This window comes from Harpia harpyja, chromosome 6 (assembly GCF_026419915.1).
Source record: "Harpia harpyja isolate bHarHar1 chromosome 6, bHarHar1 primary haplotype, whole genome shotgun sequence".
NCBI classification, from domain to species: domain Eukaryota; kingdom Metazoa; phylum Chordata; class Aves; order Accipitriformes; family Accipitridae; genus Harpia; species Harpia harpyja.
The window spans coordinates 1,380,348-1,436,213 of NC_068945.1; the positions used below are offsets into that span (position 1 = coordinate 1,380,348).

Below are 55,866 nucleotides of genomic sequence, written 5' to 3' on the forward strand. Positions count from 1 at the left end.
AGAATTAGAGAATTATAACTAATCTCAGTTGACCCATCAGGGGTGACCTACATGAAAATATTTTTAGCTGTAGACTCAATAAACCTCTTAATGCCTCTTTAAGATGGCATCCATGAAAAGTTTTTTTTTCTGGATTTTTAACTTCCCATCGGGCAGACAGCCCTCAAAGTATTGTTGTCAAGGGCTGGCTTTCACAGCTTACCCACTGCTAATAGATATTTTCTATGAAGAGAATAGATTGCTTGCACCTGACAACAGGAGAAAGTCTCTTGTTTATCAATGTTTCCACTTTGGAAAGTGTTTTGGCTGGATTAATGGGGACAGAGCTGCAGCACGTGCCGGAGGAAGGCTGGAGTGCTGCCTGGTGTTATGACAACAGAGCAAGGAATCTGCTGCCTACAAAGGCTAAAAGACAAAGGAAAAGAGCAAGGAAGAAGGACATTCAAGGACAGGCAGAAGCACAAGAGGTAGCAGTCCTAATGCCAGGAAGATGGTAGTTCTGGTAATGTAAACCCAGCTGGTGTCACCTTCTCTTCTAGCAGTTATTGTAATGAGTCACTGAAAAGAGCAGCTGATGACTCCTGAGCAGGTACTGCAGCTTGTACAGCTACCTGGGGTCATGAGGAGTCACCCTGCTTTATTGGAACAGGCTTCCTACGCCTAGAGGGCAGAGCCAAGGTCTACAAAAAAGTGCTCCCAAGACTGATCTTTTTGTCTTTCTCTCTGACCTTCACCCTGTCCCTTGTCTAGCTTTGTCTAGCTAGACATGCCCCTAGGCCAGCTTCCTTGCTCCCTGCGTGCACCACTATATGCCTTACCTCTCTGACTTCAGAGCACACAGCTGTCAAGTGCCTCTTTAAGAAATAACCTTTCATCATGTCTGGATAGCAAATAGAAGGGGGAACCTCTACCTCCACTGTTCCCTATTATAATCTTAATTATGTTACTAGACATACCTCAACCTCAGTAACTGTTAGATGTCAAATGCAGCCATTAAACGGATACCTACAGAGCTTTGGATATGGAAACACTTGCTGTAGGCTGCAGTATGGTCTATATGCTGTTTATAGCAAGGTTGTGGTCTGAGACTTGCCAAAATTGAATGAACAGCCCAGTAAGAGCCAATGGGCACAGACGAGACAAGTTGTATCCACCTTTGTGGCAGGTAATCATGACTGAATCTTGGTTTTTCCAGAGACTGCACCCTGCTCTTTGGGGCCAGGGTTTCCATGGCCCCACAAAGAACAGCATTCTCTTGGTACTCATAAAAAGGCGGAAAAATGCAAGCAGACACCAAGGTTAGAAAGTGTGTCTATAAGCATATATGTGTCTATGTAGTTAAACCATTTATGCTAATAGTTTGTGATAGAATAACACCTCAGTTTATAAACCTATGATGCAGCGAAAGACATAAAATTGTATTTCAGTGCTTATGCTGTTAGTTGTTTTGTAGATCTATGTATTATTTTTCATGGTACAGTGGACGTAGGCAAAGCCACATCGAAGTCTTCTCTGAGTAAAGATATCAAAATATGTGCCTTAAATTATGCCAGAAAAACAGCTTACCCTGATGATACACTGTGCATAAGGCATGATTATCTAGCTGAACTTTGAAACGCACGTGTAAAATTATGCTAAGCCTCTAGTTCCACTTGGCGAATTTAATACAAGATAAAGATTAAAGCTACTAAGTGCATTGTCTTTTTGTTTTCTGAATATGCAGAACTTGTGCTTATGTTCATCTGGGCAACGAATGAGATTAAAAGAGGTCATCTAAAGATAAGATTGCTTGTCCCAACTACCTGTACTCTTTCTTCCTCCTAGTTTCCCAGTTAATCTTCGCTTACGCTGCTGCATGCCTGGGGCGGGAGAAAAAAAGCAGTGGTGTTTCTTCTGAGCTAGTCCAGAATTACCTCCCCCCTTCCATGGAGCATCCAGAAATGATGGAACACTTTTGCTGTGGTAGGAAAAAACCTGTTGTTGTGTTCAGAGGAAAAAAAAAAAGTAAGAGCTTGCTATAGGAGAGTGAATCCTCTGCCTGGCATGTGTTGCAGTCCTTATGAGCTTCCTGTGACCTTGCTGTATTTCCTGGGAATAATCAGTATTAGCCTCATCTCTTGTGCAGTGAGGTACATATTTTCCCCTTCTAGAGGTGGCAAAGAAGGGGTTGGTCTGGTGGCTATCAGGACTGCAGTGTCTTATTCCGAACATCATCTTTTGCTGAAATGCGGAACACAGTTCAGCTAGATGTAATGGGTTTGGGACTGTGCTTTGCCTAGGTGTGTGTACGTACCGAGAGGGGGCTGAGTGGGAAATCAGTGGGCAGAGAGGGACAGCGTTCCCTGGAAGAGGGGTGGATAGAAATAGGGAATTTTCTTATTCAGAACTTGACTCCAGTGAGATTAAACTTTATTCTTTGCTTTTGAAATTGACTGGAGGAAACAAACCTTGTTTCCTGGGTTGACCAAAGTCAATATTTAGTTAGGGAAAGGACAATCGTTGTATTTCCTCCCTATTTTTGGAGTAATATAATTCATTCCACATGACAAGTCAGGGCCAGATCTATCACTGTGGGTAAAGTTGAAATTAAGACTTTCTCTGAATGTACCAGCTGGGTATTAAGATCAGAGTCTGGTTGTTTCACAACATAACTGACATATCGCTCCACAGCCAAATTCCCTACAGCAAGCCAACATTTGGCAGCTGTGAAAGAAGGGCGGGGGGGAGTGGTGAGTATGGGGTGGTGGTGTGACACAGTGGCCTAGATTAGTAAATTAGAATGGATTAGGGAAGGGGGGAAAGGGATTTTGTGCCTTCCCAGTATGTGGACAAGAACTTAAGGCACGAGAAGGTGACAATTACTGTTTTGTACATAACTCAAGGTGGTTAAAAACGTAAACAGCATGGTCTACTGCAGCATTTCTCAGAAGGCACACCTACAGACATCAATAGTACCTTGGGGGGCATCTATATGTGCCTGGGGTATACAGAGAGCAGATTTGGGCAGGCGGGGGTGAGGACAGACCAAAAAAACCCCCACCCTTTTGTCACGCTTTTGTCACAGCAGAGACAGAAACTGCAAAAGACTAGACTTCTGAAAGAACTAAAGGCAGATACAGCAGCAGTCTGGTTTCCATGGCATGTTTTTCGGGGGGAATGGCAGAGGGCAGAAGAGATGAAGGTCCGTCTCTCCCCACGCCGGAGGCGGCTGACTGACGCACTAACCAGCTTTGGCTGGCACCGCGCTGTGCCCCCTCCCTCACACAGCCAAGGGAGGGAAGCAGGGTCTGCCCACGAGTCACGAGATGATCAGAAATGTGCCTCAGCACCCACAGCCTCGCTGCGCCGACCCCCATCTTACGGCGAAGTTATGCTACGGACGGAGCCGATCCACCAGCTGGCTCCTGCCAAGAAGGGAAGGACTGCCTCTGGTACTTGCTTAGCTGCTCCTTGCTAAGCCAATTCAGCTTTCTAACCCGGCAAACTATTCGCTTTTGTCTTTTTGAATTTACCTAATTGACTTGGCTAAGCCTAGGATCAGAGAAGTGGCAGGAGAAGGAAAGGAAGATGAGGGCATACAAACACGGAAGCAGAGGAGGAAGGAACAGAGAAATCGGGAGCGGATAAGGGGCAAAGGGATGAAATATGGAAGTATCAGGACGTGAAGAGTCCTTGGTCTTGCAGTAGAGCAGAGCTGGGAAAGATGTCAGTAGTCCTGGTCCAAAGAAACACCTACCATAAGCTGCATAATTACGTATTTCAGGAGAAGAAATCTTACAAATAAGGATAAAATAGGAAGGAAGGTCCCAGAGCACACGGTGTCCTTCTACATGAGGGGTTTGAGCAAATCTGACTGAGAAAATAGACAAAGTAACTATTACAGAAAAGGGACCAAGAAGTGATAAGCAACCACCTATATGTCCTAAGAATACATTCACGTACTTCTATTGTGAAAACAATGGGCGTCTGTAGATGCCAACAGCTATTATTAGAGTGAGGAAAGGACAGTTGGTTTAAGGTGAATTGAGGCTGTCATGTCCTAGATGTGGCCCTCAGTTTAATTGTCACTACCCTTGTCTATAAGCACAAGTGAAGATCAAAGAGGAGGATTATTCAAACTTTTGTGATTTAAGGTTTGGCCAAAGGATGAACAGGTAAAAATAAAGTTTTATATCAGTTCCAACTCAATTACAGACAAACAACATAGAACAGATTCTTCCTTCAGAAAACTCAATCTCTTGGAAATAATAAATCACAGCAATATGACAGTTTCAGCAATTTTCAATGATAAAAGAACTGCTTCAACTCTTATATTTAAGTTTAATAACCAATTTACTTCCAGTAAGGTAAAATATTTAAACTCATTTTGTTTTAGATCCATATTAATATTAATTTGGTTTATATACTTTAACATTACCAAACCCACTTATTCAAAGGAAATATTTGAATTTTCACACTGAAATATTTCCAAATAACCATTTATTTTCTTCTTCATAGCAAAAGAAAAAAAAAGTAGTCTGGATTTAAATTCTAAATCAGAATGTAATCAGAGTTGAAAATACTAGACTTTCTCAGAGGAAGCAAGCTGTAAAATCATAAAAAATGGAGCGCAAAACAGCTACAAGAGGATGTATTGATTCTGTTCTCGTTTTTCAGCTTCTCTTTTGCTGATGCAAGAATAGGATTTATCAGATATGAATATCAGGTCAAGAGGAAAAACATGCTAGGGAAATGTTCCTATCAAATTGTAGCAAATATTTAAATGAAGACCAGATGCTGCAGTGAAACAAAAATTTAGCAGAGCGTCAGCACAGTGTATGAACTGACAGTGCTTGTTTGGGAGATCTGCTTCAGTCTTCAAGAATTTGGTCAAAACTCTTTGTATTAGTTTATTTCTCTAATGACAAATTCTGAACATATATGCTTATCAAAGTAAAATCTGTATTATAAAATGTGTAATGCTACAGGCTATTCATTTAACACTAGACAATGAGCCCTGTAGTATGAATTTGACTGAACTGATTGACTCAGAAGTAGAAAAACAGGAAATGTACAATGAGAACGTGCATGGAATTTTTTCTTGAGAAACCACAACAAAAAACTCTGTAGCAGTCAGCACTGACCTATAAAAATAACTCTAAAATGAACTCACTCTACTTAAAACATCAAATTCCTGGATGAGCTACATGAGTTAGTTTCAGAATAATTCAATTATAACAGGGAAATGATATGCTTGTATTTTAGAAGATGAATCTTGGGATGGGCTGCAATTTAGACAACTCTGGTCACCACAGTGTTTTAAATGCCTTCAATCTCTTCCTGTGGAGGCCAATAGAAGTTTCTTGAAGGATGCAGATGGTGATGTTAATGTTGCTTATGCAAATTGTCTCTAGCTGAAGAAGTAACCCTAGGTACATTTTAATTATAAACATTAATGGCTGGAGCGGGGTGGGGAATCTATCTTTCAATTGTCATCTTATGTGTCCTCAAATCCCTCATTAATTTGTTCTGCTGAGTTGCTTATAAGATTGTTGCACAATAGTGAGAGAAGTGGTAAGTCCTGACAAATGCTTACTTTTGTAGAGAGATGGTTGTTCTATAAGAAATTCCTTTTCATACAACTGTTTCACAACTGAGAAGGAGTTGCATTGGTCTGAGCATACTAATCATTGAATGGTGACACTGGGCAGCTTCTCAGCATTGTACGTGTAGAAGACAACTAATGTGACTACACAGAGGTGCTTAATTTCTGTGCTTGCTGTCTGCCCCTACCTTTGTTCCTCCTCTTTGCTGCTTTCTTCAATCGAAGGTGGAGTTAGAGCTCCCTTCTCTGGACATGCTTTAGCAGGAGAAGAGAATGGCAATGGTCCCCATACTGTCATTCACCACACAGGGTAGCATGTTTTCTCAGGATCATAGCTCCCTCCTCACCTCAAACCATACCACAACTACATGCAGCCTCTCTTCTAGTTATCCCTGCTCCTCAACTGAAGTTCAAGCAGCCACACCACATAGGTGGCATGTCTCCTTTCAGGTCATCACTGCTGTCCTATTTTATGGGTATAGAACAATACTTTGTCTTTCTGGTACAAATTTTGTACTATTTTTCTCACTGAAAAGCTTCACTGAAGTAAGAGGAACTACTCAGAGTAAAAGTGTTATTCAAGCAGAGCAGTTTACTGATTTCTAAAAGTAAATGCAAATTCACCAGCAGATTTGAAATGTGAATACAATGATTTGCAGCAATTGAAGATCTGGACCTGGCATTTATTTTTAAATCCTAATACCAATGGATAGGGAGTTGTTGATTTGTAATGGCATTTAAACAACTGGTGACAGTGGAAGTCTACAGTAATATTCTTGCTGATTGTGAACTTCTGTAGGATTCCTGCTTAAGTTGGGAGCGTAGCAGGTTGTTATTTTCTGCTGTATAGATTATTGGCCTGCTAAACAATTAGATCGTATCTAGTGCCATCTAGATGAAAATGAAATGGTAATTAGACCAACAAAAGGAATTAGGTATTGTTATAGTCGCCATTTCATCGGCTCTCTTGAAACACTTGATCCCCTGGGATAAAATTTACAGCCTAGAGTTAAGGCTGTGCCTACATAACCCCGTGCAACACTTGAGAAGAATGGTGAATTCTTCAAAATAGGATTCACAACAGCCAGGGCCTTGCACAGTTAGCTGCTTAAAAAAACTGACAGGAGGATGATGAGGACAGATGTTTACTTTAAGCCAATGAGTGATGCATAGCTTAGATGCCTTCCTCACTGACCTTAAATTACATCCTTCCTCTATAAACAAACAAAAAAAGCTCTCTATTCCTGTTAAAGCAGAGCTATAGGACAAAGAGCCTTCTCCAAGTCCTCCTCCTTGCACTATAATTTAATGATTAAAACAGAGGTCCAGGCTGAGGAAGGTCACTTACGACAACTTCTGTAACACAGCTGCTTGGCCCATAGATGAAGCTGTAGCCAGCTCTGATGGTTTCAGCCACTCTTCTCTAGCCATGTTCTGGAATAGCTGCTCCAAACTTCCAGCTCCACAAACAGGGTCCTCAGAGACCTTTTGGGAAAAGGCAGAATCCCTAAATTGTCTCCTCTTTCTTTCCTCCTGAGTTTTAGGGAGGCTGTAGCCTAGAGGCTACAGAATTAATTTAGTGTGACCGGCCACAGCGGGCACCGGCCGGTTGTCCAACATCTTCACAACACAGGGATAACTTTCATTAAGTCTCTCAAATCTCCAATATAGCTGATTTGAAGAGAAAGGTCCCTAAACACTGTGCAGCATGCAGTGTACATCACCCCCATCCAGGCTGCCTGCCCTCTCAGCTCCCCTCACCCTCTGTTACGTGCCAGTGAATGCCTTTCCCCAGGTCACCTGGCTTACTGGTCACAAGCAGCAAGGAAGCTTGTCCATGGCGAGGCCACGGGTGGTTAGCTGGTCAGCAGCAGAATGGTTTAAGTTGAGAAACACCCCAGAGGAAAAAAAGCTATTTCCTGGCAATGTAGTTCCTCCAGCTGGTCTACTGCGCATGGATGTTTGTATGAGGACAGCCAAGGGTGGCAGAGAGCTGGCAGTGACTGCTCAGGTTGGTATTGTTGCCCAAAAGCTCACTGGAAATTTTTGCTTTGCGAGACAAACTGCGTGAACTCCTCTGGGCAACATTCTGTGGCACTTGTGAAGTCCTTGCTTCTTTTGTGCTGGAGTTACGTGGCTCTATCATCCAGCTCTATCATCCGTGGGTTGGTTTAGCCATCTCCAAGGTGCAACTGTTTGGTATAATTTTCTTCCCTTCTCTAACTGGAAGGAAAAGATCCAAGAATTTTAAATCCCTGGTATTTAAAGAATCAAGGGAACCAGAACTACAAAGGCCTATATCTATGCACAGTGCATATGTTTATAACCCACCCACACACTCTGCTGACAGCGTCTTCAACTATGTTCAGCTCCATAATCTCCTCTCCAGAATTTCTTACCACATTTTCAAATGTTAAGAAGGGGCTAATGCATGCTAAGCAGCTTATGGGTTACTATTTACACAAGCAATCATTTTGTTTTATTACAGATGTAAGTTCCACACCATTCTCATGAATTTCCACCTCTCAGGAGTGCTGAATGAAGGACAAGCTGTTTCTGTGTCCACAGTTTCTCTACAGAATGGGAACCTCTGTAAGCAGGTGAATATAAAATAATCTTCATGTGTATTTCCTGGCTGATGGATCATTGTGGTGCAAGACAAGATTCAAAACTTGCATCATAACTCTTGGGAAATATTCTGCCAGAGAAATTGTTCCTTATGTACACATCTATCTCTAGAATAATTCCCTAAATATTATTGGTCCTAGTCTTCAGAGCAATAACAGGTTTGAAGTCTTTTCCTAGGTCAAGACCAAGGAGGAGGCTTTGCTGAGAATCTGTCTCAGCAGCTGTTGTAAGGTGCTAATTATTAGGCCTTTTTATGACAAGATATTAGGTCTTTAAGATGCAACATTATTTGCCACCCAGCAGTTACCAGATATAGTAATATCCATAATTGTAATTAAAAATAATAATATAGTTAATATAGAAATGACACAGCTTAAGAAAGAAAACAGTAGCCCCATTACAAACAGAAAAAGGAACTTGCGCTCTGCAAGACAAGATTTGAAAAATCTAACTCCGGAGGCTATCTGAATTTCCCCCATAGTTTGTTAGCCATGCTCTTTTTTCTTAGTTTTCTGTCTTAATAACAAATCCTTCAAAAGTAACAAATAAAAAAAAAGCTAATGTTGCGAGTTAGCAATGGCCATGGTCATTGCTGTGTCTCATTTGTAGGATATATAAAGCTGTATGGGATCTTTTGCAATAAACTGTTGCCACATACATATCAGGCCACAAAGTTATGAAACAAAACCAATGTGAAAATATAAAAAAAAAATGGACCCTGTTCATGTGAAAGAGTATTAGGCTATTTGTTCTATGCAATAGTTTTGAAATTATGAAGAGTAAAGGCAATGATTGTGGTATCAGACCTGAGAAACAAATTGTAACTCTCAGGATTTATCTGTTTAACTTTGAGAAGGAAAAACAGAGATCACACCAAGGAATTCAAGGTACGAAAATTCATTGCTTCTCCTGCCAGAACCAGTTACACTGGTTTCCAGCCATCCTCCAATATGAAAATATGCTAAGTGCTGAAGGATTTTTCTTGCTTTTAGAAATAAATTGACAAAGCAAGACTCGGGTCACAGAACTCAGTCACTGTTTTCATTCCTTTAGCATGAGGTGGATAGCTCTTGATTATTGGTGAGTGGATTACATGCATTGTGGATTAACTAGACCCTTGCCAGCAGCACAGCGATGCCGAGTGCATGATGCGTAGCGTGTGCCCCTTGCACCATGCTCTTCTGTCATTTAAAACATGTTACGTTCTTGAGACAGACCTGTTTACAAACAAGTTGATCAAAGGCAAATGTGCTCAATATGTTTCGTTAGTTACCACATGTTTTGTATTATCTTTTCTAAATTTGGATTACCACATTTCTCCCTCCCACATCACTTGGGGTAAGCGAGGGTTGGCAGCAGAATTAGGATTTCAACAGACAGAATTTTTAGGACGTGGGATTCACCTAGATCTGAGAACCTCCCGTATATTTTGAGATTCAGCAATAGTTAGAAAATAGTAACAATAAACATAATACCAGCCAAAGTAACCAGAGAAAGTACTTACGATATAGCTTCCAAAATGAAGTTCCTGGTTTTCTAAGAGCACACAGCTTGAAAGAGGGCCCATCAAGAGATTTTTCAAAAGATAGCCCTACTACCCCCATGCTTCAGACATATTACAGAGAAAATAGGGGTCTACTTCTGCAGAATGACTTAGTGTTGGATCCTAGCAAAAGGTATGTGAAACGGATGCTTGATTCCCCCCCCCCCCTTTAAAAAAGATTATGGCAGAAGCCTACAGAAAACTCCACAGGTTGCTTTATCTATCTGGTTTTAGATTTTTGTATTGCTCCTTTCATACAGATCTTCCTAGCTGATTGCCCGTTGCCCAAACCGGAGCCTGTTAGTCCACAATCACAACTGAAACTCAGAACAGACCTCTTAGCTTAGTTCAAAGCAATCATTAGGATTGTGCTGTGAAGCTTGGAAGCTGCGCTAAAATTGCTCAAACTGTCAGCATCTACTGTATTAGATGTGTACAAACTAACTTTTGAGATCATACTTTTAAATTTCTCCAGCTTTACTATGCACTACCATAATCAGTTAGGAACATAATCACCAGACAGATTATTAACCCAAACCCCAAAATCTTACTCAAACACTAGAAGATCAGGCCCAAGGGAAAAGCAGATCAGTAGCTTTCACTAAAATGACCTACTTGCCATCTCTTGCCAAAGAAACCTGAGAGTAGTTAACTTGAGACCTTTGCAAGCTTAATGGGCCATGATACGACACGCAAAGAGAATGAAATCCCCACCAAGGGCCTGTGTCTTTGCTGGTTGATATCGCTGTTTTAAACAGAACTGGAAGCCGCTAATGGAGCAAGAATGATGCTTGTGCCGAGTGTAGTTTCTCTGTGAAGGTTAGTATAGAGTGTAGTGAGGGTATTTCAGTTGGTGCTACAAACAGATTAAAAACTGTGAAAACTTATTTTGGCCAGGAAAATTCAAATATCCTTTCTCCGTCCCTGCTCCCCAGCGTCACAGCCCTGCAGCAGAAGTTGGTAAAGGGAGCGGTGCAGTGTGCCTGTGGGGCCTTGGTGCAAGGATGGGATTCCTTGTCCGGGTTATGATCAGTGTTTGTCCTCAGCTCACCTCCCTCTGTAACTCAACACTTCTCCGTTCCTGCCCTGTGGTTCCTCTTGCATTTTAAACAGTAAGGGCTGTTTAACAGTCTTCTGGTCACCGATCCAGTAGGATTTCCCTTATGGTCTGCCCAAGTAGGATGATCATACAGGACGATCATACAAAAGGAGTAGAATTAATCTCTGTTATTGATTATAGTTTCTGTGACAAATTGGCATCTTCAGGGGAACATGGACAGGAGTTACCTGAGTAACAAAGACAGCATAGCCCATACTTTTTCTCCCCTGCATGCATTGAAACAAGAGGGGTAAACTCACAGCACCCCATATAAGAGATCTCAAAGGGAGCATAAGCAATCCCTTGGTTTTGCCCTTTGGGTCCTTTTAGGGAGAGGAGAACAAGGCTTTCTATCATGAGACAAGGTTGTATTATTCACCACAGGCAACTAAACCGTGCCAACAAATGCTTTGTTTCTTCAGAAATTTTTCACAGTAGAGCATTCCCAGAAAGGTGTTAGGCAGAGATGAGGCCTTGATGTTTTTAGATTAGGTAGATTATCACTTGATAAGGCCAGAATCATATCACACACACACACACATACACGACAGACTGCACTAACAAGTTAAGGCAATTTTCCTGGGTTCCAGAAATTCTAGTAGGTACTTTGTCATCCTTCTGGAGAAGTGCTAGGCTATTGATCTGGCTTAACACTCACACTCAGTAAATCAGGCTTCTCCTCCAACTTTGAAACTGGCCTTGCTGAGTGATATTGGGCTAACTTCACTACTGTATCCCTTTCCACCTCCCCCATGAAAATGGCTATCATGATACATCAATCTCTTCTAAAATGCTTTATGAAAAGTGAGATCAATGATTACTAATGAATCCCTGAAAGTCAAAAAGATCATAGAAAACATTCGCTGTTTCCAAGCAGGGCTTAGCAATCATCTCTTGGAGCTTATATCCTCTTTCTGATGACAGAAATTCTCATCAGATTTTCAAGGCTGGTCAAGATCTCAGATCTGATGACTTGCCACCTGTCCAGCAGTGCTCTTGTTACCTTCTGCTGGTGTTCTATGCTACATGGTTCCTTTTCCTATAAATTATATGCCTTCAGCTAGCCTAGTACTTAAATGGTACCTTTCTTCTAAGGAGTTAAAGGCACTTTACGAGTGCTCTACTGGTTTCTCTCTTCTGTTACAATAGATTTGATTTAATCTGTATCTTAGGAAAGTGGCATGCCTGTATCATAATTAACAAGGTAGCTAAATGGAAAGGATTAAGGGAGAAGCTTTTGGTGGTTAAATGATGGACAGATAGCATGCCTGTTGAATTTACATGCCAGACATTGGGTTCGGTTAACGTCTGTTTACCGAAGTTTGTAAGCTGCATGCAGGTTTCCTGGTAGATTGTACCCTCACCAGACTATATTTGGTTTTCATCACGTGGCCTTTCAGGCCTTACTTCATGTTCCCGGAGTTACAGGGAAATTATTATGGACTGGATTCAGTAAAGGATTTAGGACATATCTGCAACACAGATTGCAGCATAGTATACACGTAGTGATACTTGAGATAAATGGGACAATCTTGAAATTGCATATCGTCCAACCACAGTAGGGTTAGTTGGTAGTGCTTGTGATGAGGTTGCATCAGTTTTCTCAGATGTCCCAGATTTTAGAGCTAGCTCCAGGATCTTTATCCTAAACAGCTATGTGCAGGACAGCTAAACCTGTAACTGGAATTAAATAAACAAACTGAAAAATGTGAAGAAAAAGAAGGGATTTGAACAGGTTTTGGGAGGAAGGACAATTATCTTTATAGGCCTGGAGATAAAAGGGAGATGAGATAGCCAGTGATTAGCCAAAGGTTCAGTGTGTCAAACTAATCTACCTTTTTGATGAGGCAGCTGCTTTTCCTGGGAAGGGAAATGGGATCCATCCTGTCTGTGTGTACCTCAGCTGATTTTTTTTTTTTTTTTTTTCCCTGCATGAGAAACTATTTGCTAAGCTGGAGATGACATAGTGAAGAAATTGCAAGATCTGTTAAGTAACAGCCCAAGGAGATAAAAACAGGTGCTGAAAAAGAGTAGGCATATGCAGGAAGGGGAGTCCGGTGTTGGGAACAAACTTGGTGTTGTCTACTGGGGAACTGCAGTACATTTAAGAAAAATTGACCTAAGCTGAGATGGGGAAGGACCTGGATTTATCAGCTGATCATAATATGAATCAGTGATTCAGCTTTCCTAGCAAAGACTGTGTAAGGCTCCAATGAAACCCCAGCTGAAGGACTGGTTGCAGTACTGGTTGGGGAGCATTTGTAGCACCTTTCTCATGAGATGAAGGTAGAGGAGCTCAGCTCCCCAGGTATCACAGAATGAGGGCTGGCAGGAAATAAGGCTTATCACTCCAAACATTGTCAGTGACAGGTAAGAGATACTAATGTAAAAGGACAAAGTACAAGAGCAGATGGTTGTGAACTGGCCATGTATCATTCTATGGGAGAAATAAGACTCCTCCTAACTATGAAAGAAATGAGGTTCAGGAACAGCCTTCTACTGACAGTCTAGGGATAAAGAATATTTTTAAATGGAGTTGATCCCTACAAGCAAAATTGAGATTAGCCCTGAAACACCCCTTGATGGAATAATGCTCTGAAAATCCCCAGCTCTCCTGCCATTTAATTGGCTCTCCCTGTCAAATTTCTGCAGATGTTCAGAAATGTCCCTCTCTGAACACCTCAGTGTTGCTTTTCCAAAAACATGGATTAAGAAATGGTACTCTCCTGCACTTAAGCTCCGAGTAAATAGCATGAGAGCACACACGGAGAGAATACAAAATACAGCCGAGCTGGCCCTTTCCTTTAGAAGAGAATGGAAAAAGATAGGGGTCACAGTCACCTTTTTAATGAAATAGGACTCTTCTCGGAAGCATGGGATATGGTTTCATCTCCCGTTTCAGCTCCCTCCTTCCCTGTGAACTGAAAGGGGTTCAGTCTCACACTTTCCTCTTGCCTAAATGAAGGGAAGTGCCTAAATGACAGGCAGGATTTGGATGAGGACACTGTCTGCTCTGCTCGTTGAAATGGCGAGATGATGAATGGATGAAGATGCATAGCCCAGCAAGGCAGAGGTGGCTAGAGAGCTAAGTTAGAGGTGGGGAAACTGGAAGTATGGCCCAGTGCTTGTGGTGCTCACTTAGGGGAAGAATCCCGAGTTTCTCATCATAGTGTTTTGTCTGCGGCTTGTTCAAAATCCCCTTGGTAAAACTCTGAGGAAACCAGCACCTTTTACAGGGAGCTGAACCCTGCCTGGATGTGTTCAGCCGCATTTGAGACTTCCAGAGGACTTGAGCAGAGAAACATTTAGGGTACATCTCTGGCCTGCAATGCAGTACTCCACAGAAATACCTGAACCAGTGGTGAGGAAAACAGTCGGCAGGGTTGAAAGCGTGATGGTGTTGCTACACTGACGCAGACAAGAGTCAGGGCTGGTTGACACCAACACGGCACCTTCTTCATACAGGCATGTTGTGTGCCAAATAGACAGATCTCACACAGTGCTGTGCTAATAAACGTATGGGCCTGTTTGCAACTAAGTTAGACATCGTGATGTGGCGCTGCATTAAGCAGTTCTGTAAAGACAATTGCAAGCGATCACCTTAATCAGCTGGTGTCAATCACTGTCAGTGTCCTTCAGATTTTCTGGAGGTCTTCAGGTGCTTAAAGATGCTATTACGACACCTGGTTTTGATGGATCAGTCAGCTGGGTACTATTGAAACCGTCCGATGACACTGTTCTGGACTTTGAATGGCTTTTAGCTGCTTTGTTTGTACTTCGGTCTGGAAAATGTCGGCAGAACACGAATGTGGAGCTGTGCAGTTAATGGTTTGAGATAGAAAAAAGCAGATTGTTCCACCACCTTCCCTTTATAAGCCTAGTATTACCATCAGGAGTTTCCTTCTCGTAAAGTTTATTACAGGCTTATTAAGCAGCGCTTGCTCTTGCAGCAGGTCGTGCCATGCGAATGATCGTAGGCGCTCACATGACGCATTTCTTCCTCTGAGCCTTGGATAACCGGGACGGTTGCTAGACCCGCACCTCCCGCTGCCCGCCCCCGGGCTGTGGGCGCTGTGCCGTGTCCCGCTGCCCCTCCGTGACTGGAAGCAGCCGCAGATCCCGGCCGCTGCCTGCCTTCCTTGTCTGAAGACCGACAGGGCGCGTTCCGGCGTTACCGCAACCCGGCTGCCCAGGGCCCGGCGGGCCCCATTTCCCGGCGGACGGCTCTGGGTGGGCTGGCTGGTGCGGGACGGGCCCGGCGGGCCCGATTCCCTCGGCGGCAGGCAGAAGCAGGGCGGAGGGCCGGGGCCGGGGGGACCGTGAGGGGCCTCGGGGCCGCGGCCCCGCGCCCTCCCTCTGCCGGGGGCAGCGAGAAGAGGCGGGACCTCATTTGCATCTGCCCTTGGGTTGGCTGGGGCGGCCTTGGGCCACCGGGGCGCGGCGAGCGGCAGCGCAGGATTGGCTGCTGCGCGGGGCGGGCGGCGCTGGGCGCGGCCGCCGTGGAAACCGCAGCGACGGCCCCGCCGCCGGCGCCTCAGTCGCTCGGCGGCGGCGGGAGGGCGAGCCGGGCCCGCCGCGGCGCCGGTCCTCGCCCGCCGGTTGACGATGCTGGACCGCGAGCGCGGCTGGAGCGTCTCGTTCGCCGGCTGCGGCTTCCTGGGCGTCTACCACATCGGCGCCGCCACCTGCCTGCAGGAGCGCGCCCCTCACGTCATCCGCGACGCCCGGCACATCTACGGCGCCTCCGCCGGGGCCCTCGCCGGCGCCATGCTCGTCGGAGGCGGCTCTCTGGGTCAGCGTCTCCCTCCTCCTGCCCCGGCGGCGGCGGCGGGGGGGCCGGCGGGCTGAGGGGAGGCGAGGCGGGGCCGGCGGGAAGGGGCAGGTGTGCCGGGCCGGCTGCCGTTGCGGCTGCGGGCCCGGCCCCGGGGAGCGCCTCGGCGCCAGCCGCGGAGGTCGGCGGGGCCGGGCTGGCTCTTTTTCTCTCTTTCTCGTTTTGCTACCCCTTCTAGGAAGTTAAATCCGAACGGGTTATGTGGCCCTGTGGGTGCCGGGCCGTCTGTTTTTGGGTTGGTTTTTTTTTTTTTTCGTGTTCCCGTACGTCCCATCCCGTGCACATCTTACCTCCCGGCGAAACACACAAAAAATTGTGTGTTTCCTTGCGGGCGGGGGAAGAGGCAGGTGGTAAAGTTAGCGTGTCTTCACCTTGGGTGGGTATTTAGCAACCTCCCGGGCTCAAGAAATGGTCTTGGCGATGCCTCAGTCGATTTCAACACCTGGGTAGTGAAACGGTCGGCCTGGACCTCCCCCAGGGACAGGGACAGGGACAGGGACGTGTGTCCGGCCGAGGAGCTCTGTTCCTCCCGGCCTCGGCGTTGCAAATACGGGGTTGCTGAGAGCTGCTCTTACCTTTGCGAAAAGCAGAGGAATTAAGAACTGTCGGGAGAGCGGGAGGCAGCTCAATCCTGACACCCTTTAAAGCAAAGAGGCTGGCTCTGTCGTTAGCTTGAAACGAAATATTGGCACTGTACTGGGAAATAATGCATCTCTTCTCTCGTTACGTTTGCACATGAAGTTTCAGTTAGCTTTAACTTGCTTCCTCTAAAGCTTCTCCTTTCTTGGGGTAAGGCTAAGAGAGTTAAGGTCAGGGCTTAGGTTAGCTTTAACATGCTTTTCCTCTTTAATCTGTGCACAGTATATATTGCATAGGTCACTTAGGTGTATGATTAGAAACAGTGGATTGATTAAAATCACTGATTTTAATTGTGATTTAAGTAATAGAGTTAATCTTGTTTTGTATTTATACCGGATAAGGATGTTAGCTTGCAACTAAATATAGTCTCTTTTGTGAAATAAATGCTTATTTCTAGCAGTAGGAAAAGTATACCTTGCTTTTACCTATTTAGGGCTCACGAGAACCCAAATATACACTTATCTAGTGAATTAGACGTGCTAGACATTAAAGCAAGCTTGACACAAGTAAAATCAAGGTGTTTAAGATAGTGACTGGAATGCAGTTAAAAAGGTGTATGAAATATCTGGAAAACTGATAATGTTTTCCTTTTAAACCAAAGAAATCCACTGAATAAAAGCTCGTCTGTTTCATGACTCAACACTGATTGTTTTTGTTAACAGTACCCTTAACAGGTTTACAACTAGGAAGTTTTTTGTAAATTCATATTTCATCTTATTTATAGATGGAGAAAAACAATGAGTTATTTTGAATTTGGAGAGGGTTTGGGTTTTGCTTTTAAATTTCTGAGGGAACAATTTACTGAATTAAAAAAACAGAAGTTCTTTGTACATGCGAGAGAGTGATGCTGTGGAATGCTTGTCCCTACCGCTTAGCCACTGATCTCTATCAATCACATATGCTTAATTTCTTCAAAGCTTTAGCAATAAACTTGTGCTACTTAAACTTTTTAGTTTAATTTTGCTGTAATGTCCTAACATAACACACTTGAGTTGTTATGAGCCTAATACCAGCTTTTAAAACAAAATATATTTATCCACAATAACTATTTATTTTTAGAACGTATCCAGTCTTAAGTCATTGTAAATGATTTAAGAGGGAAGCTGCTTTAAATATTTGAAGTGCTCTTAAGGACAAAAAATGTATATCGTTTACCTGAAAGTACATGTTATTAACAGCTTTTGAAATTTTTAGCATTTTAATAATTGAGACTTGCAGACTTCAAATTATTCCCTTGTCTTTCCCTTCTCATATGCCAACTGAGATTTTTGCTTTTCTCTAAGTAATAGAATAGCTAGTCTGTGTGCGATGACTGCCTGCTTCATGGGCAAGTGTATTTCTTCTGGAAACTTTTTAAAAAAAAAAAAAGCCACTTGGGAATGTTGGAAGATAATTCAAAACCAGCCACATTCTAAAGTCTGTGAATCATTGTAAATTTGTCAAACTAAGAAGGTATTCCCATGTTAATTCTATATCTTTTTAGCTGATAATTTTTTGTGAGTTTGTGTGAAAGCAGAGGATTGTAAATAAGCTCTAAAAAAACCACTGTGTGGTATAATAATTTGATATATTTCATCAGTTTGTATTGTACACCTCCCTCACATTGATGTACTTTAATATGCAGTATTTGTTATTTCTGCAGTTGTGGTTATAAGTCCCACGTGGTTTCACTGTGGGAAGACAGAGCCAGACTCTTCTCAGAGATGGGTAGTTGAAGGATGAGAGGCGGCAAACACAACCTAGAACATGGCAAATTCTGATTAGGCATAAGGAAAAGAAAATTACCTTGAGGGTGGTAAAATACTGGAACAGGTGCCCGGAGAGGTTGTGGGATCTCCATCCTTGGAGGTGTTCAAGACTTGACTGGACCCAGCCCTGAATTAGTACGCTTGTTGGCTCACATAAAACTCTGTATATGTATGAACAGGGTTTTTGACTAAAATTGACATGCATATTTCATCTCATCTTACAGGTTTGAAGCCAGATGTTTTAAGTAAACGGTTTTCTTTGTGCTTCATGTTGCCCGTTGGATAGGCAAACAGAGAGTCCATAGAATTTCAGGTTTGAATAAATGTAAACATTAGCCATTGAATGGAAAAAGAAGTGTGCTTTTCCAGACTGAGGAAGAAGTTTCCTTCATTGAATTTGGGGAAAGGTAGAGAGAGAAGCTTAGAGGTGACTGTTCTTCTGAGGATGAAGTGCATTCATCTCCTGGAACTGTTAAGGTGCACTACTCTTGTTACATCTTCCCCATGGATGTCTTGGAGATCTGGTATTTCGTTGGCAATGTGATCATCCATTCTAGTGTGGCATGAAAGAGAACAGGTTTGGTGGGGGCTGTAAATATGATGTCAGATTTTACTCTGTGGGAAACAAATTAATAGTTATTTAACTATTAAAACTAGGAATATAGAAATATAACTAGGAATATAGAAATATAACTAGGAACAGTTCACATTTAATAGGAGCATTAATTTCTTTAGCTCTCTTGTGTTTCAAAAAATAAAACAGATGTACCAAGGTCTGCCTAAAATCCCAGTCTGACTTGAGCTCTAGCCCTCTGTCCCTTCCTGAGAAGATCCCATTTTGGAATACACCAGCCTAAGAGGTAACTGTATTTTAGTCCTGTTGGGGAAAGGAGGGAGAAGGAAAAGAAGTTGGAATACTTTGAAGTCTGTTGAATTAATAATGAACAGCTTTTTAAATTTTCAGTGTTTTAATACCACATACTCTTGGGTAGACACAACATTTTTTTTTTTTTTTCCCCTCAGGAGCCCTTCTTGTATTTAAAATAGCTTACAATAACTTAAATATGTAAACTTGTTTTTTTTCTCCCCCCCCCCACTACCTCAAACGTAGAAATTCTTGTGTGTGGAAGAGATGGGTAAATGGAAATCAGATTTCATTTTGATGGGTATTTATTTTCTGAAAAGAAGTTGAAATGAGAGGAGTTAAAATCTAAACTTTTGGAGGTCATCGGTTTTGCAGCCCTTTAGTAGGTTATGTAAAGTGAGCTGATACTTGTCTGACATTTTTTACAGTGAGAGGTGAATAATCGCAACACAAAGGTTAGTAGAGGGCACTGGTTTACTTTGTTTTTACTGCAGAAACAGGGCTGCAGTGCAAATGAGTGAAGATGTTACCATGCTTCAAACTTAAGTAACAGCTTGAGCTTCAATTTGACAGGATGCTAGCTAGAAAAACAGGGTCAAGACCTGGCAGAGAAGTGAGAAGATGTGTATTTGCTTGCTCATGTGTCCATGCACCCAGTGCTCTTTGTCTGTTTTTTAGGACAAGCAATTTTCTTGCTTGGTGCATAAGTGTTTGAAAATGTACTTATTTTGCAAAAGGAAATCAATGCATGCACTAACACTGCTGTTCCTGGACAGAGTCCTGGTAGTTCAGTATCTCAGACTCCTGCAGTGTGCCTGATTTCTCTCTCTTTAGAAACTTCAGAAGATTGAACGTTGCTAAATTAGCTTATTAAAAAAAAGAGAGGTGGTAATTTATATCTGAGTGCATGAAGAATAGAACTGCTAAAACTGTCTATGTAACTCCTTTTGGAAATAACTTCTTCACTTGACAGAATGTGACTTGTGCCATTTTTTTAATTGCATGTAAAATGTGTTTTACTAACATAAGCATATATTTGACCATGAACAGTGAGCTGTGTCTAAATTGTTTGCCATCTTCTGGGGTGGGAGGTGAGGTCAGACTACTGGTATCGGTGAATTCATGGCCCAAGGCTTCACTCTGCAAGGATGGAATGAAAAAATTGTAGTAGTAAAAATGGAGTATGTCTGATACCTCAGATGTTCAAGAGAGTATCTCTCAAAATATAGACTCTTGGCTTACTGTGTTAAGAATGAGAAAGGTTTAGGTATTGCTATTTGAGGGGGAAAAAATAATATTGTAGAAAGATAATTTTTTGGAAATTAATCTGAACTCAAAGGCTTAAGCAGAGTTGTTTCCAGTGCAGTGCTCACATTTAACTTGGTAAGTTGAATCCTATCTATTCTAGACAGAGTCTGTGTAAGTTAAAATATGCAAGTTCTGAAAATACTTCTGGATGACCTTGTAGCATATCACTCAGGTTAATAACCTGTTACTTTGACCTTCCTTCCCACCCCGGTTCCTCCACCAAGTTGACGAGCTTATCAGGCAATTTTCCCAAAGTATGCTTTGAAGAAACACGACATTAAAAATTCAAACAAAACATTGCAGGTGGATGAGCTGCTGTTCTTACTATGACTAGGTGTGTGGTTGTTAAAATTATTTTAGTGCTCTTTGGGAACAGTTGTGTCTTCTGCAGTGGTTTGATCTAGTTCCCAAATGCTGATTTAATGTGAGAAAAAATTGTTATGTGTCTGTTACATATTGGTAAAAGTGCACCTATTTAGGTGGAGACCTGTGTGAGAGATGTTACAGGTCTCCTCCACGTTCCTTACCCCCTGCTTTAAAAACTTTCCCCTGAAATGCATTACAATAAGTTCACATTTAACGTTCCCTTTATTGTGTTTATATATAAATGAAGATAAATGGTGCCCCGAAACCTTAAGTTTGGTTAAAGTCCAACAAGTGTTACTAGCTGTGGTGAACCCAGGTGCTCTGCTTCCTCAGCAGGCAAACTGTGGACCTTAAATCTGTGCATCATACGCTGTAGGTTTTTATGGATGTTGCATGAGGAGTAAGTCCATGTATACATGCTTACAGAAGGTCACTCATCTTTTTTTTTTCTTAAATAATGTGTTTCTGGAATGAATAATTCCTAACAGAAGCATCTTATACGGGTATTTTACACCTATGGTCTATGTATAAATAACATATGAGGAACTTGGCACCTGAGTATTCACCAGGAGTTCTATTTGAAAGTCTGAAGTGACTTTTTTTTTTCCTCAGAAAACTCCTAAACTCTGTTAAACACTAGTGGACAGTTATTTTATCTGTTAAAAAACTCTTGAATTGTCATGCTAGGAATCAGAGAGAAAAGTTGGAGCTCTAGACATGCTTTATTACTGGAAGTGCATTTTTTTGTTTTTTGACATATCTTCTGTTCTTAAATTCGTTTTATTTTCAGCTCAGGCTTGTGCAGATGTTCTGGCATTAGCCAAAGAAGCTAGAAAGCGAAATCTTGGTCCTCTTCATCCTTCCTTTAATGTGATAAAGATAATAAGAGATGGACTGATGAGAAATCTTCCAGAAAACACTCACCAGTTGTCATCAGGCAGACTATGTATTTCACTAACCAGAGTATCAGATGGTAAAAATGCATTGATATCTAATTTTAACTCTAAAGAAGAAGTTATCCAGGTATGTTTATTTTTGGCAACTTTTAAAAGTTTCTATAATCTTAAGTCCATTTAACATCATCCATTGGATTTCCATTTTAAACATTTTAGGATATTGTGACTTTGACAGTATTTTAAAGATTAACTCAAGCTTCATTACACTAAATTCACTTACTAGTTTTCCCAGTCAATGTATCTGCGAACTGTTTTAGTGAGTAGGTGCGAGGGACCAATCTTAAAAAGGATAAATGCCTTTAAAGTGCAGTGTATCTAATAAAACTGTATCCTTCATGAATAAGATTTTTTTTTTTAAGGTCGTTCTTACAAAAGGGGTGATCAAAAATAGCTTTTTCAAATTCTTAATACCAGTTACAAAGCTAGTTTAATATGATCCCAGACTGTTGATATTTGAGACCCTGGTTAGTTACTTTGATTACTCAGAAAATGTATAGCTTGAGTGAATGATCATGAACTTTTCCTTGCTAATTAGCATTTCTAGAAATGGTCTTTTAGTGAGTCTTATAATTTTTTTAGATGGAGTGTGGTTACATTCTAAAGAAGAAATGTGGAAAATCTTAATCCTGTTTCAAATAATGCTTGATAATACCTTTTTTTTTTCCTCCCCCCTTTCTTTTTATTCAGGTGTACTTACTGGGGGTTTTTTTTGGTTGCTTGCTCAGTTGTTTTTGCTAACATCTAAATAAATAAAGATAAATGATAATTTCAATAATAGAACAGTTACCATTTAATTTACATGGTCTCATTTTCCTACAGGCTTTGATCTGTAGTTCATTTGTCCCTATTTATTGTGGCCTAATTCCACCATCATTTAGAGGTGTGGTAAGTATTGTTAAGACCTAAAAATAGATCTAGCTATTCTGAAAATATTACGAGACAATGTATATGTTTTTTTCAGTTATCCTACTGTAAAATAAATACCTTCATCATAGCTTCTAGTACTGTAGCTGTTTGTTACAACTTTTCAAAAAAGCAAGGAAACACTAAATGTGTGGAAGACCTGTTATGTATATGTCTTCTCCACCCTGCAAAACACATACATGCTCTCTCTTCGCCCCCCCAGATTTCTTGCTTGCTGATGCAGTAATTAAAAGAGGGTATTCTAAGTTAGCAAGTATTTAACTTAAGGGTAAAGTGCTCATTCATCTGCACAAATTTATAGGAAGGGTCATTTATACTTGTTTGTTTAAAAAAAAAAAAATCTTGTAAGATAGTTTCTTGTATATCTTTGTGTTCTTGCTGTAGGTAGATCTGCCTTAAAACTGGATTAAAGTTCTGTGTTCAGTTAGATATAAACAAAACTTTTTAATGTCTTCTGCCGTTTGTATTCAGCATAAGAAAGGTTGCTTTTTAAAGATAAAGTGTCAGTATATTAGTCTGTTCTATTACTTCACAGTAACTGTTGGTTACAAAACCTCTTAATACTTCATGGCTATACTGGGTTTTCTAAAATCCCCCATTAAAGGGGCAACAACTGCAGAAAAGTTAATATAAATTGCTGTAGGTGTTTTGATTAACAGGTCTGGAAGCAGACATGCATTTCAAATCAAGGCAGTGACATTCATGGCTTTTTGTTGTAGTATTGTATTAGCTTGCATTTGCTTTCCTTCCAACTTTGGTGCTCCTTACACAAGGAGATGGGAAGAATATGGAAAGAAAACTCAAAACATCTTTAACAGTGGTTGATTACAGACTGTTCTCAAGGCAATCTGGAAGTGCTAAAAGGTCAAGGAAAGACATGAAATGTATTTTCTTCATGCTGAAATTTAAGCAAAAGTGATTAGAACTGTATAGGGATTTTTCTTTATCTGTACTTCTAAACCTTGTACGTCTCCTTAAACTCTTCCAGATTAAAGGTGTTATGAAAACAGGATGTTGGACTGAATCCAGGGTTTAGGTGGATCCAGGCTAATCTGGCTGTTCAGTTCTTGTCACCAGCAACAATGTTATTTTAAAAGGCTTAGTTCAGAGTACAAAAACATATGAGTGATGCTTCCTTTGGTCCTATTTTGAGGGAAGGAATCATTGTATCCTTTTGATCTTGCCAATTATTTTGATACGATTTTAACACTTAGGAAGCATTTTTGATGTAACTTGGTGAGAATACCACAGTTGCACATGCTTGGCGTGACTCCTGTAAGGTTTAACACAGTAGAATGTCAAGTGTGTAAACTTTGTAGCGTCTTGCTGTTTACTGGCTTGGTGCGTCATGCATGTGTACTTTAAAACAAAGACTTAAGGATAACTTTCAATAGGTATATCTAACAGCTGTGAAACTTTTGGGTGTGGTGGGTTTTGTTTGGGTTTTTTTAGCCCTTTCAAACACATCCATGATTTTAGATTAAAAACTTACTAGGGGGAACAGACAGGCAGAAACTCCAAATAATTAAAACCATTTACCTCTGTAGAACAGTGACCCAGATGTGTACTTCCACCTTTTAATAATTTCATGAGAAGGCTGCATGCTATGGCTCCTCCTTTGCCAAACCTGTAGTATTGTACTTGAAACTTCCACAAAGGACTTGGTGATTGCATTATGCACCTATAGGAAGTTTGTCAGTATCTGCATGCTGCTGGGTCTAAAGAGTGCCCAAGAAAGCTGACAGGCAGGAGCAGGCTGCTGTAGAAGAGTACGTTGGATAAATTGCTCTGAGCTGTCCTTTTCCTAATTCCTAGTTTGTTTCTCAGAATGGTCGGGGAGTGAGTGTGAAGACAGATGAAATTGGTAATCCAGGTTGCTCGTGGTCAAAGCACCTGCTCTGTTACCTTTACATTTTACAAGGACCTACAGTTTATGTCTGTTGCCTAGCTAGGAAGAAGGAAAATGCAGCCACTAAACCAGCAAAGCTGGTAACGTGGAGTGGTCTTCTGCCGCTGTCAGAACAAACTGGCTACAATTGGTCCTGCTGGAAAGATGGCTCTTGCGAGTGACTGGAGGAGTTGTCTTTGGCCATAGCAGCTGCTGCACTATAGATTAGTTACCCTGATATAGAACTCTTCAGTTCTTGGATTTTAAAACGTGTGAGGTGATGATGCACTAAAACTGCAGAAATGAGCAACTCAACATGAAGGAGACAAAAGTGCAACCTGGAACAGCTTCTAAACTTGCACTCAAAGCAGAAGAGATAATCCATGACTGTTGGCAAGGCTTCTGAAGCATTATCCATTTTACTTGCAGTTTCTTTATGTCCAAATATTTTTGACACTTTATATCAAATTCTAATTACTAAGACTAATTTTAAGTTACTGTTATTCTAACTGAATGGTTTAGTATCATGGAACTTGAGCTTTGAAGTGTAGAGCTATTCTTTTACTCGTATTCTTTCTAAAGTACCCTGGTAGTTCTTTGGTTGGTGCTCGCCTTTGAGGAAGAAGACAGCTGCACTACTTTTTCTCTGCATGTTGTGTAGGATTATGATCTTTAAAATGGACTTGCTCTTTCTTAAACATACAGAAAAATCCCAAATAGAATACTCTTAGGCTGTCTATGGAACAATAGGTAGGAATGCTTTTTAACTGGCATTAGAGGACAGAGTATGCTACTCAAAATGTTTAGCCTGGGAGCATAGGCAGAGACTGTTCTGTTACAGTCTTAAATGCTATTTAATTCTTGCATGGGAAATCTGCTAGTTAGAAATTTTCAGCCTTTGAAACTTCTTCTTTCTGTTAATTTTTGTAGCGCTATGTGGATGGAGGAATCAGTGACAACTTACCTCACTATGAATCTAAGAATACCATTACAATTTCGCCTTTCGCTGGAGAGTGTGATATCTGTCCAAAAGGGAATTCTGCCAACTTTCATGAAATGATTGTGACTAACACCAGCATTCAGCTTAGTTTGGGGAATCTTTATCGTTTAACACAAGCGCTCTTTCCACCAGAACCTAAGGTAACTCACTGCCTTGATGTGGTTACTAAAACATCTTTCCATATAAAAGCCTTGCTTTTGCAGAAAGCTACAGTAATCTTAGCATTTCATCTAGTCATTTAAACCTTTCTGGTGACATTTCTCTTCTTGTTTCTATTTTTTTCATACTTTGTCTTCATTCTCCTTATTTTCAGTCTCTCTCAGACTAAAAATGCATGTCCTGCTATTGGCTTTCAGTATTTATTTGGGAAGTAGCACAGGATTCTGTCATAAAATCAACATTGGTAAATTAATAACTGTCAGTTTGTAGTCCTTTCATGCTTACCTGCTAGCCAGGTGCTTCAGAACTTAGCAGAAGTTCTAAAGCTTCATGGTTTTGTAAGGTTCTCAATCAATACTTCATGCAGGCAAGTTGCCTTTAAACTTCAAGTGCTGTTAATTGCAGATCTGATGAGGGAAATGCTCTTGAATTGCTGTTGTGGAAGCTGAAAAAATGAAAACAGACTTTGACAATTGGCTTGGGATATATTACAGAGGAGAAGTAATGTTCCTGACTGCTATAGATATATTTTTTTAATTGGAGGCTTTTTGACCGCTTGAAGAAAAATGTTAAATTCTACTTATGTAGGCTTTAATTTTTATTTTTTTTTTTTATCTAGGACTACTGTGTAGGTGAGCTGGTGTTGCATCTGGTGAAAGATATTTTCATATGGAAGACTAAGTCTGAGTTTGAGCATGAGAATTGCACAGCTTACTTTTCATAGTTTCGGGAAGTGGGAAGCACTGGGAGGGAAGAAGGGGAATTGGCAGACTCCAAGCCACTCTCGTTCATTGTTGCTTGCATCTGCTGAAAGGCTAGTCAAAGAAACAAAAGGGGAGGAAATTCTTGCAAACTGTTAGAGTGCTGTCCTTTTAGGTGAACAATTCAATGCATCTGTAATAGCTAAAAGATAAGTTCATGTACACGTGATCGTGTATGCATCATCACAGTAGGCATATTAACCCAAACCTGTTGAATTATAGCAATTGTTAACGTAAATTTTTCTTACAAGAATGGAGGGTGGATAGAAGTGGCTTTTCGTTCTGGAAACTGTTGATCTTAAGTTGAATCTCCTTTTATTTGTCTGACTCATTTACCCTATGCTTGCAGGTACTAGGAGAGATCTGTGAGCAAGGATATTCAGATGCTCTTAAATTCTTGAAAGAGAATGGTATGTTACACTTGGCAATAATTATTGATGATGTGGTCTTAACCTGAGTTAAAAAAAAAAGATGAGGGAGGGGGTTGTATGTAGCTAAGAAGGGGCTAGGTCTTTGAGTTTTTTGAAGGGATCATGGTAGGTTTAGTTCTCATAGAAATCACATAGTTGTAGTAACTATTCACCTGAGGTAAGTTGTGGTGCCACACAGAAATTGAACTTTAGGGTTTCTGTCAAATTTGCGTGAAGTGAATGTTAAGGTATTGTTAAGTGAAATTACCAAATAATTCCAATTCTAGGGAAATCATATTATTAGTTTCTTTTGTGTTAATCGTGAAGGATAGGAATAGCCTATTGTTTCCTACTCCTGTGAAACCTGTATCTTCTTATCTCCTCTCTGCTATCATCCAAGTGAATTTCTAGATAAAGCCTTATAGTCCAGAACTGGGAGCTGGCTAACAACAATATAAACTCAGTCACAGACAAATCCTTAGTCTGTATTGTGAAAGATTTTAGAAGACTACTTGTAATGTAGCAGTTGTTGGGACCCAGATAAGTTTAGGAAGAAGAATTGAAAGTTGCTCTGCTCTACTCCTAGAATTCTAGTAACATATTTTATATAAATAAATGTTATTGCTCTGCACACTTTGAGACAAATGAGTTAACAATAGTAACTTGGTATTAGCATGAAGTTAACCATCTGTTAAATATGCCTAGCCCCTGTAGTCTTTGGATGCAGAAGCAAATTGGTACTGGGTTGGATTAGAGGAATGGAAACTGAAATGTGATGTTTGCACTAATACAGGTAGTACCAGCTGCAGTATTGTAATGCAGTCATATATGGATGTGCTCACTGCTTATACCCTGTGGTAACTAAACATTAAATATTCACGTTTTCTTGGAACAATTTTCTTCACTGTGAAAGAATGTCACGGTTCTGCTTAAGAGTTTGATTTTTTCTAGTGATGTTATTAAATATTTGAGAGTCCTGCTTTATACCTTTTACCAAGTGATTAAAAGCACAAGCTATATAAAGAGCCTGTAATTTGTGGGTGTCCGTACTAAGATGGGTTCTGTTGCTGTACTGCACCCACAAGTTTCCTGTGTGCATGTTTCCATCTCTGACACTAGTATCTGAGATTCTTTGCAGCTCTTCCTTAGTGCCTGTCCCCCACATCCTCTGTGTATTGCACTATTGTCCTCCTTTTTCACACTACTGATCCTGTGATCATCTTTGTTCTTATTCTGTCACAGGTTTGTCTTGCTTAAAGCTTAATCAGTCATAATTATAACCTTTCTAAACTCATTCATGATGCATCTCCTTTCTTGTTAAGTTATTTCAACTGTAGGAGTTAATTTTTTTTTTCCCCCTTCTGTAACCCTTCAGATAACTTTTCTGCTAAATTCACTGTATATTCTTTTGACATTTGTCTTTTAGGAGTAATTGTAAGTAGGATACAGATTCTGTTATAGGTATGGATCCTAGTCAAATTTGGTAGTCTTTATATATAAATAACTTTGTAAAGATTTTCTGGAAACTGAATATAAATACCCTCCTTGTATTTTTTCACTTTCTGCTCATTATCTAGTGCTTGTTTCTAAGGTAATTATCAGTGCTATTTCTTAATTGGCACCAGTTTTGCAAGGCAACCAATGTTGATTTAGATCTGTACTTTGTATGTATCTTAAAACAATACCCTGCTTGCTTTCCTTCTCCACCCTGTTGCAACAATGCCTCAAAGCACTCATGTGATACTTGCCATGTCAAATTTCCCAAATGTCTGATGTGGTGTAGGTGTTTTCTTTCAAGTAAATATAAATCAGTTTTCCTCCTCTCCTTTAAATCATTTGCTCTCTCTCTCTCTTCTTTAAATCACTTGCTTTCTTGCTGGGAAACAACTTTGGTAAATGACTGTATGTTTCCAGTGCAGTTTCAGTTAATTGTTTACTTTTTCTTTTTCTTCAGAGCCTGTTTTAAAGTAAGACCTAAACCTTCAAAAGAGTATTCATCAGTGTGATTAAACATTTGTGGGATTATAAGAGCAAGTGTATTTGACATGGGGTAGATAATGTTTCCTCAGGATAGGCCTTTGTACAGATACAGAGACTACAGGTACTGTACAGGTACTCTGAAGACCCGTGGAACAAGCCTAAGTGGAAGCTCTTGACTCTTCCAGGTATTCTGAATGACTCAATCTATATCCACTTGTCCTTCACAAAAAGAAATCCTCATGAGGTTGCGCAACATGTTGACCATATGAAGAAAAAAAAAAAGACAGAAAATAACACAATAGAAACTTTGAAAATGGAAGTACTTAATGACCAGCTGAAGCAAAATCCATGGCCTTTGGAGAAGAGCATATTTGAGAGTCTACCTCCTAGACTTCGTAAAGGTACATTCTTCAGACTGTTTCCTGTAACTTTGAATGGCAAACTTTGATTTATTTTTTCCCCTGCTTACTCTTACAATTTGCCTAAGATGCTTTCTATTTAATCTTATAACTGCCTGTGAAATTAGAGACTATCTCAACCTGAAAAAGTTCTTTAAATACTTATTAAATGTGAACATGTACATTTTGATTTAGCTACAGAAATAAGATTGAAGCAGGAGGAAGGAGCTGCTTTCAACACTGCAGAGTCGTGAATTGAATTCTCATTTGGTTTTGGATAAACTTTGTATGTGCACAGTATTTTTGTAAGCATATATTTCACACCAAAGTTGAACCTCAAATCCAAACACTGGTTATCCCCATCTTATTTTTAAAACAGACTTCTGTAGACTTCTAATTCTCTCACTTTCCTGTCTTTTTAATAAGCTGTTAATAGACCAAAACCACTTCTGATATTTCTTTAGTCTATAACTTTTACCTAGGTTTTTTTGTGGATGCTGATGGGTATTTTCAAGATCTGAAATTTGTGATCCCAGTGACCTAGGAGAACAAAATTTGAAGTGTGATATTTCTTACAACTATATGTAACAACTGGAATATGTGGAACTCTAGGATTTAAACAAACTCCTTAGAGTTACAGAGTTTCTAACAAGACAGGAATGTTATCTAAAACACATAAGTATTTTTGGAGAGGTGAACTTTACATCCTCTTATTATCTTATTATAAATTAATTCTTAGACTTATTGCTTAAAAGTTCTGGGTAATGCCTTTTGTCCCTGTGGTATGAGTCTGTGCTTCCCATATTTTAAAATAGCGTAGAGAAGGTTTATGGTAAGAGTGCCTTGAGATGAATTCTTTCATTTTCTATCTGAGCCTTATTCAGTAACACTTAATAATGTTGACTGAAGATTACCAAACTTTGAGCAAATTACTTAAACTGTTTCAAATAGTCTAACATCTTTTTCAAAAATAATTATTCTTAAGCACTGCAGGAAGCTTGTAAAGAACAGAATGGATTCTACGCTCAGTTCTCTAAACTCTTCCCAATGCGGGTGATATCCTATCTGATGCTACCATATACGCTACCAGTGGAGTCCGCTTACTCTGTTGCTTTACGGTAAGGAATTTTTAATGAACCATTTTAGAATTACTACACTTTTGGAAATTTACTTATTGAGAACTTATTCAGTGTTGTAGGTATTCTGGTACTCTAGAATTCAAGTGGTAACTGTCCAAAGACCATTATTTCTACCTACATAATGCATCTTCCTAAGGCCTCTATAGTCTAAGACTAGATAAATAAACATAATAAGATTTCTAAGCAATTTACTCTTATTACTAATAGCTGTCTTGTAATCGCTCGAAAGAAGCACCTTCAATTGTGTTTTCCAGGAGCACATTCTTTATTACTATCACTATATTCTGCAGTGATATTTGAACTCTATCCAGATAGTTCTTGTGCTTTAGCTTCTTTCTGAAGTCAGGAGTGAAGTCCAGTGTTTACTTACCATGTAAATTTTCTTACCAGGTTTGTTTAGGTTGACTGGAAGTTGTGCTCTTGAAACAGAGCTTAATCTTATAAGTTTTTCAATTCTCATGAAGGAGAAATTATGCTAAATGAATGCACCATGAACCCTAAGCTTTGTGCTTGCTTAAGAGAATTCCAGTCCTTGAACAGCAGATGTCATTACTATCTTTAGCAAATACTTGAAAAATCAAATTTTCTATAAATGGAACCATGCAGAACTCCAGTAAAATATTTCGTTTCTGTGCCACTTCATGTGGCACTTCTGTGCCATTTTTTGGTGGATGGGGAAGAAGCAAGTTTCAACAGAATTTTAATACGTTTTTTTTCCCCCTCATCTCCCTCCGGTGTAACTGACTTCTGTTAAGAGCATCATAAGGGAAAAAAAAAATACATTTGTGGCATTGTTCTGTTTCTGCCTTCTATTTGTTCTTCCATTGTGCTTTTCTTTTGTTCTTCCTTCCTCTCCCACCTAACTTCAAACTGACCAGAAAGTTCCCACCACACAGAACGAGGTCTCGGAGACAGGAATTTTTTGCAGGCTTCCTAAATGTTGGTCACGAGGTGTGGAATGCACATACTGGTCAGCCGCTCAGCATAGATCAGAGATGCAGTGGTCTGTGCTGCCCTTTGTCTTAGCTTATAGAAAAGCAATGAGTGGTATAAATGGAAATTTGAGAGGTTAGGAAGACCTGGAGACGTTGGTGGGGGAGTTAACTTGGGGAGAATGAAAGCTGTGTTATTTCGTTGGATGTTGGACATGGTAAGAATACAATGCAGATTGGATCTACTGCTTACGAAACAACAATTGTATTTTGGTTTTGATTGTAGGTTAGTAAACTGGTTTCCTGACATGCCTGCTGATGTTCGATGGATGCAAGAACAGCTTTGTCGGATTGCTGGTACAGTTTATTCCCAGGCTAAAAGCAAGCTGTTCTGTATGTCCAGGTAAAGTGGAGTGCTGCTGCATGCAAATGATGCATTTTTTAGAAATTCTCTCTTTTGTCAGAGCTTCAAGTACTACTAAGTTTCTCTCTTAAAACAGGATTTCGTAATTTTCTCAAAGGTAACACAAAACAGTTCTCGCCACCTCTAATCCTTAGCATTGTTTCTTAAGTATATTTTCTGGTGCTTCTTGTTATAACTGATCAATGACTGCTACATATTGTAGATGAAGAGGTGTTGCCTGTTGGTAGGCTTATGCTTTTTGGGGAGAAGGGTGGGTTATGGAGCAGACATTGGACTGAGAACAGAGACCTTGTTTCTTCTCTTCTCCACAGTAGCTGGAGCAATCAGGAAGAGGAGAAAAAGGTTGCTCAAGATGTTTTAAATCAGATGTAGCAGGTAGGAACTGGAAAACACTGGGAGAAAGACTAGATTCTTAGGAGTCTGGACAGGAAAGGTTGTAAGAGTTAAAATGTAGATGAATATGAAGGACAGTCTTGTAAGATAGTTGGAAAGAATTAAAATAAGACACATACGGAAAATTTTTAGGACCTTCTATTTCCGTGGAAGAGAAACCTCTATTCTAACCTGGTTGTAACTAGGTTCATTATGCTTCTCTTAGCAAACTGGTGTAAGACTTAGCCTTTCAGACTTTTTACTTCTGTTAAACTTTGTAGCACTATGTGTATGGAGGAATCGGTGACAACTCACCTCTCAGTATGAATCTAAGAATACCGTTACTTTTTGCTGGGGAGTGTAGTATTTGCCCAAGGAGCTCTGCAAACTTTCACAAAATGAATATGACCAATGTTCAGCTTAGACTTTCGTGCTAAAAAACGGACTTGTTGCTGAAGCCATGTCAGAATAGTGCTATAAGCAGAGAAACGTAGGCTCTCTCTGAGGTCCAAATGCTTATAAATATGAAGTCTCCTAAGATTTGGTCTGAAAAAGCATGAATCCACACTTCAGCAGAGTAGATAATTTCTGTTTTTCTGATGATTGTCTCAACTGCTGGAGTTGCTAGGTAGGAGGTAGAAGAAGGGAGAGAGAAATTAGCCCAAAAAGCTCTTAGGAGTGAACAGAATTCTTAAACGCTTCATAAAAGCTTCCAAGAGATAGCTGTAGCACTGGAGACTCCTAACTGCAGCAGTTATTTCAATTAAAGCATTGCCATTTTCTATATACAGCACATTTTTAAATTAAAATGAAAAATATGCTTTTATTTGAACCAAGATTTCTTGAGCTTTTGTCTTCCTGGTTTTAGTAATAAAGTTAGATAAGGAGCAAAATCAAGGATGCTCTTTTGTGCCCTGACAATGCTACACACTGACCCATCAGAAATGCAGGTTTGATATGTCTGAGAAGAACTGCTTGATCCTACTTCCTTATAAGAAGCTTTGCCAAGATCTGGATTGGCATCATGAAAGATCCGATTCATACGCTCCATCCCTTAGAAGACTAGTAGTCAAACTTACTGTTAAAGGTTCTGGCTTAATGGAAAACTTAATGAGGTTGAAGCTTGTGTTTCCTTCCCCCTTTGGAAGTATTAAATGGTGGCTCTAATATTAGGTTATAAAGATGTCTTCTTTTTACAATATTCAGTTTTATCCAGAATTCAGAAGCATTTAATTCCTGTGTACAAATAGCCTCTCTTCTCCCTTTCTGAAATCAGTTAAAGCCTTTTCTTGTAGAATACTAGTTGGCTTTTCAGGCCATCTCTCTGAGGAGAAATGTAGTTCTTGGTATATATTTGCTATTGTCCTACTATCATCTCTCCAGTTATTCGATACCACATGTAATCCATTGTCCTTTTTTCCTTCTTAATGATATTCTGACTCCTTTCCACAATAAATTTTGGTATAGTCACCTTCCTGCTTTTGGCCTTATTTAGCAGCTTCTTGATGTTGTTCGTATTCCAGCCTTACCAATCGTGAGGCTCTTCATCTGAAATGGGCATTTGGAAGGCCCAATATTACAAGACTGTCTCAGATCTAACTTCTCAGAGGGGTTGTTTGGTCATTGAGTCCTGATTAACCAGGAACATTGTTTCTCTTCTTTTGGAAAGAGCAAGCTCTTGGCCATAAAGCAGAACATGGTGGTCGGGTGGCTTTTGCTGTATGCTTTTATGATAACTTCAGGGTGATCAGCTCCCACTGAACTGTTTACACCGTCAAACGTCTTAAGTTTTCTGAAGCCTTCCTTTAAGTGGATTCCCTCTTCTGGTAGCTAGGTCCCAAGGCTCTGTGTGTAGAATCCTGCTTTGTATTCTACAGGTGACTGTGGGCTTGTGCCTTGTTTCAGCATCCGCCAAGACCTTACTGTTGCTTTTGCAGAAAGTACCCCCCCCCCCTTTTTTTTTACGCTCTTCCCCTTGTGTCATCAGATCTAGCTTCTGTTTTGGAATCAAACTTAAGTCTCATGAAAATTTGCACTGTTTACAGTTTGAAAATCCTTTTAGGAAACTTAACCTGCTGGATGGTATCTTCTAGTGCACCTAATCTTCAGGTATGGAAACTGGTGTTGAAGCATGCGTATGGCAAGTTGGGGTTTTTTTGTGTGTGAGTGGGGGGCATTATGTGTTGTTTTGGGTTTTTTCCCAAAAGCTCTGCAAGAGAGGAGGGAGAACTTAAAAGACAAAACTGGGTATTCTTGGTGACAACTTCAGTTTCCTGTTTCTCAGACTGGAAAAGACTAACCTGGTGATTCAGGTGCTGTTTTAGAGTGTAAAAAAGTTCTGTTCCAGCTGTTCAGGTTGGTGATAATTAGCTGGTTATCAAGTGGAATGCAGAGATGGCATTTGGGAAGTTGAACAACTGTATTTTCTACTCAACTTGTAAATGTTGAGGCTTTTCTTGTTAATGTTCAGTTAGTGTTGTGATTTGTAAATCAGCAAATATTCCAAGTGGATACCTGGGGGGAGATCAGGACTATTTAAGAGGTAATGTACAAACTTGGGTCTGCCCCTCTGAGCTCATCAGAAAGGTGTGACTTCTAATGTAACTGTTGTATAACTATTTCTGAGGACAACACGTAATGGTAGACTGCTCCTCTTTTAGATGTGATCATTTCAAGATCCTTTTCCTGTTGTCTCATACCCTAACTCACTAAATGCATTTAGAATTAACTATTTTCCTCTAGTGTTCTTCCTTGTATGAAGATTCCCTGTCAGACATCTGAACAGTAATAGAAACATCATTGAAACACTAATAATCTTTTTCTTTTTTTCTTTTTTTAAAACAGGAAGGACAATTATGCATCACTAAGAAAATGTCAAACTGTCCCATCTACTATGGAATTTCATTCTTCATACTGCCACCTTAAAATGCCTCACTCTTCTGCGGACCTTGAAACCCAGCTCTGGGAACCTTCATGCTTCATGCACTCAGCTATGAAAAATGCTTCTGCTAACATGCAGGAGCATTCAGACTTAAACTCCTATCCTAATTTTCTCCCAAATTCTGATGAGTCTGGGTTGGAAATAGATTTTGACTCTTCCTCAGAGACAAGTTTCCAAACTGCTCCAGAGTATTAATTTGGAAGTAGATTCCAAAGTTTCCAAAATTCCAATTTGGCAGACAAATTTAAATCCTAAAGGACTAAAGATCACTTTCTTTATCGCCAATAAGTCTTGGAAAATAATTTGTTTACAGCTTCCTGAAAAATCTGCCTTGGGAACTCTACTGTTTTAAGGATTATAAAAACAGTGGCTGCTACACTAAGTAACAGACTACAGTTCTGTCGAGGCACCACTCGATCGACTGTAGTAAGACTTGTAGTAAACAGTGTCTCTCTGGAAATAAATTTTTTTTAAAAATCTACTTTCCGCATAAAAATGTAAATTCTGTAAACAGATTGTTAGACAAACAAGCATTGATAACAAAAGCTTTTTAAAAGTATAATTTTTAACTGTATTATGTGTTAGGATTACTTTTATAGCACTTAAATGAAATTGGACTTTACTTCATAAAGGGAAACACACAAATGAGCTTTTTAGTGGCCTCCACTGTCTGTTTGCCTTATGTTTAAACATACTGTTGTGTTTATCGAAAAGTTGTCTGCACGAGATACTGTAGGAACAGTATTATTCTAGGTTGTTGTATGTATTCCACAGTTGATATTACTTCTCCTCTATGGCTCTTTTCCCCCTCCAAATGCTTCAAGGGAAAAAGACATAAGAAATGGGGCACATTCCCCTGAAGTGTAAACAGGTACAGTTTCAGTGATTTCAGAGGACTTTTTTTTTATACTTAATAAGGGCTTAATACTTGATTAAGTATTGAAAAGTAGGTAAAATAGTGACTGTGATTAGTAGCAAACAGTAATTTGAGAAGGTGTTAAACTTTACAGAAGGTGTTTACAAAAATCAACATATAGCAAGTAGTGAATGATGTTGAGGTCTTCTCTCTAATTGCTGCCCAATCAGTCTCGATTTTTTTCCCCTTCAACTTGAGAGATTTTTCTTCCCTTCTTTTGCTTCCCTCTTGCTAAAGGAGGGAAGAAAAAAGGGGTCCCTCCTGTCTCAGTGAGGTATGATAACCCAAAGGAAGTTTTCCAAGACTGATTGTTAGAAGCAGCAAATGTGTAAGACTTAGTGGAAGTGTCAATATCCAGGAGGCTGCGCAAAGGTTTCAAATAATGGGTTGAAAGTCTGCCAAATCCTGTCTGTATTGAACGACGAGTTTTTTAAAACACTTTCCGCTACAAAGGTTCTGCATAATTTTAATAAAGGCAACGCATTAGTGTATGAATACATCAGGAGAAGTAAGTAACTGTTAAGATTATCTACTCTTTTGGTATTTTGTTATCATGACTTGTACAATTTTTTTAAAAGAGAAGGAAATAACGATGGCTTTAAAGTTGAGTTTGCACATGTGTTTGGGTGCAGGCGTGTGACATTTGAGAGGTTCTCATTTGTGCAACTCTGGTGCAGCCCAGGGAAGAGACTATAGATGCTTACTGAGAGCGTCTTGTACAAGGAGAAGCAGTGATTAGGTTGCGATGCTCAGGAGAGGGAAGTTTGTGAGTGTGAACTGTGGTATCCAGAAGGCTGTCAAATAGCAAAATGTAGCATTTCTGAATTGGACCAGCCTTTAAGCAGTTTCTCAGCTCTGATTTCCCTAAGCTTGAAGTGCTGAATTTTACAACATTAAAATTGATTTTAGAATGGTGGGGGACAGGGGAGAAAGTGTCAAGCTATCCATTTCCATACCACAGAAGACTGGTGCTACTTTACTTCAACTCTCTTGTTTGTTTCTTCTGTGTATGTATCTTCAAATTTGCAAAGGTTGGAAATGTTACTCTCACTACAATTAAAAGATACAAGATCTGTTTTATATTGTCTTCATTTAAAATTTTAAAGTTTCTAGAATTTAATTTCATAATGTTCTGCAAAATGTTAGTTTTACCAGTAGGCGTTAGAATTTAAGCAGGAGTGCCGAGTTTTGCTTCCTGTGTACTGGAATAGTTCTACTGACTACGTTTAAATCAACCTTGACCAATTCTTCTGTTGTGCACAGCTCCAGTTTTGTCTCCTTTTTCTAAAATAAAAAGACAGTCTCTTCCACGTTTTCTAAGCTTTTTTTGAGTATAACTCAAATATTCAACGCGTTCATTTCATTGAACGTTTAAGATTTAACGGTTGCGAGGCGTCTTTTTTGGTTACTACTCTCGAGAGTCGCTTGTTCGTGCTGCAGCTGGACCTGAACGTCCCCCGGCCTTCCAAACCTACTTCCTCTGCAATCCATTAGTTCACAAATAACTTTGTGTACTTAAACAGAAGCAATTCCAAAACCGGAGGACGTTCCCAAACCACCCCTGTCCCCTCGCTTAGTTAAAACGCAGTAATTCAGCGCGGCGCAGGCACCAAGCGCTAAATAACTGTTTGAAATCCTGTAAAACGTCCCCAATCCCGCCGGCCGTTTCAGATGACGCCTGCCTCACCTCACGGCAGCCCCGCCCTCTCCTTCCTGCCTGCCGGCGGGAAACATCCGGGCCACGCACGCTTCGCCCCGCCTCTTCCCTCTCCCCCGGCCCAATGGCAACCGGGGTGGGGCTTCCTGTCATGGCAGCTCCCGGACCGCGGCCTTGAGCCCCTCACGGCCGCCGCCGCCGCTTTTCTCGCCATGGGCACCGTGCACGCACGGGTAAGCGCCGGGGGGGGTCCCGCCGGACCAGCGGCTGGCGCTCGCCGTCCCCCCCCGCCTCCCCGGGGCCTGGCCCGAAGGTCGTCTACCGACGACCTTCGGGCCAGGCCCCGGGGAGGCGGGGGGGGACGGCGAGCGGCGGCCTGGTTCCTCCGCCGGGTCCACAACCCCGGCGAGCAGCAGGTCTCGGTGAACAGACGCATCGCTCTCCCAACCCGGAGAGCTGTGGCTTAAAGAAGGAGCGTTTGATTTCTGTCGCGGTAGGAGAAAGAAGCAGCGGTTGTAATGGCAACAGGAAGAAACCTGGCTTAACCCTCAGGAAATAATTTCCAAGAATAAGGATGCGTAGGCTCTGAGATACTTTAGGAAGGCAGTGAACTCTCCGTGCCTCAAGGCTTCGTTGGAGAAGCACCTCTCAGGATATTCTAGATGAGCGGTCCGCTCTGTGGAAAAGCGTAAGAGCCGTGCGAGGCAGGGTGCGAGGAAGTCAAGCTGTAACAATATCAGTGTAACGCAGAAAAGGTCGGTGGTGCTGTTGGCTGTAAGCAAAGGAATCACAGAGCAAATGTTAAGTCCGTTTGGTGAAATACCTTGTGAATTTAGCTTAAACTACTTTCCCCTTCAAGCAACCGCGGGGAGCCCGCATGGGGGTGTTTAAAACCGCGATGTAGGTAATTCAGGTATGATTAATGAGTGACTGACTTATTTGGGGGCTAAGAATGGTCTGGATGATTCCTCAAGATCCCAGGTAGAATACCTCTTTTCTGTGAGCCTGTTGAAAACCAGCAGGCTTTTACATAGTGTTTAATTAGACTGAGGAACAGTTGCAGGGGGCTGTTAGGGCTCCAGAGTGTCTAATTACCATGACTAATTTAATTTCCATTTAAAATTTTTTTGTGTGTTCTTGGTTTTGTATCCATCTGTAGTATAAACTGATGTACAATGTTGTGTGGATGCAGAGTGTTTCATGCTTGCCTGAATATTATTGCGAGTGAGATTCAGTCTTCATTTAACTTGATTCTGATATGTAACAGCAATTTACTATTCCAGCAAAACAGCTATCCTTAAATAATGCAGCAAGTACTGTATTAGTGACTTAAGACTAAAAGTAGATTTACTGAGTTATCCAATCCTGACCTCTGCTTTTGCAGATAACCCTCTATTCACTCATGCTTGAATCCATTATCTTCTGATAAGTCTTATTTTAGGATTCTTTCAGGTATAGTAAATAAAGCCATGCTACGCTGGAAACCATTTTCATTAAAATGTTCACTTCTAATGGATAGGGCGTGAGGTTCTTGAGCATTACTTGGAAGGTTACTTTTAAAAGAAATATCAAAATATAAAACATAAATATATGTAAAGCAAAGTAACGTGCTGAAAACACCTTTTTTTTCTTTTTTAATTGTTCAATATTCATGCTCCTCTCCCTCCCAAAACCCCAAACTAAGTAGTGACACCCTGATGCTTTAGATTTTTTTGTTTGTTTGTTTAAGAAGGTAGAATTCATCTTTAACACAGGAAGCATGCCTTAAAAATAAGGTTATTTTTGGAAGAGTGCAGCGTATTTTGGAGAACTCATTCAACATGGAAGCTATTCAGCTTTCATTAAATATTTCAGCAAGCAGGTAGGTAACAAGCGTGCTGGTAATTCCCCTCATTTTAGTTCTTCTCTTTTGCTTCTTTTCCCTTAGGATCTGATGAGCACAGCGTCAAGAACCGTAGTTTTTTTCCTTTGCAAAAGGCATAAATCACAAACGCGCATACCGTATTAAATGCAGTTTTCTTTTATGCTTTCAGAGTTTGGAGCCTCTTCCAATGGGTGGGCCAGACTTTGGTGCCCTGGGAGAGGAAGCTGAACTGGTTGAAGTTGAACCTGAGGCCAAGCAGGAAATTCTCGAAAACAAAGATGTAAGTACCTGAACAACATCCTGATTTTTTTCTGAAGAGAAATGTCTTGGCACCCTTGCTTGCTTGTTTTTCCTAAGGGAACTTTCTAAACTATGGTTTGAGATGTGAAAGAATTAAATTTAATACTGTGAATTTAATCTGATGTTGTCTAGTTCCTGTTCTTTTTTTCCCCTACCACAGGAGTTGTTACTAAAATTCAGCTCTGAGCTAACAGACCTGTTTCCAGGTGCTGCTTTCCTCTCTCTCTCCTAAGAGATTACTGCTCCTGCAGCACTGCTTAGGAACAAACCAAGCAACTGTCCTTAATCTGCTAGAGTGCAGTATTAGCCAGGTTAGGGTAAAGTGCCACCATGTGAATTATGTTACTAAAGGAAATACTAACTTCAGCAGAGGATGGTAACTTTTTTTTTTTTTTTAATATTTCACATGTAAGAGCATGTCTGTCTTGTCCCATATGTTTAGCCATGCTAGAGGCATGAGATATCATGTGTTATCTTAGTTTGTATTAAAATTTTCCTTTTCCTTATGCTATTCAGAGTCATCCTCACTAGAAACTTGCTAATAACATTTAGTTTTTATTTAGTTCATTACGTGTATATTCTGATAGGGTTTTTTAAAGCATTTTGCATTAATGCTAGGTTGCTCTTACTCTGCTGTTTTATTATATGCGAATACATGAAGCATTTGCAGATTTATTTTTTTTTTATGCTTACCCCTAAAATTATAATACACTGAAAAGGTTGGAAAAATAAGGGAAATGCTATCACTGTAGTCCATTTGTACCACCTAACCTGGACTGTTTTGTGATTTTTAAGGTAAAATTATCTCAGATGATTATATAACAAGATGAATGATTTTAAGAAAGTATAAAACCTCATAATGCTAGTGATCTTAGTATGCATTTTAAACTACAATGCTCCAGGGCTTGTAGGTTTGTTTGTTGCATTTTTTAACTCTTTGCTTATGTGTAGCTGATACAAGAAATAGCTAACTGCGACTAGGTACGTGTTTTGTCTTACATGTCTCAATATCTCAGTGTGATTTCTGCAGTGACTTACTTGTCCATACAACACTTATGACTAAAATCCCAGCAGCTACAGTCTGTTACTGTCTCTTCTGCTACAATCAGTATGAGCTTTGGTATTAGAATTCTTTTTTCTTTAATTTTCATGTTAAGGGAACAACTTTCCAGAATTGTAGTTAGTACTGGTTTCTGATAATGTAGGTTAGCAGTAATTAGCCTAGGAATCTTCAGGGTTTTTCACTTGGACAACAGTATTTTTTTCTGCATTGGTGATTTTGATACTCATTATTAGATGCAAATTCAGTATTTGTGTTTAAACATCTGTTCTGTTTAGGTGGTGGTTCAGCATGTGCACTTCGATGGACTTGGAAGGACCAAAGATGACATTATCATGTATGAAATCTCTGATGTTTTCAAGGCTAAAAATCTCATTGATGTAAGTACTGTAGTGAATATCAGAGCTACTGTTTAAAAATTCACGTTACGATTTTCTCTCTTTTTCCTGCTTTGGGCTACTCCCTTCAGACATGGGGCAACTTTGTCAAGTTTTGTGATGATTCTGATCCTGTGATATGCAAGCCAAACTTAAATATGAAATACTGACAGATACTGTATTTTTTTATGTATTCAGGTCAAAGACGTTGTGAAATGGCAAACAGTACTCTCAGATACTTTTTCAGCTTCACTCTTCCCATTTGAGAATTGCTAACTGTGTAGGTGACACTTTCAGTTAATTTGCTTAAGATAAATTATTGGATCTCAGCACAGATAACTGATGCCAGTCTCCACAATGGATCAAAGTGTGAGTTAGGCTGTATGTCCTTGCACTTTTAGGTGGTGATTCCTTCTGGAGTATGGCTGGCAATTAGACCTGTGGATTGGTCTAAATTTAAACAGATTAGGGTGCGTGGGTTTTTAGCGAAAAGCATGGCCCCCCTAAATAGGTGTATAAGTTTTAAGTACTGAAGCCTCTTTGAATAATAGGTTTAAGTATTATAACAATTAGATTGCAAACTAACAGAAGGTAGGAATTGAGCTGGATGCTCTGGGTTTAATTTATTTCTTTACAGATTCAAGTGTTAAAGTGGTTGTGATCTGTTTTGAAGGCGCATATATGTGTCTTTGTATACAAAATCTGTGAATATTGTATGACTTTGTTGCATTTTAACTATTTTGTCCTAGTTATTTTTTGATAACCTGAAAGACTGAGCTACTTACCTCATCCTGTAGGTGATGAGAAAATCGCATGAAGCTCGTGAAAAGTTGCTTCGTCTAGGAATCTTTAGACAGGTAGAGGTTCTGATTGATACCTGTCAAGGTATGTATTGCCTCATTAATCCTCACCTTTTTTCCTCATACACACATAGGCATGTGCATACCTATGTATATTTCCCTATGTAACAGGTTGGACATTTTTTGTGTATATAACTTACTCTCTCATATACCTTTATATATTTTAGATGTACATGTAGGTGTGCTATATATACGAATGTATGTGTCTACATCCATTATCCTTTTGAAAAAGATGTATTTGCATGTGTCTGCATGTCTGCATATATAAATACTACTTGTGTACATGCAAAAATGAGTGAATTTGCAGCACTAAAATGATTACAGTACACAACCCTTAATCCCAAGTTTCAGAGGAACACTTGAGGAAAAGCTTGAAAATGTGTCCTCTGCTTCCATGTATTGCACATCACATAACTGACATTGTAGCAGCACCTCCTTGGTGCTTAAGGAAATACAGGTAATTGTATCAAGTGCTTGTGATTAATAGTATCTATGGGGCAGCTGAATGTATGTGGGTTTCACAGTAAGGTTCGGTTGACATTCCCAGGCTTGTGGTTGCTTTTCAAACCCATTGCTGTTCTCTTCAGCAGAGGAAAGTCATGTTATTGAGAAGGAAACACAGTGCAGTCCCACAGGTTGCTGGTGATGGGATGCTGTCTCATTTGTTTCAAGCAGAATTAGGTACCCTTGACACCTGTGTTTTGGAACAGCTGCCATAGCCAGAGCCCTGAGGGAACTGGGTGGTTTCTGTTGTTTAGCACTTACCCACAGAGTGCTGGAAGCTCTGCCCTAGTGATGGTGTTCTTCTTGCCACGTCTGGACCACTTTAATTTCTGTTTATTCTAGTGTAAGGATTTGTGTACATATTTGTTTTTAGCGGGTAGGTAACAAACAAATGTTACTACTTCATAATTAAACTAACATGTTGATGATTAAAGCCAGTCATGCTATGATTGAACCAAATTCTGCACTCATACCCAAACGACATCTTTTTCTCAAGCCATTTTTCTTTGTAATGTAGACTTTCATTATCATTTAATTCAACCAGTTCTCAAATAATTCAAGTCATCTTCTGTCTGCTTTTTTTTTAAATAGCTCTTTACAGATAACGTACATCTGTTTGTTTGTCTATGTAGGAGATGACGCCCTTCCAAATGGTTTAGATGTAACCTTTGAGGTAACAGAATTGAGAAGACTAACTGGAAGCTATAATACTATGGTTGGCAACAATGAAGGCAGTATGGTATGGATTATTTCAAATAATTATTAATTCCTTTTGATATTCCTCTTACTTTCATGTTTCAAACCTAGCAAGGAATTTGGTGATTGAATAAGTGAGGACTTTGATCCAAGCCAAATTATTTTCTTGATCCAGCTTTACTAAGGCTTTGCCAGACCTTTGTCTCTAAGAGTCTTTGTATTAGTCAGGCTTTCATTCAGCAAAAGCCTATTTTGAGCTAGGGGAGAATGCTGTAGCTTCCAACTCAGTATGTTAATTTTTTAATTCTTAAAATGACTTAAATTATTTCTTGATAATACTTAAGACGCTTTATCTACTGGAGAGATTAGTAAGGAGTTTGGCATTTAGTTTCTATGAGATCTGTTTAAAGTGTTGTTCTTCTCAGTCGAAATGCTTTATATTTGACTTAGAAACTGTTCTTGGTTTTCACTGTTTTAGCCCAGTACCAGTTATTCTGGGCTGCAAAATGCAAGGTTTTCCAGAACCATACAAACTGTAGAACTTGTTTGCATTTGCTTCAATTAAGGATGCATCAGATTAAAATGTTGCTTGAAAAATATTTACCAATTGACAGAAAAAGTAACAGCCGTACTGTTGTTTTCTTAATGTCCTTTTAACAGACGTGCTGGCGTAAGTAGATCATGCTTTCAGGTGCTCATTCCTGCACCCATTCTGCCTTCTCATGTGCACAGTGCAGCTGTGCCTGGTGCTGCTAGATAAGCCAGATCAAGGGACTCATCCTGTTCTTCTTAGGGGTATTTTTAACCTGGATAAGATACCGCACGACTCAGGTGAGGGTGTTTTGCAAGTGGAGGGAGAATAGGAACTCAGTGAGTTGAGAGCTGCTTATGTGGCTCCGCTGCTGAGGGCAACGTCCAGGGTGTCATGGCCTGAATGAAACCAGTGGGGAATCCGACCTGTTGGTTCTAGTGCATCTGAAAACAGTTGGAAAGCTACTGTGGATTCTGTTTTTGTACTCGGCTTCCCCCTCTATTTGATTGTAATTTTTTGTAGAGAAGTAAAATGTTTGAATGATATAAAAGCATGACTTGTATACACTGGTACTGGCAGCAGAGGTTATGTTTTCTTAAGAGTTAAATAGATTTGACATTTATTTTAATCCCTTAAATTTATTTGAAGCCTATAGATCTAATATTTCATAGTAATAGCCCTTTGGATTAGCGGTTTCTGGTTAGTTGGATAATTACATAGTAGCCATTATCACAAAGTTCCAGTGACTGATTTGCTTCCAGTAGCGGTTAGACAAAGGTGATCGGGATTTGGTAGCTTTTTTACATTCTTTTAAAATAGAACACACAATAGTAGAACAGTCCTGGTAGTGCCTGTACTTGGAGGAAACCTGCTCCATCCTTGCTGCCAAAGGGCCAAGAGCTGCCAAAGGGATAAAGGAATTTGTGTCAGAACAGGTGAAAGTGTTTACTTTCTGGAGATTTGTAATGGTATGTTGTACTGCCATCAGGACTGATTGCAAAAGCATCTTGTTACTCAAAAATACAGGGGAGTGACTCTGTATTGATAATTTTCATTTGGCTTATTGCTGTGGTTCTGATGAACTCTGCCTGACAAGTAGTTTTCCTGATGATCAGCTGGAAAGTCTGCAGTTGCAGAGCAGCTGCTTATTATGCCAAAGACTTACCCTTCTGGGCTTGGAGACTGGCTGGGAGATTTTGCTTGAAATAATAGCAGTACTGATCATACAGTGAGAATGCAGATTAAGTCAGCAACAACTGGACAGCAACAAAAACTGGATGATTAAGTGTAACTTGTGCTGTTGTGATGGCTTTTGCTGCCAGTGCAAAGAGAAACCTGATTTAAAAGAAAAACACATTCAGTTACAGCTACTTTTAATGTCTTCGTTTCTCATTCCCATGGTAGATGTCTTCAGCGTACAGTTAAGATGCAAGACGGCAAACTATATGAACAGTTGTGGGTTTTTTATGTTCCGTAGGTACTTGGGCTCAAGTTCCCAAATCTTTTTGGACGTGCAGAAAAGGTAACCTTCCAGTTCTCCTATGGAACAAAGGAAACTTCATATGGCCTGTCATTCTTCAAACCACAGCCTGGAAAATTTGAAAGAAAGTAGGGGATGCATTTTTTAGTATTTCTTTTTTTTAGTGAAGGAATATAAACCAATTAATAAGATCTTTCACTGAGTAATAATTAAATCTATTCCTTTGCTGAGGGTCTGTTAATAATGTAGCAGAGCTGGTTTCTTAAGTTTTTGTGATAATTTAAAACTGCACCTGCTTAAATAGTTTCACTTTCAAACCTACTACTAATGTTGTGTTTCAGTTTTTCGGTTAACCTGTATAAAGTAACTGGACAGTTCCCTTGGAGCTCTCTTCGTGAAACTGATAGAGGAATATCAACAGAATTTAATGTAAGTGTAGCACAAGCGTTTGTGGCACACATGCTTCATTTACATTTAATGCAGGTCACAGCTGGCTTTTGCAAATATTTGGTTTACTTTTTTTAATGATTGAAACACTTGTGCACAGGGCTGACTTGTCGTTATTTGAAAGACATCAACAATTTTAAAATGACAGAGGTAATTAATACACCTTAGTCTTTCTGTTAGAACTCAGTCTTATTTTGGCCATATAAAAATACTGATGTGTTTTTCTCCAAATTTCTAACGTTTAAAGTATCATTTCAGAGAGGCAGCTTGTTGCCTAGCTGACTGTATCAGCCCAATTCAAGATATTTTTCATTTGGGATGGATTAAACAGTGTGCACCTACTTGGAGAAACTGTCTTGGCTGGAGCAGAATTAGCATTACTCTGAAATGAAAAAGGGTTTCTCTCTGATCCAAGAAGTTTGGAAAGAAAAAGCATAGACTCATGTATAAAAAACTTTAGAGAGAAAGATTTTTCAGGGAAGTGTTTATTTTAGTTTTGTGGCAAAAATTTTTTCATGTCTTACTCAATTCTTTATTTGTAGTTTCCCATCTGGAAGACCAATCACACACTGAAGTGGGAGGGTGTGTGGAGAGAGCTTGGCTGCCTTGCTAGAACAGCATCCTTTTCCGTTCGAGAAGAAAGTGGACACTCTCTTAAATCTTCTCTCTCTGTAAGGCTTTTTCCTGATAATTTTTAAAAACACATTCTTTTGAGTCATTTAATACTTACAAATGATACCAAAGGAGCTTTTTGTCATAGTAGGTAGTGTGTTTTACTTCAGACGTCTTTTGCTGTGTTTGGTCATTCACACAGAGTCATTCAGGAGGTCCAAAGAGAAAACATATTTTCATAGTGGACCGTTGCATTTTGGCTATTGCTTAGGCTGGCTTGTTCTTTCTGCAGGGCCTCCCTCCGTGTCATCTGCCGTCTCTTTTTGCAGAATTGTTTTGCTTTTGCTTTGTAGAAGACAGGATCAGTAAATTTCCTCATCCTGCAGTTGCTATGCCCTTTCTAAATATTCTTTCCTATGCCGGTTTTTGGTCACTTGTCATCTTTAACTTGTAGCTTACAAATTGTAGGAATAAACTATTTGCAGATCACTGTCACAAAGTCGGTGACTTACACTGGGGCATTGTTGCTGCCATATTTCTGGTGTGTACCATGGTCAAAAGGTATAAATGTATACATATTTGATGTGGCTTCTAAAGTCAGAACTAAGTTAGTCTGTGGGTACATTGTTCCCAAATCCATGGAGCTGCACTAGCCTTAGCTGGAGCTGTGGCTGTCTTCCACTGTGTGCACAGTTTTTGAAGGAAAATAATAGTGTCACTCTGTGGTATTCAACAGATATGAGAACCTAAAAATAATTATTTGATTCTTTTCAGCACGCTATGGTAATTGATTCCCGGAACTCTTCAATCTTGCCAAGACGAGGTGCTTTACTAAAAATTAATCAGGTAGTATTAAATCACTTACACTTACAGATAAAATCCAGTAATAGTATGTTTGAGTAAGTCTTAATTTATCTGATTGATGTTCATGTTACAAATGTCTACAGTTAGAAATTAATCATAAATTGATTAGGAGACAGTGATGGTCAGTATTTACTTTTTCTCTTTACAGTATGTGCCTTTTAAAATCATGAAATCTTTTTTATGATGGCAAATTTTCATTTGTATACTATTGGTCAAGTAGCACAGCCATTTTATCTCGCCATTAGCATTAAATATTTTATTAGCTGAGATACATTATCCCTGACAGTATTTACTCTACATTTTGCAGTGGGTATTAGTCCTTGTTTTCTAACACTGCAATGTAAGACTACCAGACTGTGGTCCTGTAGCTACTTACAAAGTTTGTAAGTCTTAGAATTAAAAATGAAAGACTGGGTAAAAATAACTCTCAAAGGCATATACATGAATCATTTTGGCACAGAAAATGGTTTTCACTCTTGTTACGTTCAGAGCTTTTAGAAAAGCTGGCTTTTCTGCTGTATGGGTTAATACTTCAGAAACATTGACTTCTGCAGTGCTTTAGAAGCAGATTGCTTTGAAATGTCAGTGGAACTTGAAGTGCTAGTGTTCCTGTAAGCAGCAGTGAACTATTCTGTTTGTGAGTGAGAAAGGTGGTTATAATTCAGCGTTTAGTTAACATACCGTTTCTTAGATGCTGCCTCTAACACCAATTCAGTCACTTCACTTGTTATTTTCAACTAGCGCTGGTGTAATGCAACTGTCTGTCTGGTTCTTCAGCCCTGCTTTAGTACATATGGAATCTGCTCGGGTCTAGGCAAGTACAGTAAGAGTTTTGATTTCGGGTGCTGAATTTTCCAGCCTCATTCTATTTTGCTGTCATTTACAAAATGGCTTAGAAAACAATACCTTAGTTTAATATTTGGAGGAGAAAATTGCAGCTCATTGTTCTGAGGGTCATGCATGTTTTTTTCATTGGTCCAAAATTCAGTTGTCTCTCCATACCAGTGTATCTGTCTTTCCTGTACAGAAAACACTGCTTATGCTGATGCAGACATGATGAACTTTTAGGGGGAAGAACCATGTAAAATCCATTACAACTTTCATAAACTTATGTCTTTGCAGGAGTTGGCTGGCTATACAGGTGGAGACGTGAGCTTTCTAAAAGAGGATTTTGAATTTCAGCTGAATAAGCAACTTCTCTGGGATTCGGTAATTTTTTTGAAGATAATTTAGTAATTGATCTGAGTTAACAAACAAGGTTATTGAATCTATGTCTTATGATGATTTTTCACCATGGATTAGAAAAAGATCATGGAAGTGAAGGATGGATGGTGTAGATATCTTCATTTGGTTTTTTTGAAGTGAAGTATTCTTTATTTTTAACCTGACATTCCTGCCATGCACAGAAGTGGGCATTTGGAAAGAACAAGTTGTTTGACAGTTAACCATAAGAACTATTTTCCTTTCAGAAGTGATGTTGGGCATGTCTGTTCTTTGTGATCTTTCTTAAGAGTGATTTTTCAGAAACTTACTGCAGCCTTTGTTCTGTCTCTTTCACCTAGTTATGATTATTCTGACTAATCTTGGTTTAGTTTTCTGTTGTCATTGTAAATTATGAATATATGACTACTAATTTTGGTATCATAGCATGTAATTATTTCTTTTGTGTAAAATTATTGGTCAAGAATGGGAAGGGTCATTTCACTACAACGCTAAGCTTGCACTACAACATTTTGAACTTCATATTTGTGCACAATAGATGATTTAAGTTCCAGTAAGAAAGACACAAGGTAGCGTGAGTTTATAGGAGACCCCAGTCTGCCACCCTGTAGGCAGAGCACATCACAGATTTTATGGTGTGTCTACATTAGTACTTTGGTTTGGAGTCACTGTGTGGTTTTGAAGCAAATCCCTGTATCATCATCGCTTAAAAGTCTTGGTTTGGTTGGCAGCAGTTCTTGTGTATACCAACTAGATTTCCTTCAGAGGAAATGACACTGGATAACTCCACTCCATGTTTAATGTACTCCAGCTTCTTATGAGAACATAGAGGTCTTAAGTTTCAGGCATCTTTAACAGCATAGAGCTAGTATTAGGTGGAAATAGGTGTTTTTCTGCTTAGTGAAATAAGAATTTAGCTATATACTAGAAATATTTCTGTCTGTATTTAGAAAGAAGTTCTTTATCATATGGAGATAGTGCAGTAAGTTCTTGTCTCGTAGCTGAATGGAGAATTAAACAGCAACTTCCATGATGAAGATTTAAAAATCGGAGGTTACAATAGTTTGCATCCCAACATACTAGGAAAAACCAAACCAAACGCAAACAAAAAAGTGTTGAGAAGATCTCTGCATCTTGAAAGCTTCTTAAGAAGTATTGGAATAATGAAGAAATTCTAGGAGACTGGAAGATTTCTTAGCATTATGTCAACAGTACAACTGAAAAACTCCAAGCTGCTTCCATAGTGCAGATACTAGTGAACTGATGCTGTAAGGATCTGTCAGTCTGCTGTTTCATGCTTTTGTTCTGAGGCGACTCGGTGCAATGAAGTTCTTGAGTTAGACCAATGAGGCCAACACAGAAGGGCATTTTAACGCTATTTGCTATACCCTTTTGTTATTACATCATTATATTTGCACCTTCCATGTGGTGGAAGAAAAGGCATTGCCTTATGAGTGCACTTCTAATCATGTTACATTTATTTGCTGACCTTCAGCTGAGAAAGACAGCGTATTCTCCTATGAAGTAATTTAATGGCTTCATGGCTACGCTAAGAGGACTTTGCTCTTTCCCGTGACTGCTAATATGCCTACATCGTGAATGAAAGTGAAGCGTATCTCATCACGTCATGTACATAATTTTATGTCACCCATTGTTCATGAGCGTAGACTTGTGTGCAACTGGCTTTTACATATGCCGTGTGCTGTGTGACCAGATACGCGTGTCCCGCCTGATGAGTTCACATCTGATAATGGCAGGGGAGGCATCTGGGGACTTTGGGGGCAGAAGGTAGCAGGAGTGTGCTGTCCAATTAGAGACATTATCCAACACCTTTAGCCTAGGTATTGACAATAGATCTCACCATCTGGCAGTAGTACTTCTACTTGGTACACAGGCAGCAAGCAAATGATTAAATGTATTTATTATAGTGATTTGGCTCCCAAGAATTACTCTACAGATAAGCAGTAATGCTGTATGTGTATTCGATGTCAATATAGTGAGTGGCAGGAGGTCATTTCATTTAATTATAAGGTTAATTTACAGACAGGTAATAATTGTACATTTTTGGTAGCTATTTGCTGGACTTAGCCTCCTATGGGTTTAAAATTGCCAGGAGTAATTTATATCAGCAGTGTTGTCTTATGTCAAGACATGAAAATTCATAAGAAAATAGGAGCTGGATGAGTGTTCCCTTTAGCTATTGTGAAAGTAGCACTTGGTTCAAATGTGGTGTATTGACTTTTTCAGGATGTAGCACTGCATAAAAGAAAGAGGGCAGCAATGATTAAGAGTTTCCTGAAAATACCGTTACTGTTGGTGTGCTATCCATGCATACGCTGTGATCATCTGTGACTTTCTTTCAGACTAATGGGAGCTCTCCCTGTTACTGAGCGATGAAATTTTACTAATACTGTTTTTAGGGAAATTAAGTAATACATATTAATAAACAACTCTTTTTCTCTCCACAGGTTTTTTCAGCATCACTTTGGGGTGGAATGCTAGTACCTATTGGAGACAAGCCATCCAGTATAGCTGATAGGCAAGTTTTTAAAATGTTTTTTAATTTTTTTCAGTCAACCCAGATAATGTATAAAGAAAACTATAGTAGAAGAGAGAAGCAGTAGTACTTCTGGTTCTAAGGAGAATAAAATGTTTCTAGTTAGCTTTAATAGCATGTTAGTACTCAAGCCATGCCTTCTGGTTTTGATTTTCATATTGGGGTAGTATAAATTTATAATTTGTTATGTAGTAGCTCTGCCTGACAATATTTATGGTTGCAAAATAGTATTTACCATCTGCAAAATTTTGTATCAGGCTTAGGTAACACTGCAGATATTTTTGGAAGTGAAGCCATATTGTAACTATGTTGGCTTTTTAGACAATTTTGCCCTCTACCACCTATGTTTAAAGATCACTAGCAGAAACCATTTAGACTTAAATTTGTTTACAATGAATACTAAGTGTCAACTTCATATGTGGTAGATCTTACCTACAGTATTTCTATCAAAATTATTAAAACAGAGAGAATCAGACAGTATTCTGATTCTTCTTCAGTGCTGGGGATCCTTCCCTTTTGATTTTTGTAAATGATGGAAGACTGATTTTTATTTTTAATACTTCCATTTATTTTGAATTTTTTTTGCCAAATGCATCAGGGTTTAGACTTAATGAATGTAATTTCTTGTGTTTCTTTAAATACACTTTACTAAACCTGTTGCAAAGTTACCTGGAAGTCTGAAAAGCAATGTTAGAAGTAAGCTAGATACTTTCAAATATGTCCTTTCAAGTGAAGCATAAATTAAATTTGACTGTATTCACTAGGTTTTACCTTGGTGGACCAACAAGCGTGCGTGGATTCAGTATGTACAGCATTGGACCCCAGAGTGAAGGTCTGAAACTTTTAAATCTCACTCCTCTGACAATACTGTAAATATTAGTGTGTAGCAAAGAGTCAAATTCTGTCCTTAAGCTTTGTATAGCTTAAAAATAATTGCACTCATTCTGCAGTCTGAATCTGAGAAGTGTTATGTCTTTGATCTATCGTTATATATTAGTTCACAATGGAATAAAGCCCAGTAGTTCTTAGTTAAGCCATAAGCTAATTTTGTAAACCAAGTGTGTGTTCAGACTTGCATACTTCCAGTGTGTCACTTTAATTACTAAGCAACTTTCAAGCTGAAAAAGTTCCAAAAAGATGGTTATAGCGACAGTCACATTAAATGTCTGTCTGATAAAGCATATGTTCAGGTAGCTTAGGGGAAAGGTAATTTGGTCAGTAAAGGTGTTTTGAGAGCGAGGAGCTTCCTCAGTTCTATTCCTTACTCTGCGGCTGACTTGCTGTTATCAGTGGATTCACCATTCAGTGTATTTTAAAGCTATTTGTTTAATTGTATCAATTGCCCATTTTTAAAACTAAGGCAAGTATTTCAGAGGTATTTAGGAGGTAGTCTCTGATGAACCACAAGTAGGTGCATGCCTCAGGCTGTTCTGGTGAGGGAATGAAGAAAAAGGGCACTTCACTTGGAAGGTTCAAAGAATTGTGTAAGTGCTAAATTTTTTAGATAGTGGTAAGGCTGAAGAGAGCTAGAAGCAAGTGGCAAGAGTTGTAAAGGGTAGAATTGCAATGTAAAACAACTTAAGGATGTGTTCTTGTACCTTTAACAACTGGTTCGTTTAATGTATTCCACAGTAAATGCCTTTATTCCAACATTTTACCTAAACAGGTGATTACTTGGGAGGAGAAGCCTACTGGGCTGGAGGCTTGCATCTATACACGCCTCTCCCCTTCCGGCCAGGCCGGGGAGGGTTTGGAGACCTTTTCCGAACACATTTTTTCCTTAATGCTGGAAATCTCTGCAATCTTAACTATGGTAAGACTCAATAGAATTGTATATAACAAAACCTGCTTCTCTCTATATATAAAAGCAAAAAGGAGAGCTGTTCTGTGTCTGTTTACTCAGTAGCAGTTTCTTTACTGCTTATATTTTGGTGCCTGTCAAAAAGCTGCTGCTATTAATTTATATATTTGACAGATTGCCAGTAATTTTTTTAGAGCTTTACATAAATTCTAGCACAACTTGTAGGAAAGAGAGCCAGGATGGTAACCGTAGTATCTGTGAATTGGTGGTGTTCGCAAACCAGTGAGGTAATTGATTAACACCTGCTATCTTAGACCATTCTGAAGGGAGATTGGAAGATGATGTTTTAGTGGGATTCTAATGTTTACTGGGATGAACTAAATAAAAAGTGGTGGTGTTAGAGTGTAGATGAGGGTGTGGTAGCTGCTGTGACTTTTTTTTCTCCCATCCCCAAGTTTTTTCAAGATATATTTCAGTGTATTAGTGTATGACATTTCAATATCATTTCAATCAATTTTGGGATATAGTGATATTTGATGTCTGCCTCTCTTGATGGAAGAGAGGCAGCATCCATATGGGAGTGAGACACTATGCACAACTGAAAAGCAGATTAATCAACTTTAAAACATAGAGACCACTGAAGATATTTAAGTCTTTAGTACTTATTTCCAGATTCATGCAAGTAGGTACCCTATGGTGGCAGATGAAGATCAACCAGCAATCCAACTAAAATCATAGTAGTTTGAGTCCAAGGTACTTGGCGTTTATGGGAGTTGCAGGTAGTAAATAAATTTTGAATCTGCAGGAGGTGCTCCTAAGTAGTCTGTCTTCTACCTCTGAAAATCCAGTTAGCCTTTGACCACCTTGACAGTCTACTTTGATTCTTGTTCTCCTGCTCTTTTGCTTTCAGGTGATGGTCCCAGAGCTCACCTGCAGAAGCTGGCAGAGTATATCCGATGGTCTTACGGTGCTGGAATAGTGCTCCGACTTGGAAACATTGCTAGATTAGAACTGAACTACTGTTTCCCTATGGGAGTACAATCTGGTGACAGGTTTGTTTTTTACATCAATTTCTTTAGTAGTAACTCGTTTCAAAGGTTACTGCACTTCTATCTGGTTTTGTCAGAGAGAATTGCTGCGTTTTAATTTTGTTTATTCTATGCCAGTTTAGAGATTTTTCAGCACTTGATGCTCTTCTTTCAGCTCGCTATATTCATGTTGGTGTCACAGTAGTTCTTGGTTTGAGACTTTGTTTCTCAAGTTTCAAAGTTCATTGAACTTGAGATCAGCTGTTGAAATGTATGAATAGCTGTGTAGCAGGTTTTATTTCTTTAGGGGAAATGATCGCTCAAACAGCTCATGGGATTTTCTTAAGCCTTCCAAAAACAAATGATTGGATAAATACTGAGTTTAATGTCTTTTCTTGAAAAATGAAAATAAGTTTAACTATAGATAAAGAGAAAGGGAGAACAAATTAATTTGTTAGCAACCAATTATCCTACATCAAGCAAATATTATAGTACACAATAAAAAAGCTTCGGGGGGTGTTGTGGTTTAGGCCCAGCTGGCAACTAAGCACCATGTGTCTGCTCGCTCACTCCTCCCCTCTCTGGTGGGTTGGAGGGAGAATCGGAAGAAAAAGGTAAAAACTCGTGGGTTGGGATAAGGGCAGTTTAATAGGACAACACAAGGAGACAAGAAATAATAATAACAATAATACTAATAAAAGAATGTACGAAGCGAGTGATCCACAATGCAATTGCTCGCCACCCGGAACCCTATGCCTAGGCTGTTCTGGAGCAGCGCCTCCCTCCCCTGTGCCCCCCCAGGTCCCACAGCTCCCCCAGTTTATATACTGAGCATGAGATCATACGGTATGGAATGTCCCCTTGGCTAGTTCGGGTCAGCTGTCCTGGCCGTGTCCCCTCCCAGCTTCTTGTGAGAATTAACTCTATCCCAGCTGAACCCAGGACAGGTGGCCTCTTCTTGCCTGTGAATATTGTGAGAGGTACCCTGTATTTCGTACAGGGGTTGGATTATGTTTCTAGTTGTCATTCATGTGAAATGTGAATGAATAATAGCAATATGAAAATATGGGCTTTATTTTGCAAACGTAAATACTCCATTTGGATGACAGATTGGCAAAGCATTTATTTTAAAAAGCCTTTGTCAGCTAAAATTTGAATTGTAACTTTCCAAAGATTGAAAACCTTGGGAATTTGGGGATCGGGAGAATTGATTTTAATTTTATCAGTACCTTATCTATCACTTACGTTGTTTATTATTTGTTTCTTTTCAGGATATGTGATGGTGTTCAGTTTGGAGCAGGAATCAGATTTCTGTAACACGGAAACATTTTACATCAGTATATGAAATTGTGCCCTGTAATTGAAATCAAGACTATAATATAGCTCGATACGGTCTAACTTTTTTCTTGAAATACAGATACACATCTGAGTGATTTACATCTCAGACTCCACAGGAAACTACATTAAAGAATTATGCTGTAAAGGTTCATTGTACCTCTGATTCTTATCAAAGACGGGAGAGTGTTTGTAGGATTCTAGCTATTTTAACTTACAGCTGTTACTTAAAATATTAGAGAGTTGTGTCAGAAATTGGCTCTGGATACATGGTTCACATGATTATAGTTGTCATTGGCCTGCACAGCCTTCACTCTTCCAACCACAAGTCTCACAAGTGTTGGGATGACCAAATGTGAGTGCGGCTGGAGTGGAAATTAAGGGGGAACAGTTTTTCTCCATCATCAACTTCTGTGAGCAAATGACGCTAAAAAAATTCTGTTACGTATCAAAAATTCTTTTACACAAATAATGGTTGTAAGTGAACCAAAATGTTCTTATTTGAATATACTTCACTATTGTAAATCATCTATATTTAATGCCTCCTACAATCTGAGTTGCATATTGTAAAAATTCGAGTCAGCTGTCTAGCACAGTAAATACTAAAATTCAAGAATAACTTTGAAAGGTTCAGGGTTCTCAACTCTGGGGTGGTTTTGAGTGTTTTAATGCTCTCAGTGAAGCCATTGATTTGGGTCTTGCAAACACATCTTTTTGTAGCAGTTGCAAGAAGGGATGTCTAGACGTGATCATGTGTTACTACTTTGTTTGCTTTTGTGTGAGGGGCATGCTTCTACTGACTTCTTTAGATGCTATTTTCACTTAAAAGTGACCTGCTTTATTAGTTGGCACATATTCCA

The 55,866-nt window shown here is 39.6% G+C and overlaps 2 protein-coding genes across 4 annotated transcripts; both read left to right on the top strand.

The window, feature by feature from the left end:
* Window positions 1-15,423: 15,423 nt before the first annotated feature.
* LOC128143009 (patatin-like phospholipase domain-containing protein 2) lies at window positions 15,424-36,886 on the top strand. Of its 3 annotated transcripts, XM_052789826.1 has the most exons (10): window positions 15,424-15,646; window positions 21,402-21,634; window positions 22,387-22,452; window positions 25,310-25,519; window positions 26,649-26,709; window positions 28,875-29,090; window positions 30,073-30,205; window positions 31,445-31,561; window positions 34,017-34,063; window positions 34,799-35,030. In XM_052789826.1, the coding sequence occupies exons 1-9, from the start codon at window positions 15,460-15,462 to the stop codon at window positions 34,045-34,047; spliced, it is 1,254 nt and encodes a 417-aa protein (XP_052645786.1). In that variant the 5' UTR covers window positions 15,424-15,459; the 3' UTR covers window positions 34,048-34,063; window positions 34,799-35,030. The 3 variants fall into 3 exon arrangements, with proteins under 3 accessions (XP_052645786.1, XP_052645784.1, XP_052645787.1); XM_052789824.1 differs by lacking the exon at window positions 34,017-34,063 and having other exon boundaries at window positions 34,799-36,886; XM_052789827.1 differs by lacking the exons at window positions 15,424-15,646; window positions 34,017-34,063 and adding an exon at window positions 16,199-18,932 and having other exon boundaries at window positions 34,799-36,886.
* A 678-nt stretch (window positions 36,887-37,564) lies between these two features.
* On the top strand, window positions 37,565-55,154 carry SAMM50 (SAMM50 sorting and assembly machinery component). Its single transcript, XM_052790906.1, has 15 exons — window positions 37,565-37,701; window positions 39,502-39,612; window positions 40,971-41,072; window positions 41,867-41,954; window positions 43,066-43,172; window positions 45,139-45,269; window positions 45,483-45,570; window positions 46,131-46,259; window positions 46,975-47,046; window positions 48,187-48,273; window positions 50,754-50,824; window positions 51,607-51,674; window positions 52,509-52,655; window positions 53,554-53,695; window positions 54,943-55,154. The coding sequence occupies exons 1-15, from the start codon at window positions 37,681-37,683 to the stop codon at window positions 54,986-54,988; spliced, it is 1,410 nt and encodes a 469-aa protein (XP_052646866.1). The 5' UTR covers window positions 37,565-37,680; the 3' UTR covers window positions 54,989-55,154.
* The last annotated feature ends 712 nt before the right edge of the window (window positions 55,155-55,866 follow it).

Excerpts from the sequence above, each read along its gene's own strand:
- SAMM50 (XM_052790906.1), top strand. The coding sequence starts at position 37,681 with ATGGGCACCGTGCACGCACGG. Across the intron at positions 39,613-40,970 it reads AAATTCTCGAAAACAAAGAT|GTGGTGGTTCAGCATGTGCA; the intron begins GTAAGTACCTGA and ends TGTTCTGTTTAG. Across the intron at positions 41,955-43,065 it reads TCTGATTGATACCTGTCAAG|GAGATGACGCCCTTCCAAAT; the intron begins GTATGTATTGCC and ends TTGTCTATGTAG.
- LOC128143009 (XM_052789824.1), top strand. The coding sequence starts at position 15,460 with ATGCTGGACCGCGAGCGCGGCTGGAGCGTCTCGTTCGCCGGCTGCGGC. Across the intron at positions 22,453-25,309 it reads CACCATCATTTAGAGGTGTG|CGCTATGTGGATGGAGGAAT; the intron begins GTAAGTATTGTT and ends TAATTTTTGTAG. Across the intron at positions 26,710-28,874 it reads TAAATTCTTGAAAGAGAATG|GTATTCTGAATGACTCAATC; the intron begins GTATGTTACACT and ends TGACTCTTCCAG.